A 72,089-nucleotide genomic window follows, 5' to 3' on the forward strand; every position below is an offset into this window, starting at 1 on the left:
CCCCTGTGCAGCAAAGTGACACACCAAAAGATGATGAGGGAACAAGATTTATATAAATTAAAAAAAAAAAAACTTTGTCCAGAATACCTATGTCTAGAACTCAGGTCTGCCACCTCCATTGCAGTTCTTTTACCATGAGGTATGAGGGGGCTCCCCCCAAAGCTGCCCCCCAGTCACACATTCCTGGTCCACCCATCCCTGCAGGTGGTCCTGCTTACCAGGCTCCATATTTCACTTTGCTTGGGGCCCCTCCTGCCCTGCCCCCATGGGAGGAGCCAGGGTTATTCTCTTGGTGACACTAGTAGAGTCAACCAGAGGTCAAACATGCGTCTCAGCAAAGACCAGAGAAGAACAGCAGACAAGCAGGCGCTCCCATAGGCCATCATCCCAGTAAACCGAGAAAAGCTCTGTTCCCCACAGAGACCTTCAGGTCAAGACCTTCCTGTTGCTGGAGCAGCCAGTAGGCCTCGAGCCCTGCCAGGATGCAGAAAGCTACCTGGCCACTTCCTGGCACCTGCATGGCCTAGCAGAAGAGCAGACGTTTAAGCAGGGTCTGGGGGCTACAGGCAGAGGGTGGAGGCCTTCGTGGTCAGAGGGGAAAGAGTGGGTTTTGTCTAACTGCATGTTAGAATTTGGTACTGGTCTTGTCTCCACTGAGGTAATAAAGGCTTAATTATAGTAGGAAGGGATGTTTATAGGTTCGAGTCCAACATCCTGGAATTTGGTCTCGATTTTGAAAAACTTGGTCACAGGAAAATGAATCGGCCCTTTTTTTAGTGGAGCTTGGTCTGGGTGTCAAGTTAAACAATGAAAAAGGTCTAGCTGGAATCTTTTGATATGGTACTAAATAGCAAATGAATTTGCTTTATATCAAATGTTAATGTTAAGTGTTCTCTCTTTCTAAAGTTTGTAATGGCTGTGGGGGCAGTCATGCTGAAGATGATATATATAGAACTTGTGGGTCAGATTAATGAGTTTTGTGCCTCTGTTTGTGTCAGCTCAATGCTGGTGTTGGAGTTGTGTGGTTATGTAAAGTGGTGGAATTTTGGAATTTGGTTGAGCTGGAACCCTCTTTTGCCATTGACAGTGCAGTGCGTAGACTGTAGTTTGTGAATCAAAACTCCATGCAAAACCATGTACTTTCAGACTAATTTTAGCAACTTCTTTCCCCTCCTCCCATTATCTTCTTTCCACTCCTCCCTGGGAAGGGGGAGCAGCTTGCCCATTTGCAGTCAGTCCTCACCTTCTATTTATAAGCCACATTCCTATCAAGTCATTGACCAAACTGGAAGGGGGGAGGTATGGGAAATATCTCTCTTTGTAAGTCTATGCTTTGAAATGTTTAAAGCTCTAAATGGGTAAAATACCTTTGACTGAGGAAGGAGGCTATTGCTTGAATACAATAAACCTCTAATTACCTGATAGCCCTTTTGAAGGTTTGGATAAATGCAGTCAACAGTGAGGGTCCTAAAACTACAGGGAAAAAAAAGGTATAAACCTCAACTTCAAAATCTGTGTTTGGCATTTTTTAAAAAAAGATTTATTTATTTATTTCTCTCCCCTTCCACCCCCTACCCCAGTTATCTGTTCTCTGTGTCTATTCACTGTTTGTTCTTCTTTTTCCACTTCTGTTGTCAGTGGCATGGGAATCTGTGTTTCTTCTTGTTGCGTCACCTTGCTGCATCAGTTCTCCATGTGTACAGTGCAATTCTGGGGCAGGCTGAACTTTCTTTAGCACTGGGCAGCTCTCCTTACGGGGTGCACTCCTTCTGCATGGGGCTCCCCTATGTGGGGGACACCCCTGTGGTGCTTGACTCTCCTTGTGCGCATCAGCACTGTGCATGGCCCAGCTCCATACGGGTCAAGGAGGCACGGGCTGTGAACTGCAGACCCCCCATGTGGTAGACAGACGCCCTATCCACAGGGCCAAGTACACTTCCCTAATAAGTTTATTTAAATGTAAGGTAGCTAGTCTATGAGGTTGTGATTAATTGTAAAAAAGTTTGTGAAAACATCTTCCAAACTGAAACATCTAAACAGTTCTAGTTCTAGAAGTCATTGGAACTAAAAACCTAGGTTGGTATTGATGGCAAAAGGTAACCTTGTGGTAATAAAATCTGTCTGAAAGTCACCACTAGGTGCATTGTTAAGTAAATGGTAATCCAATGTCCTCTTTTAAAAAACAGGCAATCCAAAATTATAATTAAGTTTGTTTCTTTCAGAATGAACATCATATTAACCATATGAAAACTTTATCCAGATTCATGCAGAATGCCAGATCCATCTTCCTCAAGTCGAAATAAAGTAACAAACTTTTTACACCTTGTTCAGTGCTGGAAAGAAATCTTCTTCTGGAAGAAAATAAGGCTTGCCTGATTGTGGAGAAGAAAAGGATTTATTCTCAGTCTTGCAAGAAGGGGCGCACAACCAGAAAACGTGGCTGGCATGCCTAACAAAGAAAAGTGACACTATTTATACCCCTAAGCCTGGCATGCAATCCTTTCCTCTGTTTCTCCATAGATTGGATACTTCAGAAGTTACAGCTTATCCGAGATGATCGAACTTTCCCATGCAAAAGTTTGTGATTCAGAGCTTCCCCCATCACATTCCAACCATTTTAGTTTTTACCTGCTTCCCTTTGCCAAATAAGGAATGGAATTTAGTGCTGAATTGGTATTGACTTGGCTCTTTCTTGGGCATCTTTTTGACTGCCTATAGGGCTGGCTTAAACTGGTTTCTTTTGTTCCTGCTTACCCCAGGAGTGGGAGACTGAGGCAGTAGGCTCCCAGGTTACAGTAATCAATATTTTCTTCCTTTATGTGAAAACTAAACTCATCTTCATTTCTTACAATTGCCCCTCTTTCTTTTAAACTCTTTTTAGTTTTCACATGTCCTTTCTTCAAATTTTCTAAGCGCTATCTCACACTCTTCATAGTAAGAATCTCCTTCTTTAAGGGTGTACAGATTATTTTGCCTACAGTGTATGGGCATTTGTTTGGTTAGGGCAGTTTCAATGAGTCTTTGAACTAGCCCTCATGCACAGGGAATGATACAGAATCCGACTGTTGTAAGCCCCCCGCTGAGATAATGAGGGAAGTTAAGATAGACAGTGCAACCCCTTTCCATTTTCCAAACCAATTTTCCAGCCAACCTGTGAGTGAATTACTAATGCCAGAATTCTCTGCTAATTCCTCAGATAGGGCTGTTAGGCCTTATAAAGCTTTAGATTTCAGGGGCAGTGTTATTAGGGATGAATGTACAGCAACTACCTCCAATCATAACACAGACTCCCCCTTTCTCAGCTAGCATCCTATCTAAGGCCATTCTATTTTCCCATGCCATTCTGCTAGGAGCACCTAACTGTTCGGCAAATCCCTGAACTGCATTCCTGGTATAATTAATAAATCCCTGTTGATTATAATACATATAATTAATCCAGTCTACATTTTTATTAATGGTGATCCACCAGAACAAGAATGACTGAAACCCCCCTGCTACCTGATTTATAGCCTTAAATTCATCTGGGACTCCTTGAGGAACTCCCATATTGTCTAAATAGATCCACTCATCAAAAGAACCAAGGGAACTTCCTTTCTCACTCCCTCAGTGGGATGATATTCTTGCATCTTTTTCAAATGGCAAGGTGAATGGTATAGCCAATCTGACCAGAGCACAGGTTCTGCCCCACCTCTCAGGCAGTATTGGTTGGAGAACACCCTTTCCACAGTACCACCACAGGTCTCCTCGAGGTCTGAACAAACTGGAGAAATTGTCAGTACGATCACTGCTTACATTCCACATTTGTGTATATGAGGCCATAGTTCCAAGGTCCTGGAATCCTTTCCCCTGTCTAGAGAGACATGCAGAATGATTTCCTGGGCCCAGATAAGAGGCAGATATGGCCTTGATGTATCCGATTTTGACCGATGCAGAGAGAGGACAACGAACTACAATTTTCACCAGTCTTAGCATTTTCATGCTTTTCCATACCAAGCGGAAAGGGTCCAATTTAAGCTGTGGGCTGGCCTGTTGCACGAGCATAACAGTTGCTTTTGTTTATACTCTGGACTGTATATTTGATCCATTCAACCCAGGCACTTTTGTCCCTATATCCTGTCTCCATTTCTATGGTTTGCTTTAAATCTTCTGCCTTAAGTATCCTAACTGCTTTGGGATCATTTTGAATTGAGGAACTGGCCTTTGGTGAGTTTTCCTGTGGTCTTTCTGAAGGGTTAGTAGAGAGGGCATTGTCGATGTCATGTCTACAGGGGGAGGAAGGACACCCATATCTTTACCTGTAATATCTGGTCCCATTCCATATACTCTATTGACCACTTGGTCCCTAACACTGCTCCCAGCTTCCAGTTTGTTTGCTTTCTTAATAGTTACTACTACTGAAGGCTTTTTCAGTCTGGTGGGGTGTTACCTTTATAAAAGGTTACCTAAGCCTTTAATGGCCTTGAACTTGGTGAGACCCATCCCTATTCATGGTCCATCCCTTAAACTGGGTAGTCCACCATATATCATCCCAGGAGGGGCAAGGAGGGGCTTGACTAGGCATTCCCCACAGCTCTGGGCATAGGTATTTATTTTTCCCACTCAGCCAGCACTGGTGCTCTAAATTCCCACAGTCTATTATTTGGCAGGCATCAAACTGCGCCATCTGGGATTCCAGACCTTCAGTCACATTTTTAACTAATTTGATGGGGCTAATTGCTTCTTGGGTTGGAAACATCATGGCTAGTAAGATTATTTTCATCTGTAAATTAAGGTCTGAGTTTCTCCTTTGGTAGTCTGATAGGATGGGGGTCATTCTTGACTAGGACAATACACACCTCAATTCCCTTCCCACCACCCCCCAGTCATTGTTTTTTCAGTGTGATCTTTAAGGGATCTGGGGCAGAAATTATTTTCCAAGACTCAGACGAAGTTGTTGGGAACGTATTGACCAGTTGAGGTACTGGTCCCTTTACTCGAGTGTAATGAGTCCAGCCTTTTTCTGCCATTAGGACTGCTGTTTCAGTTGTCAGCAAGACTTGATAAGGTCCTTCCCACATCGTTTGGAGTTTGGACTCTTTCCATGACTTGATTAGGACCCAGCTGCCAGGTTGCTGTTGGTGGACTGCAAATTTAAGAGGCAGTTTGAGCCAGCAAACCCTGATGTCTGAGGGATGACAAAGTAGAAGTCAAGGACAGTATATAATTTTGAAGAAAGAGATCCTTCAACTCAAAGGAGGGGAGTTCTCCAGGCTTCCCAGGGAAGGGCAGACCAGAAAGCATTTCATAAGGAGAAATTCCCAGTTCCCTCCTAGGGGCAGTTTCGATTCTTAACAGACCTACTGGTAAACATTTAACCCATGGTAATTTGGTTTCTAAGACCAACTTAGAGAGATGTTTTCTTAAGGTTTGGTTCATTCTTTCCACTTTCCCTGAGGATTGTGGGTGCAGGGTGTATGGAAATTCCATGTGACACCTAGACCCTGCATAATATTTTGCAACACTCTGGATGTAAAGTGACTACCATTGTTTGAATCTATGTTTTCTACTAACCCATATCCAGGAATGCTTTCTTCAAGGATAATTTTTGAAGTCCCTGATGATGTAGCTGAAGCAAGAGGGTATGCTTCTACTCACCCTGTCAGGTGATCCACAATTACCAGAACATACTTTAGTTGACCTACATGGGCCAATTGAGTATAATCAATCTGAATGCTCTGGAATGGTCTGAGACCAGGCTCTCTACCCCCTGGCACTTGCTTCCTTAAGACTTTCTGATTAACTTTCTGACAGATTAGGCATGGTTCACTTATTTGTGTCGCTATCATAGAAAGGCCCATACACCCAAAATGCTTGAGGATGAGGTCATACATGCCCTCTACTCACCAGTGACTACCTTGGTGTAAAACTGCTAGTAATTCCCTCATTATTTGCTTATTCAACAACTGCTGGTTGTCTGGGAGGAGCCACTTCCCTTGGTTATCTAAGGTGGCCCCAGTTGTTCTAGTTCTTTTACTTCCTTTTCAGAGAATACAGCGATTCCAATTTCTTTGGGGATTGTTGGAGATTTGGACCTGAAGTGTATCAGGAATGAAAGAAAGAAAAAAGGAGAGTGAAAGAAAGAGAAAGAAAGAAAAAGAAAGAACAAGAGAGCTGCGATCAGGGGGTCTGCGAGTAGAGACTCATCAGACAACTTTATTGTTTACAAGGAGCTCTCTATATACCCCAATCTACGTGATAACAAGCAGGAACATGTAGCCTATGTGAGAACAAGGAGCAACACATAGCCTATGTGACAACAAACAGTAACATGCAGTTAACTGTCAGAATTACCCATAGTCTAAGGAATTTTTAAAAATCTCATCTGAAGGTACAAAGTCTATGTTTTCTATTCACTACAAAAGGTATGTGCTTATCTTTTCTTTCACCCTTTAACTGCTTCATCCCATTTGTCGGGAACTCTTAATTACTGCATTCCTGAGAGTGCAAGCATAGCCATGGAGACAGCACTAGCATGGAGACAGCACGTTTCTCCTTGTGAGGCCACTGTGCCTCAGTTTCCAATATCTTCCCTTTTTGTTTTTAGTCGAGGTGACTGTGCCTGTCTTAGGTTGCCCTCCTCTGAGAGTCTTACCCGTCATTGACTACCAGCCAAGCTCTTCGACTAGGGGAAGTGTTTGAAGTGCTTTTCCTAGCACCAGATTATTCGCTTGTCCCTTGGCTATTATGCTTTGCAATGTTCTTCAAAAGCAGTGTCCAGCACAGGCAAGAATCATGAGCAACAGAACAAATATGATTAACCCTATTCCTAAAGCTGACAGGAAATGCTGTGATTTCCACCAAGTAACTGGGTTAAATGTGATATGTGATAATATGTGATATGTGTAATATGTGAATCATCTGAGAAAATATCCTTGATATTGTCTACATGAATTTGATTTTGAGACATTTCTAATATTTTTCTTTGTAATTCAATTATTTCCTGAGAGATATTACTTTTCTGGCCTAGCAAATGATTAATTTTTTTTTCTATATCAGATGAATTACAGGCAAGAGGAGTAATACAAAAGTGGCTTTCATTCCAATCACATTTCAATCCCCTTAACAAGTTTAAATTATACAATTTATCTCCAATATGCAAAACAGCTATTTCTAAATCATTAACCCGATTATTAAACTGTTCATCAATGTGTTCTTGGCTATGCCACCAAACACTAGCATTTTTATGCCAATCGTGCACGTATTATTGAGTCTGAACAGTCTCATGCAAAGCGTCAGCAGCAGTTGCAGCAGCTCTGATGATTCCAATTAGTCCCATTATACTAATTATTAGGAGTCCAATAAATCTTTTTGTCCATTTCATGATTTCTTGCGCCATGTGTAGCAATAGCTGACTTTCACATGATGACTGCCATATTCGGTTCATTTGCATGGGAATCCATATACCTCGTCGTCTTCTGGCTATTGTGATGGTGTCTCAATCCTGCAACACACTTTCTGACAGATAAGTACACAAGGCACCATTTTTATAAAACAAGGCATTATCTTTCATAGTTATTTTTCCAATAATGAATATGAAAGGATCCCTGACACATGCTTTCAATGGATAGATTTGATTTAATTGTAGATATTAACCTGTTTGACTGTAACTATCAATCCATTCATAAGCAGGGGCAATTCCAAGAAATACTTTCCACAAGTTATAATGTATATTAAGACTATAGGTGTCATTAATTCAAGGGGTTGGTAACCATTTTCCTTTACATTTCCAAACAGTAAAATTGTTAGTATATACCACTTGTTCACCCAAGAATAGAGATTCTGAAAGAGGATATTGCATATGTCTAACTTGTTTACCCTTGTTAAGTCCATACCATATAAATCTACCATTATATTCTTTGGGGGTCTCCATAGAAGCACTTTCCCTCACTATTCAATAGGAATCATTAAAAATGACAGATCCTCTTCCTATACGGCATTCCTGCCATCCCTGTTTTCAGGATTTTCGGGTGGACAATTATCATTTTGCTTTTCAGTTACTGAAGAATTATATGAAGGAAACAAAGTTATGAATAATTTTGTACCATTATTTGTCATGGTAACCATAGTCCAATTTTTTGTTGGAATGCAAGGGCGACTTTTTCCAATATATAATGGTGTATGATCAAAAGGAAGGATAAGATTATATATTTCCTCCCTTCTTCATCAGGTTTTAAGGGTAGTCTGTCATCTATAGGCCCAGGAAACACATGCATTTCATTCACAAATATAGGAAATGATGGGTCTCTCCATGTTTCTACGTGGTTGGGATGTACAACAAAGGGCTTACAGTTTGATTGTCTACCTAACAAATATTAGTGGTAGAAAGAATGGGGACCTCAAATCCTTCTCCTTTTATCCATGAGACTGTAAGGGAACTTCCAGAAAATTTGGTTCCTCTGGGGAAATAAGTCACAGAGGATCAGGCTGTGCCAGTGTCCACAAGAAATGTAATTTTTTTATGACCGGGGCCCACCGTTAGATTTACTAAAGGCTCCCAGTGGGCTTTAGAAGTGAGGAGCCTCAGACCCCCTGAATGCTCAAAATTCATGAGGGGAATTACCGGACTCTCTTTCATTAAACTCCGGCAATCCCTTTTGAAATGACCCATCCTCCCAGTCAGAGCACCCTGCAGAGCCTTGCATTCTCCTTGTCCCCTTATCTAAATAAGACCAAGTTGCATCTTTATCTTGCCTCTGCCTATTCCCTCCCTGACCCATCTCCAGTCTTTTTCTTACCATTTGATCGACTTTGCTAATCACCAACTTTGCTTTCTGTTTCTGCTTTTCCTTCTCTCTTCTTACAAACACTTTCTGGGATTCTCTCAATAACTCTTCCAACGGCTTATCCATCCATCCTTCTTTTTTCTGAATCTTCTTCTGAATGTCAGGCCAAGAACCTTTTACATAGCTGACTTTTAACATTCCCTGAGCCACAGGATCTTCAGGATCCATCCCTGAATATTTCCTCACTTGGTCCCTCAATCGTTGCAGGTAAGCAGAGGGCATTTCATCCTTCTCCTGGGCTACTTCAAAGGCCTTCTTCAAGTTTTGAGATTTGGGTATGGCCAATTTGATCCCCTGTATAATGAGGTCTCTAAAATCTTTCATTTGTGTTCTGTCACCCAGGTCATTATGATTCCAATTAGGGTCTGTGTTTGGGAACTTCTGTTCTATTGCCATCACCCCCTGTCCAGGTGGATGCTGCCTGTCCCACTCCTTCATAGCTGCCCTCCACACCATTCCTCTTTCTTCTCCCGTAAAGAGGATATTCAGTATGGACATAAGTTCAGGCCAGGTGTATAATCTAGGACCCAGGAATTGATCTACTTGTTCAGCCAGCCCCACTGGATCTTCCATTAGAGATTTCATCTCCTCCTTGAAGTTCCTTACTTCAGTACTTGTCACTGGGGCATTGACATAGCCAATCTCCCCTGGCCCCATTTGGACTTCTCTCAGCGTATACAACGGCTGAATGGAGTTTTGTTTTTTCACTCTCTTCTCCTCAGATGCTCTGGCGAATGGAAAACTGTGTATATCTTTCTTACACTCTTCCGGTTCTTTCCTCAGCTGTTGGTGGGTGGTAACCGGTGCGGCTGTTGACCCTGCTTGATTCTCCAGTTCCCAAGGGTTTAGAATGGGTTCTATTGGGCCCTCCATGTCTAATGACCCTTTTCCTGGGAGGGGAGGGGGAACATGTGGAGGAGAGAGATTAGACAGGGGGTCCCAGGCTTTAGTTTCTACAGCTTTTGTTTCTGCAGCCTTAGTTTCCGCAGCCTTAGTTTCTGCAAGCTTAGTCTTGGAGCCTGGATTTTCAGCTTTCATAGGATAGAAAGTGGCCCCCTTTCCCTTTAACCAGCACATGGCATAGTCAGACTCTTCTTTGGAGAAGGGTATTTTTCCATTAACATACAGTACAAGGTCAGCACAAAGCCAATCCTCATCTGACCCATATTTTGGCCAGAATACACCAGGCAGTAAAATACTTTCCTTGGTCCAGATACAACAGCAGTATTGAATCATTTTCTTCTTGTCTTTTCCCTTGGTCCAATCACTATCGGTCCAATGCCTTAACATCCTCCCTAGTGGAGTATCTGGAGGAATGTCTCGGGGGGATCCTGCACATACCCCCTTCTGCTTTTTCCCAGTTGACTGACTGCCTCTATTTCCCATTCTGAATCTTGTCTGGGTCTCTTTCTTTTGAATCTTTTGTTTTGTCCGTCTCTGGCCCTTTCCCTCAAGGGAGAAGGGAAATGCGAATCGGGACTCTGCACTCACTTCCCACCGTATGTCACAATTCTCAGGCACACACAGTGAACCTCAGACTCATTAGAATTCCCATCCACCAAGGTAATATTTAATAGCCTTTCTTGTTACCTTGGTCCATGCATGGAGTCACCTGGCCAACGAGAGGAAGATTTTCCCTTCCCTTTTTCTGGTCCACAATTGGCAGATCTAAGCGTCTGTTCTTGGGCCTCTTGGCTGCAAGAAGTGGGGCCCCTGCCGGTGGAGTCCAAGACCACTTAAACAGTGGGGCGTGCCTTCTCGTCGTCCACTCCAGGGGTCTGCTCTCTGAAGGCTCAGAATCCCAGATGAGCCCCCAAACCTGTTGGAAAAAAATCTTCTTCTGGAAGAAAATAAGGCTCACCCGATTGTGGAGAAGAAAAGAATTTATTCTCAATCTTGCAAGAAGGGGCGCACAACCAGAAAACATGGCTGGCGCACCAAGCAAACAAAAATGCCACAATTTATAGCCCTAAGCCTAGCATGCAAGCCCTTCCTCTGTTTCTCCAGATTGGATACTTCAGAAGTGACAGCCTATCCGAGAAGATCTAACTTTCCCGCACAAAAGTTTGTGATTCACCGCTTCCGTCATCACATTCCAACCATTTTAGTTTTTACCTGCTCCTCTTTGCCAAATAACGAATGGAATTTAGTGCTGAATTGGTATTGACTTAGGTCTTTCTTGGGCATTTTTTGACTGCCTATAGCACTGGCTTCAGCTGATTTCCTTTCTTCCTGCTTAACATGGGAGTGGGAGACTGAGGCAGTAGGCTGCCAGGTTACATTAAAAAATATTTTCTTCCTTTATGTGAAAACTAATCTAATCTTTGTTTCTTACATTACAGAATGACTACAAGCCAAGGCCAGCAGGAAGTAGTTACAGAAAAGAGAGCATCGCCCTTCATCACCTCTTTAAGACAAAAGTATAAACCCTTTAAGGGTAAAATAAAATTAATAGATGGATCTGGAGCCACAGGAAATGCAGGTAAATGCCAGTGGCCCCCAGGCTATGGGTGGGAGGCTGTTTATCTCTTCGTAGATAAAACTAAGTTGTGCCTGAGGGACAGGGAGAAGGTGCAGCCCTGCCCTTGATAATCATGGCAACCACTCCAGTCCTGGGAAACAATTTAGCAATGCAAACTCTATATACATACCAGTCAGTCCAGAGAGATTCTCAAAATAGGGCTGCCGAATCTTAAATAAAATTAAACTTTGCTTCAAGTGGAAATAAAATATAGCCTGTGTTTGAATTCAAAATTATCTAATTCTGTATCCAACTGTGCCTAGAAATTCAATTAAGTAATATAGGCCCTTTAGACTTTGAATGTTCAGAAAGGATGTGTATTCAAAGTTGCATCCAGAGGGAATTTGGGCTATATGTTAATTCAAAACCTTTATGCTAACTCAAAACCAATCTGGTACTCAGGCAAACACTTAACAAAGAAAGTCATTTTTTTTTTCATAAAATCACCATGTGACTCCCCACCCTGTGCAAAAGGAACTTGAAAATCTTGTTTCAGCTCGGGTTTTGAACAGACAAGTCCTGAGTCCTGCTGTCCTTACTGAAATCTTTTTCCTTCCCAAGATCATTCCAGAGTCCTGGCCTTTCTATATGCAAATAATTGAATCTCTCTCCTCTTCTACAACAGTAAATGAAAAAAAAAAAAAAGAAAGCATGACTAAACTATCAGGAATTCAAATCCAGCAACATACTAAGAGAATAATATACCATAACCAAAGAGGTTGCTACTCAAGAAACGCAATGATAATTCATCATTAGGAAACTATTAATGTGATCAATATGTTCACAGAGGAAGGGATAATGATGAGTACTTTGATAGACATTGAAAAACCACTTGTACAATTCAACATTCAATCCTAATTTTAAAAATACACTCTTGTTGATTTGGAACTGAAGGGAATTTTCTTAACTTTATAAGGGGTAATTATCCAAAACCAACAACAAGCAATAAACAATAGTGCAAAACCAGAAACAGTCACATTAGTGGAAGGAAGGAGACAGGAAGGTCTGCTATCACTCCTTCCAGGCAACACTGTTCTGGAAGCTTTACCAATGCAACAACAAAAGGAAAAGGAAAAGGTCTAAATTCTGGAAAAGAACAAACATGGTTATCATTATTGGCATAGAATTTCATTTACACAGAAAACTCAATGCAATTAACTAGAAACAAATATGAGAATGAATAAGAATTATGATGTCTATATTGGTTAAAGTGGCTACATATGAGATAGACAAAATTCAATGCCATTCGCTAGTATCCTAGTACCTTATTAGAAAATATCATGAACTTCCAGTTAAAAGGGCTAGATTAAATATATACACTCGTAGCTGTTTCCTCCCAGAAACAATTATAATGACAGTAAAGGAATAAAGAAGAGAATAGCCCATAAGGATGAAGACAATTGAAGAGGAATTAACAGAATACAAGAAATGGCAACAAAAGTTTGGAGGCTAGCAATGGGTAAATGAATGGTAAGTGATTTAGCAGTAATGGGGGGAGTGAGTAAAAAGTGGGACAATCCATGCTATAGAACACTGGCAAGCTCACAACTCACAAGTACCCATTACCTCTAAAGGCAGCATAGGCTGAAAACAGGAAAACTGTTTATAAGAGTTTTATGGAGACCATTGAGACATACCCATCCACTCCTCTACCTCCCGTAACCAGGCATTAGCCCCTTACAGAAGAGAAAGGAGGTTTATACCAGGAGAGGTTTGCACAGCCAGGCTGAAAGCAGAGGGATTCAGGAGACATCTCTATACCAAACGTAAAATGCCGTGTCTCCTTACCCCACTAGGCCAGTAGAAGACTGGCAGCTGAGCTTCTATCTTTCTAGCAAAAGACTGGAGGACTCCTTTGTGATGAAACTGACAGACTTCAGAAAAAGGAGCAATAAAGAAAAACATGTAGGAATGTTCCAGCCAGCCACCTGTGGCCCTTCAGTGAAATTCAGCAGTCACCAAGACCTGGCCAAAAACAGAGCTAGAAATTTTTGAAAAAGCCAGAGGGGCTTGCCCCAGGTGATAACAAAACATAAAGATATAACAATGAAAACAGTGTGGTTCCAATAAAGGAAAAGTGAGCTCAGTGAAATGCAGTCAAGAATCCAGAAACAAGCTCATACATTTCATATTAGATAGAGTTGGTGTTGGAGAAAAACAGTGCTCACTGGGACACGGAGACTGATATGACCACAGGCAGAAAATTTACTGAGGAGCTCTCTCATCGGAAGGGGTCTGAAGAACAGACTTGAGCCCCAAAACCACCATGGTGGGGGTCTGAAGAGAGACTTCAGCCCACTCCTGGAAGGGGGGGAATTGAATTTTTGAATTGACACAGAACTTCCCTAGGTGGTGAAATGATGGTCAGTGGGAGAGGGTTGAGGGACCCAGTGAGGTGCAGGGGCCAATGGGGAGCCCTAGAGGTGAAAAATTTCCCTTGTATGGCTGGAGGGTAGTGGGATAGGGAGTTAGGCTTTCTTGTAAAGCTGGAGGACTGGCTGTTTCTTAGATCTGTAGGGAGTAAAGGGTTTCTTTATCTCCCTTTGACATGCAGGCACTGAAGGTTTTCCTCTCCTTCTGATATGCACACAGCCAAGATCTCTGTCTCCCTTCCTCCTGCCTCTACCTGGTTTCTTTGTTTAAACTGCAGGGAAGTGCAATATCCTTAGACATATAGGCTTATGACGGAGGCGGTAGCCTTTCCCCAGTGCATATGATGGTAACTGAGCTACAGCTTGTTAATTACTGCAAACCGTTAACACTTGGCTTACCAATTGAGTGAAGAACAGGTTATGATTTAATATTTGAGCAAAAGTAGATGACTATCTCACAATAGTCTCAAAAGCAAATTCCAGGTGATTAACCATATAAAGGTAAAAATAAACAAATATAGGAAATAGAATATAGCAAAGTGTTATTTCAATCCTGGCACAGAAGAGGATTTTCTAAGATTGATTAAAAAAAAATCGAAGAAGCCATAAAGTAAAAGATTGATAAACATGAGTACCATAGAATTAAGTTTCTGTTCAAGAAAAGGTATCATCAAAGACAAAATTAGCACTTCTGGTTATGGTGGAATAATTCAACTAGCCCTTTTGCTGCAAGCAGTGAGGGAACTGGACAAAATACATGAAATAATTGTTTTTAGATATTGAACAGGCAGAGCAAAACTGAGACAAGGAAGCCTTCCAACCCCTGCGTTTCTTCCTGGAGGCTCTTTCTGGATCAGGTTGTGCAAGAAGGGGGTTTTCAAATGGGGCATGACAGTCTCACTGAGCTGAGGCAAGGTTCAAGTGGGATGGGAGCTTCAGGAGACTGAAAGCAGAGGAAGTTTACGGAGGAGGAACACTGCAGAGGCTTGTCTCCAAAATTCTGCATAGTGTTCCCTGTGCATGCACACAATGGCTATAAGAGAGAAACAAGCAAAAGCCAAGGGGAGGAGCTAGAATCTGGAAGTCTATGGAAGCTGCAAGACAAAGGAGAGGGCATCTTCAAAAGATCAGAAAGTCAAGCAACCTGAGAATTGTCAGCCAGCCAGAGTGCTGCTGACCCCGGGAGGAAGCAAGTCTTCTAACCTCTGATACTAGAACTAGTTAGAAGTTCAAAATGCTAATGCATCTGCTTCCTCATGAGCCTTTTACCTACACAAGGTGAGAATGTCACCTTAGTTCAACCCCAGGTTTTATCCCACTCAGAATTCTGCCTTAAGCAATGGAAACAAGGAACTGATTTAGGGAGAGCATAGCCAATTTTCCTAAGAGTGTATTCAAGACTGTTGTGTTTGGAACAAAGAATGATCCTTCTTTAATCAGAATAAAGTATCATGTCCTAACAGAGATGTGCAATGTCTGCATCAACAATAATGAAATGGAAACAAGAAAAATTTCATTTTCAGTAAGGACCCAAATGTTTTTCCATGTCTTTTTAATAAAGAAAAATAGAACCAAAAAAATTAACAAGCCAAGGGCTTTCATTCATTCAAGTGTTTACTGAGGACCTGCTGTGTGACAGCCTGTGCTGGTTGTGGAGGTGGACACTGAGGAGCACACCAGGGCACACCATTGGTCCCCCTGCTTATGTGGGGTCAATGTCTTGAAGTGTGATCAGAACCAGTATCTAGGTTCTCAGCTTCTTCTCAAAAAAGAATTCAAGGACAAGCCACAGATTAATCAGGCAAGCAAAGAATTTAATGGGGTTGAGGAAAGAGAAGGAAAGTATACCTGCAGGGATGCAGGCAAGGGGGGGAAATGCAAAGTTCTACCATGGGGTCCGTGATTTATGGGGGTACAGGACTCCAGGTGTGCCCTGATTGGCATACTTGAGACACAGCAGGGGAACTCTACTGGGTGATCCAATTCCCTTAGCCGGTTAGGGGCTGGGTTAGGGGATGCTGGTGGGTGGTGATTGGCTTCTGGCTGCTGTCCACGAGCTCTGCAGGCTGTGCTGACCGCTGGTGATCGGCCTCTGGTCACTGTCAATGAAGCAAGAGGTAACCTGAAAGTGGGTGGGGTGGGGGTGCTGCCCCCCTTGCCCTGTCCCTCTTTCCGCCATGTGATGAGGTTGCCTCCTGATCACAGAGCCGCTGGGTGTGCGCTGTGTGCTGTAAGCTGCAGGGTGTGTGCTTGTTAGCTGCCCCTTCCTAATTTGCCCCTGTGCTCAGCACATTCATGCTAGCCAGCAGGCCAGTGCCTCAGTTTCTCTTGCCAGGCTTATTAGGTTTTTCTACCCTTCCTCCTTAGGTCCCTATCTATCCTGCCTCCAAAGGGTTAAACAACAGTTCAAGGCAGGACACCCAGGAGGCCAAGTGGAAGCCCCAGAGAGCAAGTGGAGGCCAGAGGCTCGCAGGCAGCACAGAGGAGGCCCAGAGCTGGCCGCCGGGAGGGGCCCCCCCCACCGCTCTGCTCTGCACTCAGTCCACATCGTGGCCCACGGATTTTTTGCAGACCCACTGTAGGTGGCATCACAGTATATGTCATTCCACGTCTGCTGAGTATGGACACAGTCCTCCATGGGCCCGTTCCTATGCTGCCAGTTGTCCAGCTGCTCCTTGCTCAAAAATCTGGAAATAGAGGGATGTTATTCAGCTAGACACAGGCAGTGGTCCTTGTCCCTGCTATGGCACATGGAGCTAAACTGACACGGCTCCCCAGTCCCCTTGCAGCCCCAGAACAGGGACAGAGCTGCGATGCCTGTGGACCTGGGTCTGCTGAGGACATCCTGAGTCACTGCTGATCCAAGGATGGGGAGGGTGTCTGTGAGGCGGCAAGTTGGGGAGAAGAGAGGGGAGGGGTCTTTCCTTTCAACTTCCACCCCAGAACTCGCACTTCCCTGCAGAGCTGGACCCCTCCCTGCACCTTCCCTGGTGTGTCCAGGGTCTAAGCAGCAGCCAGGGCCCCTCAGGGAGGCCCAGCATCCCGTCACGTGACTTTCCCTACCTAGTCCCAGCCCTGGATACGAGGTGTGCTGTCCTGGGACAACATCTGGCCAGAGCTTCTCAGGATGCTTTACAAAGCAGCACGGCCTTTTTCACACCCACACAACAGTCTCAGGAGCACCCTGTGGCCTGGGTGGTCATGTCAACTGAAATGACCAGAGCTAGTGAGGTCTTTTGTTAATAACCTTGACACATCCTGACGCTGACCCCCACCAGATGGCCACCCTGGGCATCGATGGCCTTGGTGCTCCTCAAATCGAATGTGAGTGCCTGGCCTTCCCAGGAAGCCTGGGTCTCCTGCTCACGTGTCCTCCACAGCCATGGGATTGACTGACATTAAAATCGAGATTGATCTGCACCTGTGGACCAGGGGGTGTGTGGGGGGGTGCCGGTGCCACCCGGATTCTGCACACCAGCCCTGTCTGCTCTCAGTGCAGAAATTCCCAGGCAAGCATGAACAGATAACAGCAGAAAACAGTGCTGGAATGCGGGACTCGGCGGTTTTGCACAGGAAGCTTTCGGACATGTTGTTTCCTCTAATCTTCTCAAAGTTGGGACAAAACTGAACAAACGAGATGAGCTGGGTGCTTTGGAAAAGAAGATACTGAGTAAACCTTCAGAAATTGTTCAATGACGGACTGGAGCAGCATTTGAGAAATATGTAACATCTATTTAGGAATGAAAATAAACTAATCTGAAGCAACTTAATCCAGATTAGTTATTTTAAATTGTGGTGGATAGAGGTTTAAAATGGCAACTTGTAGTAATAAAATGGAAAAGCTACATGTTGCAGCTATAATACTGAAATAAACTTTCAAATGATTGCAGATAAACATAATACAGGGTGTTTCTTTTTTTTCACAGCACTCTGCGACATGGGCTACACTCTAGTTATTATATTCAGAATTCACAAAATGACCTGAAAATAAAAACTACTTCTAAAAATTATGTAATTCAAGGGTAACATTGTTATCATAAACCTTCTATAATAGTGTAACTATTGCTTATTATCCTACTAATGAAACATTCAACTTCATTTTAAAAAGTCAAGATTCTGGAAGTGGCTGTGGCTCAATCAGTTGAGCTTCCATCTACCATATGGGAGGCCCTGGGTTCATGTCTCAGGGCCTCCTTGTGAAGGCAGCCTCGCCCGCACATCACCGAGAGCCACTGGCCTGCAAGTGCTATGTAGAGCTGACTCAGCAAGGTGACACAGCAAAAAGGGAGACAAGTAGAAACACAGAAAAGCATGCAGCAAATGGACACAGAGAGCACACAACAAGCAAGCCTCAAGGATGCGGTGGGATAAATTCAAAAATGAGTAGAGAGACACAGAAGAATGCACAGCAAATAGACACAGAGAGCAGACGGCAAGCAAGCCTCAAGGGGGGGGGGGATAAAAAAAAATCAAGATTGATGACAGGAGAGGAAGCCCAAAGGGACCTGAGGGGCTGAGGGAAAAGCATGCTCCCTCATGCTCCCAGAGTGCCGCCCTGCCACCCGCCTCTGCCCTGCCCTGCTGCTGGCATCTGTCGACCTCCGGGAATCTCCCTCAGTCGCTGAGGACAGTGGGATTTGTTGTCCAGGTTTCTGCCTCCAGTGCAAGATGCTCAGAGGACTTCAGTATTTGTTACCACCTGACAGGAGACATGAAGGTTATGGGCTGTGCCCTCCCCTAGAGGAGGAAGGTCAAAGCACCAAAGTCCCTTGTCACTCACCAACCCTGTCAGAACCACCCCAAGCCCCCAGCTCTGACCTGCTCTTCCTCAGAGGTCACCGATGCCAGGTGAGCTCCTTGGGACACACAGAACTGCTCAGCCTCCTCCAAGACTTCTTGACATCAGAAAAGTAATGCAAGCTCCCCCTGAAGAACTTCCAGCCTTGCAGGAGCAGCCAGAGAAGCTGAGCTGCAGCAGAGGTGGGAGGAGAGACAACCAGGGCTGATGGCAGATGTCCCAGAGCTGGCCTCCCTGAACCCGCCAGCGGCTGGCCACTGAGGCCCACGCCCTTGAGGCTCGGTTCCCCTAGGGCAAGTGCTGCTGAGTCCATGCCCCTGTCCCACTACCCAATTCCCCAGGGAGCTGCAGCTCAAGACTCCTGGCTCAGTACTCCTGGGACACTCGGCTCTGCTACCCAGAAAAACTCTCTGCTGAGACATGTGCTTTCTGACCATGTCACTTTATTTCCCATCTCATTACTGCCACCATGCAGTCTCCATCTCAATTCCCACCATCTCTCGAGGACGTTGTCCATCCATCCAGAGTTTCCCTTACTTCCTTGACTTGATCTCCATCCACTCTGGCTGCCCACACCCAGGACTGTCCCAGGACTTCCTCATCACCTGCTCTACCTGCCCTCACAGGTGTCACACACTAAGAGCTCATCCTGTCACCAGGAGCCCCAAGTTTCAGCTCTTTCCTCCCTCCCTGTCACCACATCCTGCTCTTTAGTATCATCTCCACCGCAGCTATTGAAATGGAGCCACAACACTCATTTCTTCATTCATACCTTCAACATTCATACATTCATTGTTCGACATTCCTCAGCTTCTGTGAGCCAGGGACTGTTATGAAAAGACCAATAAGACACGATTTATGCCCTCGAGGAATTTACAGTCTTGTGAAGTGAGACAGATATAAGAAGGGGACTGAAGATGCACTAAGTAAATGCCACGTGCAGGTTAGAATAGAGGCATGAAAGGGGGTGTCATCTCTGTCACCTGGGCTGGGGGGGGGGCTTAGCAAGGGAATCTGGGATGAGATGTTCCTTGAGATGAGTCTTTAAAAAAAATTGAGGGGGTGGGGAATGGGAAATTAATACTCAGTTGTTACAGAGTTCCCATTTGGGGCCAAGGAAAACTTCTAGCCAGAAAAGATGATGATGGTAGCACAATATTGTGAATGTATATACTGAAAGAGTTAAAATGGGAGCTTTTATGTTATGTATATGTTACCACAGTAAAAAATTTTTAAGGAAACAGAACTGTAAAATACAAAGTGTGAAGCCTACTCTAAACTATGGACTATAGTTAATCATATGATTATAATAATGTTGGTTCATCAATTGTAACAAATATACCCACTAAGGGAAAACATTAATCATGGGCAAAGCTCTCTACTTTCTGCAGGATTTTTCTCTAAGCCTACAACTACTGTAACATTTTTTAAAAATTTTTAATCAGAAAAACACTTTAAAAAAAAACTGAAGAAGAGTTTGCCAGGGGATCATTTCCAAGAAAAGCCTTCCAGACAGGGGAAATGGCAGGTGCAAAGGCAGGCAGGCACAAAAGGGCATGGCACGAGCTGATCTGTGCAAAACCTGGGGTGTGGCCGGCATTCAAGGGGTGGGAGAGGAGCGTGGTTGGCTTCCAGCACTACATCTTATGCCTGTAAGAAGGAATTTGGATTTTTCCCTGTGAGCAATGGGAGGCCCTAAAGGGTTTTATGGATGGCGCAGATTTGCACTGTAAATATTTCAGCATGGTGCAATGTGCAGGTTCAACAAGAAAAAAAGACCATCCTGCTTCGGCCAGAAACATCCATCAGAACCCAACTGCAAAGATCTCAGGGAGAGACAGACCATGGGGACCACACGTTCTCAAAGTGTGTCCCCTGGACGAGCAGCATGGCACCTCCTGGGAACTTGGTAGAAATGCCCCTTCTCAGGCCCAGTGCAGACCTACTTTTTCAGAAATTGTATCTGAACAGTCTGAGTTTTAACAAAGCCACATGTGATTCTTATGCTCTCTGACGCCTCAGAACCAGTCATCCAAACCAGGGGTGGCTAAATTATAGCCCATCAGCAGCGTCTTTTTATAAATAGTGTCACTGGAGCAGCCACGCCGATTCATTTACACGTTCTCTTCGGCTGCTTCAGCAGTGCAAGACAACAGCGCTGAGGAGTTATGACAGAGACTGTGGCCCACAGGTCTCAATTTTACTATTTGGCCCCTTAAGGAATAGTTAAAGTAATGATACTCCACCCTGACTGTCCATGTTTTAAGACTTCCTGGTGCTCAGGCTGCATCCCAACCAAAAGAAATCAGATTTCTGTGCACGAGTCCCAGGCATGTACTTGGGTGACTCCAACGTGCAGCCAGGATGGAGCACCTCTCAGTCCATACAAAAGCAGGAGGGCAGCAGTGGGGCTCGAGGAGAGACAGGAAGGAGGAAAGACTTCCAGGCACTGGTCTGCATGGCCAGTGATTCCTTAGACTCGACTGGAAACAGAGGGAAAGAGCAGGGGCTTGGCACTGCCTGCCAAGTCCTCATTTGTCAGCCCCCATCTCTCCAGCAGCTTCTCCCAACCATCCCTTCTCTCCCCCAGCTCCCTACAGGCATCCTCCTCCTTAGCAAGTGACCTCCTATGCCACCCAGAAACAGATGTGGTTAACAGCAGCTCTCGCAGTCTCGAGTTCCCATATCTGCACAGTAGGGTGGACACCAACTTCCACACCTGCTCCCCTCCCAGGCTCAGAGATTCAAGTGCCATCCCAACCTCCTTCAAGGCCAGTCACTCATCATGCATTTCACTCTCCTCCCTCTCTCCTACCGTATCTTCAACCTCCACCTCTTTGCTGTTTCCTTTCTGTAAACCTCAGCTGAAGCCTATGTGATTCTAGAAACACTCTCTCAAGTTCACCAAAATATTAGCAGGGGGTTCACATGGAAGTCTTGCAAATTTTCATGGCAATACAGATGCTTGTTTTCTCAACTTGCAATTTTTCAATATTTGCCACACTGTTTATAATTAATAGAAACATGTTGTAATGGAGAAATAGATGATGTGCATTGTTTTTTACTCTTCCCCTCGTCTCTCCTTCCCTGTCAGCTCTGTTCCTTGACAGACTCATATACCTGATCAATTCACGGCCAACAGCAGTGGTCTGGCTTCCACTGAAACTTCATTCTAATGACTTATTAATTGCTCAGCCTCAGTGGATGCTTTTCAGTTCTGATTTTACATGGCCTCTCTGGCATGTGCCAGAACTGACTGCTCCCGTTTGGAATTTCTTTCCTCTTTTGGCTTTCCCACATGCACATCTCCCAATTCCCCTCTCCTCAGTTGGTTCACACACATCTTTCCCTTCTTGCATCCTGAAGGTTGATTCCTGGCCCCACCCTCAACACTCTTCTGCATTTTGTCTCATGCAATCCCCCACATCCACTGCTGCAACCAGAACCCCCACACCCGGGACACCCAAGCCTATGTCTGCAGCCCCGGCCTCTCTCCTCAACTCCAGACAGCCTGCAGGTGACGTCCACTTGGCTGTCCCCCAGAGCACCACAGCCAGCATGTGCAAATCTTGCTGCTCCTCTTCCTCCTTTATTTCTCAGTTGGGGACCCCTCCATTTGACCACTCAAGTCAGAAACTCAGGGTTTTCCTTAAAACCCTTCAGTGGCTCCTCATTTCCTGGAGGATGAAAGCTAAGCTCACTCAGAGCCCTTCCAATCTAGCATGTGTTTCTCCAGCCCTGGCCACCCCTCTACCCAGTGTTTTTCAAACTGCAATCGCTGACCCATTAGTGGGTCATAAATTTGGTTTATCAGCTTTTACATGCTTTGCTCTTTTTTTAAAGAATAGAATATAAAATGTCTGAGTGAGTTCATGCAGTTAAGGTTTTGCTTTTTAAACTTGCATAGATAGATTATATAGATGATTAGATAGATGACAGATAAGTAGATTTCCTCCCCCCCTTCCACAAAAGGTCCCTTCTCCCCTTTCTATTTGCCTCCCCCCTCTCAGTCCCAGTACTTGCTTCTAACTTAACACCTCTTTCACCAATCTATTTGACTTTGCTTACAGGTCTGTCTCCATCTTGCATCTCCCAACCTTCTCAAGAGCAGGCATCATGTCTTATTCATCTTTAACCCCCTGACACATGGTAGATGTTCATGAAAGTTTGTCAGACACATGCACGAATGCTGCCTACTAGCTTAAGTGCGTGACCTGTGTTGATTCACTTGATCCTCCCTGTGAAGCAAATCCTATTGCCCCCATTGTGCAGGTGAAGCTCAGCAAAGGTAAGCAACTTGCTCAGGTTCACACCATTTGTGATAGCTGGAAGTCACAAACAGGTTGTCTGGCCCCACAAGCACACTCTGCCATTACCACATGCCTTCATCACAAAGATCTGCTTTGCCAAAGGAGAAATTTGGTGGAGAGATTATAAGCCACCTGAGAGCAAGGACATAGATTCTCACATCTTCTGTGCTACCACCTGGGCAACAGAGAAGCTGCTTTTATTGGATTTGTCCTCTCTCCACCACCCTTGCTCTTTCCCAGAAGAGACACATGCTTGAGGCTAAAGGGGCAGAAACATCTCAACAACTCTGCCCTCCCCATGGTGGACCCTCCCTACCACTTACTTTGGGTCCTTTGTAGCTGCTCCTGTGAAGTACAGGCTGTGCGGAGGGTCTCCAGGCTGCTCTCCTGCTCCTGGATTTTCAGACTTAGTGAGTTGGTATTACTCACATTAACTTTTAGCCTCTGGATCTCGTCCTGTGCCTCCTTCAGTCTCTTTTCTAACATCTGGGTCTGGGAATTAAAGGCAGCACCCTTCATTCATTGTTTTAGGGTCTCTAAAGCTCTCTTAGCATTTTCCAACTCTGCTCTTACTCCTGGGAGCTCAGCTTTTGTCTGCTCCATCCCGCCCTTTGCCATTTGGGTCTGGGCAATGGCAGTTTCCAAATATCTTTTTAACAACTGAATCACTTCATCAGCCTTGTCCAAGGGACCTCTTAATAACTGGATCTCAAAAGTGCTGTTGTCTACACTGCCTTTTATACAGGGCTGGGTCTGCAAATTGAAAGCACTTGCATTTCCCAGAGCTCCCCAGAGCCTCTGGATCTCGGCATTGGGCCCTTCCAAACTGCTGCTTAAAACCTGGTGCTGGGTCCTTAAAACTTTGACACTCCCCAGATTGCCTTTCAAAAGTTCGGTCTGAACACTGGCATTCTGTAAGCTCATATTTGCCAAGTGTAAACCTACCTTTAACAGCTGAATTTCAGCATTGGCATCTTCTAGGTCTTGGCTTAACATGTGGAGCACAAAGCTGGTGTTTTCTGAACTGCTTTGTAAGAAATCTTGGGTCTGGGAATTCAATGTGTTTGCCTTTTCCAGAGCTCTCCTTAGGCCCTGGATCTCAGCAACAGCCCCCTCCAAGGAATTCCTTAACATCTGGGTCTGGATATGGCAGGTGCCAGCATCCTCTAGAACTCCTTTGACCATCCGGATGTCAGCACTGGTGTTTTCCAGGTGGCCGCTGAGCATCTGGATCTGAGAACAGACATTGTCCACCTTGTACTTCAGCATCTGCATCTCCACAGCCCAGGTGCTAGAATGTTCTTTAAATAGCTGGAGAGCTTCCTTATCTCGGCCACCACGCCAAAATGGTCGGAACCTGCAGTGGAGGAAATGGAGAGGTCAGGCAAAGAGGCCCATTTCATGGTGAAGCATAAAGATCTACCAGCGCGTTCTGAAGATTTCCGTGGGGAGATGCCTACACCATGGCCCTGAGAGCACCCCTAGTGGCCTGTGGCCCCCTGACCTTGGACCAAACAATAGCCAAAGACCTAATTAGCCATCACACCTGAACTAACAGATCCAAAGAATTGAAATTCTTGCTTACAGTAAACTACCTACCCCACACATACCCCAAAGTCATGCTGGTGAGACTTGGATTCTTTTGCCATTGTAACTGAACTTGAGAATAACTCATTATACAATTTAGAGCTGTGGAAGTTTAATTCCACAGAAATTTCACCATTAGAAGAGTCATTGAGGAAAAGAAGATGTGAATTAAGCCCCTGTTTTGTTCTGAGCTGTATTTGTAAAACAACCATTGAGCCTCTTGATTCGTCATTGTTACTCCTGAAAACCATGTAGACCACAAACATAAATTCTCTGATTACGAATTCCAGGGGGGTTGGGGGTGGGAAACCATAGGAACAAAATAGGTGCTCCTGGCAGAAGGCCCCGTTCAATCCACAGTACTATGATGCAGGCGTGCCACACCTTCAGGTCACCCGGGGCCTCTGAACTGTGATTGCCTCTGAAAGGGCTGGACACCCCTACAGAAAACGGAGGACAAGAGTCCCTTCAGAGCAGTTTGGGGATATGACAGCCCTGAGTGAGAGATCTTGGCCACCAGGGCCGTTCAAGGAAACTGCAGCCCTTTCCTCGGCAGGGTCTTTCCCAGCAAGCCCAGCGGCCACTGCCCCTGGTCTTGCCATCACCCTTGGCCCTCCTCATGAGCGAGGACTCAATTTCACACATCCATGGTCACCACCTGGTTCCATCCTCCCCTCAGGACCCCTGCCCTATTCCTCAAGCCCTGGCTAGGGGAAGTGGGAGACCACCTGGCCTTTGGAGGCGTGAGAAGAACAGAAAGGAAGTCCAGGTTGATCTTCAACAAAGAAGCAAAGGCAATTCAGTGGAGAAAGCATAATCCTTTCAACAGATGGTGCTGAAACAATTTAATAGTAATATCCAAACAAATAAAAATGAACTTCAGGGAAGAGGCCTTGGCCCAACAAATAGGGTGTCCACCTACCACACAGGAGGTCCGCGGTTCAAACCCCGGGTCTCCTTGACCCATGTGGAGCAGGCCCATGCTCAGTGCTGATGCACGCAATGAGTGCCGTGCCCTGTAGGGGAGCACCACGTGTAAGGAGTACACCCCGTAAAGAGAGCCATCCAGTATGAAAGAAAGTACAGCCTACCCTGGAGTGGTGCCACCCACACACACAGAGAGCTGACACAACAAGATGATGCAACAAAAAGAAACAGAGATTCCTAGTGCTGCTGATAAAGACAGAACCTGGTCACAGAAGAACAGGTAGTGAATCAACACAGAGACAGACAAGTGGGAAGGTGAAGGGGGGCGGGGAGAAGGGGAAATAAATAAATAAAATAAATCTTGAAAAAAAAAAGGAACTTCACTCCAAACTTCACACCTTTACACAAACACTAACTCAAAATGAAAATTTGACCTAAACTTTAAAATCTTTAGAAGAAAATGGGAGAATATCTTCATGACCTTGGGTAAGGCAAGCAGACTGAGAGAAGATATTTGCAAATCACACATTTGATGAAGGACTTGTATCTAGAATACATAAAGAACTCTCAATATTCAACAAAATAACACACCCATTTTTTAATTAGACAAGAGTTTGAACAGATAAATCTTTTTTCGATGAAGTATTTAACTACATGAAATAAAATGCTCAAAATCATTAGTAATTAGAGAAATGCAAACTAAAACTACTGTGAGATATCACTACATACCTACTTATTAGCCTGGCTGAAATGAAAAAGACCCATCACCCCAAGTGTTGAAAAGGATGTGAAGGAGAAGGAAATCTCATCTCCGTGGGTGGCACTATAAATCCTACAACCGCTTTGCAACTTGGCAGTTTCTTAAAAAGTTAAACATGCACATACCCTGTGACCCAGCCATTCTACTCCTAGATGTTTACCCATGATAAAATAAATATTATTCAATAAAAGGACTTATAGATGAATGTCCACAGCAGCTTTATTTCAAATCAAAAACTGGAAAAAACCCAAATCCCATCAACAGCTAATTGGGTAACTCGTGGCGTAGCCATAAAATGGAACACTACTCAGCAATAAAAAGAAATGAGCTCCTGTGCACGCCACGGCATGGGGGAAACTCAGGATAGTTATGCTGAGTGGAAGAAGCCAGAGGAGAAAAAAAAAGAGTATGTCCAGTCGATCCCTTATATGTTTATAAGGAGAAAATGCAAACTAATACACAGAGACAGAAAGTAGAGTCGTAGTTGCCTGGGGAGGAGGGAAAACGGAGCAGAGGGATTACAAAGGGTTACAAACTTTGGTGGGGGGAGGGCAGGTGGTGAATGTGTTCAGGATCTTGACTGTGGTGATGGTTTCATGGGTGTACACGTATCAAAACAGGTTGTGCACTTTATGTGCACTTTGTGATGCACATTACACTTAATATACCTACATTGAAAGAAAAAAGATGATGCCCTCCTGTAAAGAGCTCAGACCCACTGAGGGGCCTGGGGATGGCAGGGGAGAGGCTTGACCTGGGTTCTGGGCCTCCTGACACTGGCTCCCTTCCCGCCCTCCCTCCCTCCACTGTGGCTACTCACTGTCTGGTTCCACAGGTGGTGGCCAGGTGGTGTCTCCCAGGTGGGACTGAAACTCCTGGAATGAGGAATCTGCCCGAGGTTGTTGAACTGAAAGACCCCACTCCTGGGTCAACACCACCTCTCACCTGGGGCCTGGGGACAGGGTGCACACACCCTAGCAGTCTGTAGAATTGAAAGACCCCACTCCTGGGTCAACACCACGTCTCACCTGGGGCCTGGGGACAGGTGCACACACCCCCTAGCGGTTGGATTCCAGAAGGGGGGAGTTGGCTCCAAGCCCCTCTCAGGGTCTTCCCTCATGAGCTTTGGTTCTGGAGAGGAGCCTCCCCCCTTGGATGGTGGCCTCTGTCTGCTCCCAGGGAGCATCTGGCCCAGACCTGGGGCTGGAGGTGGAGTGCCCCTCTGGGTGCATTCGGGGTCCCTAGAGGGCTTTGTGCAGGACGAGGAGGAAGAGCCATTGGGGTTCAGATGAGCGAGGGGCTCACCCACAAGGAGAGCCATGAGGGGGGAGAGCACGGCCACCACCGCCAAAACCAGCGTGGCCTCAACTCGCCTCCTCATCTTGGGGCCACAGAAACCACTGCCGCGGGGCCTGTCCCTGTGGGAGAAGCCAGTGTCCAGGACGAGCGTGCGCTCCGTGCTCCTGCCCCCTCAGTCTCCCTGTCTGTCCTGTGGGTGAGAACAACGGCCGTGCTTATCATACAGGGATTCTGGAGAAGAAGGAGGAGCACCTGAGACGAGAGGGGCACCTGGGGCATTGTGGCATCACACAGCCAGGTAGTCCAGCTGGGAGCACAGCACCCAGAAATGGAGGAGGATGGCGGGGGTGGGGGGACCCACAGAAGAGGAGTTCTGCAAGCCTGTCAGAAGGAAGGATGGAGCAAATGAACAAACAGGAACAAAGTGGCTTCATGGGTCCTGCCCACAGCAAGCTCACACCCTGTGGGGCTGCCACCACCCCACACCCCGGCACGGGGTCCCTGGATCCTGAGAAAGAGCCTCTGCCTCAGAGTGTCAGCCCTAGAGCCTCCCTGCTGGAGGTCACAATGCCCCCTGGGCTGTGAGATGGGCCGGGCCTGCAGCACTAGTTTAAGAATAAAGCGTGTTCAGGGAAACCCGCTAAGGGTGGAGAGTGAGCGAGTCCCAGGACCCTGAGGTATGCAGCTGTGATTTAAAACCAGGTCCATCAAGTTGACAGTTCACCCCCTTCCCCTTACCAGAGTGTCATCCCCAAGGGAATGGGTCTGGGGACTGGGTGTGTGTTTCAGGGTCCTCGGCCTGACCCTGTTTATTCTTCAGGCCAGAAGAGCAACAAGCTGAGCTCTGGCCTGCCAGGGAGGGGCTCAGAGAAATGGCAGCAGGCTGGGGACACCCCAAACCATGGAACGCGCTTGTGAAGCTCATGTCTACAGCCCTTTTATCTGGCTGGTGAATCTAAGCAGGCATATTCTGAAGAGCAGTATTTCCACTGGCAGAGACTTTCAGGGCAAAAGGAGCACAAAACTCAGCACTGTGGGTGAACCAGGGGGTACGCCTACATCGTCCCTTGACTGTCCCCCACCCACTGGAGAGGGCACCCACTGCACTGTAGTAGAGAAGCACTAGGAAGTCTTTGTTAAAAACTCCAAGTCACCTACACCCAGATGGAAAACCCCCTCGCCCACTCTCTACCTTATAAAGCCTGTAGGGTGTTTAATCACTCAGCCTCAGGTTGTTTATCTGCAAAGAGAGGACACCAACCCTGTAGCATTTTTGTGGTGAACAATGTAATGGACACATAGAAATACCTCACCAAGCATTGCACACTTAGAAAGTAATCAATAAATGGCACTGATGACTAAAATGGACACACACTTTTCTACTCAAGCACTGTGCCACCAACCCTTCAAACTTTTCCAGCTGAGCTAATGTTATAGTGGCCAAGAATCTGTAGTTGATGACACTTGAAACGTAGAGTGAGGTGAATCATTTTTCTGTTAGACACGCCAGAGGCCCTGGGCTACCAGCACCTCATTTCTCTGGAGCGTGACACCTCGCCCCCCTCTTTCCCAGCTCTAAAGTCCTGGAACTTTGATGACCTTGCCCCTGGAGAACACAGGCCCTAGAAGAACCGGCTCCCCCTGGGAACCATGCAGCCAAGATCCTTATTTATACTGATCCCCTTCCACCCCAGAGTGGTAAAGTGGGCAGTGGGCATAGCCAGCTAACAGAACACAAGTACCGCACAAGGATATACGAAAATATTTAATTTAAATCATAGTACTGCAAACTAAAATAGAAACTAGATGCCATTTTGTGTCTACCAAGCTGGCAACATTTTTAAAATCATACCCAACACTGGGGAGAGAATGAAAAGGGAACAGTCTTCTTCCTATAAGAGGGTATATCAATTGTTATGTCTTTCTAGAAAGCAATTGGGCAACTTGTATAAAAAAAAAAAAAATCAGATGAGCGTACATGTTCCATGTCCCCGTAATTTTTCACTTCTAGCATTTTATTCTAAGGCAGCAATCTAACATGCACACGTGGATGTTCCAGTAAAGAGCTGCAGGTGACACATATGCCCAGCAAGGTACTGGATAAGTTACAGTCCATCTACATGACAGACTATGCAATCAAAAGCTGTTCTTTGAAGGAAAACCTTAAGAATGAAGAAATGCTCTCGATAATCTTATGTGAAAAAAAGTTAAAGATGTATGGGATATTACACTTTTACACACAACTAGAGGGAAAAAAGACTAGAAGGATACACAGAAATGGTTTGGGGGTAGTTCCATCTCGGTTATGTGTCTCAGGTCCCTCTTTAGTCATGTCCATACTTTCCAGGTGATTTAATTTTGTTATAAAGAATGAACGTCACTAATTTAAAAGCCATGGCTAAAACCAGGGCCGGGTTTCTGAAGAAAATTTCTTCAGAGTGATAAGGCCCACTTAGCACAAAATATTAGATCTGAATCTCGTTTTAGAGGTACCAAGTCAGATAACAGGATTCTTTTCATCAAGGGTCTAGTGCCTGGTCAAAGCAGGCGGCCCCAGCCTTGCAATTTTCCCCACTTCCCCTCAAGTCTGCTCCTCTTCACAAGCCTTTCTCCTCACACCTTTTCCCAAAGGCAAGCTCCTGGTTCTCTCCCAGGCCACGTTTCTAAAGGGCCTGGGGTCTTCAGGAACAGCTCCCAGCAGAACTTCTCCAAGCCGGCCCCAAAGGCACGCACCCCTCCCTGGGCCACGGGATGCGCCCCTGCAGCACCAAACCCAAAGACTGCAGAGGCGGGAATGAGACCAGATTTGACCTGCCAGCGAGGGTAAACCAGACCCAGGTGGCACTCGAGGAGAAAGACGCGACAATAAAAGCTACCAGTAGATGCCGCTCAACAGCAGCCCATGGAGCACTGCGTTCAGTCAATGACCACTAGCACCCACAGGGGGTGGAGGGGAGCCTGGTGCACGCAGGCGCGTGCGCTCCTTACTCAAAGGAACCGTCCGCGGTTCTCCTCCCACCGGGATGTGCTTTGAGACTGAGATGCGGAGAAAAGGTGGAAGGGGGCGTCCTTTGCCACCTGAGCACTGGACCAGCACACACGGCCGGAAACTGAGGCTCCGCTTACCTGCACTAATGATCTTTAAAAGCACCTTTCGGTAGGAGATATTTTTGCAGCCGTCGCGAGCCTCAGCTGTGCTCATCCCGGAACCGGTTCCCGCGCAAGCCCACGCGGTGAGGAGGCCACTCGCGTGGCGCGCAAAACCAGCCCGGCGACGGTAGGGGCTCCAAAGCCACCATCACTGCCCCGCCAACCAGGCGCACGAGGGGGACCTCAGGAGGTCTGAAGCCGCGGGGAGAGGCCTCCCGGGGAGGCTGAGAGGGCAGGGCCAGCCCGCCCGCGGGAAGGGGTCGGGGGCGGCGGAGCAGCGACGGCCCTGGACGCCCGCGCTCCTTGGCCTTGGCCCCGCGCCGCTGCTCCAGCGCCAACTGCACGTCCTGGGTCGCCGAGTAGTCGCCGAGGGCAGACGCCTGAGCCGGCAGATGGCAGCCAGCTGGGCAGCGGCCCGAACTGCTCCAGCAGCACGTCCTCCAGCACCTCGGCCAGAGGCCGGGCCCGCCCGCCTTGAATCCCCCCCCCCCCCCCCCGCTCGGGGCGGGGCCCGCCCCCCACAGCCTCTGCCCTGCTGGGTCAGAAGAGAGGCCGGGCTCATGGAAAATTGGGCAGCTTGGGTTAAGGGCAGAAATCCGTGTTTTTGTTTTTGTTTTTTAAGATTTTTATTTATTTATTTATTTTATTTATCTATTACCCTCCTTGCGGCTTGTTCCATTCTTTTGCTGTCTCCACTCTGTGGCCATTCACTGCGCGTCTTTTGTTTTTTCTGTATCTGCTTGTCTCCCTCCGCTGCTCCTCTTGCTGCCCCAGCTCTCTGCAGCCCCCAGGCAGGCAGCTCTCCGCGCACAGGCCAGCTCGCCCTCACACGGAGGCCCTGATGGACATGAACCCGAGGCCTCCCATATGGTAGGCGGGAGCCCAACTAGTTGAGCCACAGCCGCTTCCCAGCTTTGCCTTTTTCTATGTCTTCCTAGCTGCTTGAGAGGGAAATGAGAAGACCTTGAGGCAGGTGTTATTTTAAACAGAGTTCCCCTAGGAGGGACTTTAAATGGTACTTTTTTTTTTTCATTTAAAGCTAAGAAAGGGAGAATTAAGCAGGCAGCAAGAAGTAACACCCTGAGAAGCAGATTTGATTCAACTGATAGAGCATCCGCCTCCCATATGGGAGGTCCAGGGTTCAAACCCAGGGCCTCCTGACCCATGTGGTCAGCTGGCTCACACGCAGTGCTGATGTGTGCAAGGAGTGTCGTGCCACACAGGGATGTCCCCCGCGTAGGGGAGTCCCACGCAAAGGAGTGCACCTCTCAAAGAGAGCTGACCCACGCGAAAATAGTGCAGCCTACCCAGGAATGGCACCATACACACAGAGAGCTGATGCAACAAAATGATGCAACAAAAAGAGACACAGTTTCCCAGTGCCAGAGGATAATGCAAGCACACGCAGAAAAACACACAGCCAATGGATAAAGAGAGCAGAGAATGAGGGTGTGGCTAAATCACTGTGGTTGAGGGAAATAAACCCCCATTTGGCTAAGTCACTGTGGTTGTGTTTCTGCTTCAGGTAGCTGGATGCAATCTTTAACCAACATAGAGTGTTAGACAAAAATTACCCTGTTCAATATGTTTGGCAATTAATGGGGTAAACACAAATCTTCATTAGAGGACCTCTGCAAACCTTTTTATCTGAGATGCTCAGTGACAGTCCAAGAGAAGGGTACAGTGTTGCCCAATTTCTTTTGACTATGGAAGCTTTTATTTCACATTACCTTTCTAGGGACCAGTGTCCTACCAAATATATTTTGGGGAACAGTGTTTTGGGTGCTTTGTCCAGCTTTCTCTCCTGGGCCCAGTGAAACAACATGTCTTTGTAGGACATAAGCATAAGTTCTTAGTAAAAGTTTTAATGTAAAACTTGATCGCAGACTCTTAAAATCATTTTAACTTTTTCCAGCCCAGGGATAAGAACTTGGGTCAGCACCAAGGTCTGGTTGCCCAGAGAGCCTGTCTCTTCCCCACCCATCTCCTCTGCCAAATCTTATTCTTTCTTTCTCTTTACCGTGAAAAAAAATAACATCTTAAATTCTGATATTAAACAAGGGAGAAATTGACATTAAAAGAAAAGCCCTGAAGAGGCACTTTTCAGAAATCCTGCATTTGGCATTAGTTACCGGCCTGGCCTGGGGTCAGAGCCCTGGGCCTTGGTGCACTGAAAGTTCTAAATGAGAGGACTGATTCTTTAGATAGGGCTGTGTTAGAAATTACTAACACAAAAATGAGTGTAACTCTCTCTTACCCTTAAGAGAAACTTACATATAGCTTTAGGTAAATTATTCACATTATAAAAGATGTCTTTAAGAACAAATTTACTAAAGATTTCCTTTAAGTAAACAGCATCAAGTATTTCCTTAACCTGCTCTTCTCCGACCTAAACCCAAGTGTCTTTAAACTTTCTTCATACTAGTTGCTACCTGCTTGACCATTTAGGATGCTTATTCCTGAGCCCCTGGCATTTCTCATCACCTTTACAAGCATGATGACTTACAAAGAGCACAATAGTCTCAGAATGGCTGAACACAAAAGAAAATTATGATAGAAGAGGAAAACAATATTGGAGCTTGAATGTCATTTCTCAGTATATCCCACAAGTTACAGAATATGCAGTGATGTAATGAGAAATAAAAGAATCACTGCTTTTTGCAAGTAGACAGTGTCTTAGGAGGGTGCATTACAATACTGTAATTAGACATAAATACTTTTGATGTCTTAAATGCATACAGATCTTGTCAAAAAATGGTTGGAGGAAGCCACAGTGAGTATAAATTCTAACAGGCACACAATTTGGATATTTGCCTGTGAGCATTTTCAATGTAATTTGCATTTAGCAAGGACACAGATGACTTAAAATATGATACTGGCTCTCTAATCTCAAAGTATATCAATAACACTAGTGACTATTTTATTTTTAACAAAGGAGAAAAAGAAACCAAAAGAATGAATTGGGGTTAAGTCATAAACCATAGGTAGGTGTTATCTAGTTATAAGTTAAAATTTATTCTTTATAGAACCCACAAATATTTATTGCCTGTGTGTCCATGTTTCTCACACAAAAGAGATTAATAATAGCATCTAGTTCATGGGGTTTTTATTATTAGACTTTAAATGTATATAAATTTTAAAAATCTATCATTAGCAAACAGCTGAACATTTGGAAGTAATCAACGTCTGCCACTGCTGTGATTATGGAGCAAGTGGAAACACCAGGGGTATGTTTGGGTCACTGAGACAACAAAACTTACTGATGGATTGGATGGTAGAGTGAAGGAAAGAGAGAAACCAAGGACAACACCAAGATTTTGGCTTGAGTGACTGGGATGCTGAGGTAAGGAAAATGCAGAGAGAAGGAGCTATGAAGAAAGAAGCCAGGAGCTCTAACTGGGCCTTGTTCATCTGGTTCTGAGATGCCGACAGGATGTCCATGTGAATATGTAAAGGAGGCAGTTGGACATAAAACTCTGCAGCCTCACAAACTCAAAGTAGGATCTAAGGATCAGCAGCAGCAACTGGGAGCTTCTTAGAAATGCAGAATTCTATTAAAACTTGACAACCCATGGACTAGAGTTCTTGGGAGAAAGATCGTGTACTATTAGCATACAAAGGGAGTCTAATGCCAGATTAAATGAGCTCTCCCAGACAGACGCTGTAGTGAAAGTAAGTGACCCTGGGCAGAGTCATTGGCCTTCCCACACCTACAGGTCTAGAGAAAGAGAAGGGAACCACAAAGATGATCAACAGCCAGTGAGGCCAAGGGAAAACCAGGAGAATGAGGTACCCCAGAAGGCAAGAGACCTGAATGTTTCAAGAAGTGGTCAATTATGTTAAATGCTGCTGATGGCGTGAGTAAGGAAAAAACAGAAAAGAGGTCATTAGACATGGCAATGTAGGGGTCATCAATGACCTTAACAAGAGCAGGAGATAGAAGCCCAAGAGCAGACAGCAGGAAGAGCAATTCAGACAGTGAACAAGGGCAACTCTTTCAAGGAGTTGTGTTGGGAAGATAGAGAAATGGGACCATAGCTGGAATTATGTAGGTAAGCAATATTAGAATTTGGCTCAATGCCAATGGGAAAATTACAAGAGAGAGAGGGATGGGAAGAGGGAGGGCAAGAGGAATGGAACTGATGCAGGAAGGAGCAGGACCAAGTCCTGGAGTAGTGTTTGAGAAGGTGACAAAGAAGGGGCCCAGAGCCCAGGAGGAACGATAGCCTCTGATAGAAGGCAGGCCACCTGACCCAAAGCAAGAGGTGGGAAAGCAGGTACAGATGCAGGGAGGCTGGTAGATTTAGCAGAAGAAGATAAGGGAGCACCTGGCTCATTGCTCTAATATTTCTTAATCATGTCAAAGGCAAGAACATCAGCAGGGAGAGAGGAAATGGGAAGGGAAAGAGATTTGGAGAAGAAGGATTAGTCCTTTAGGAGAGTGTGAACAACCTCAGAAAAGCCAGGAAGTTTGGGGTATTCAGATTCTGGGCATGGATATTATTTTTCAATCCATGTTATCCTCTATCATGTTTCATTCCTCAGGAAGTGTTCTGTTCCAAGGCATACATCCACAAATCACTAGAAAATACAGCATCTTCCCATCAATCCTCATTATTCCTATAATTATTTTATTACATTCAAGGTCACCATGAGAACAGAGCTGGACAAGGGAGTCATCTTGGAGCCACAGCAAGATGATGATGAGAAAGGATAGATGCCTTCAGTCATCGCCATGAGATTTATGGCTGAGGCTGGAAGGATACAGGAATTAGTGACATGAGAACAGATGCCTCAAGAAAGGGAGTTTTTCTCCTCTTCTTACAGTTCACAAGAACTGCTAGGAGGTCCTTCATGAGACTGATACTTTGACAAACAATACCAGATACTGTTAATTGCTTTTAATAGAGTTTTGAATGATCCCAAACTCAATAATGCCTCCTTGGGTACCTTCATTTCTGCTTGGAAACCAATCTCATTGAACAATCATGTAATGCTGTGCAGCACCCCCTAATCCAGCTATGTAAAGCCCATTTACGTGATCCAAAATTCAAGCCTCTCAAGCCAGGCTCACCACGGCACCTTTCCCTACAAGCACTGTCCTGTGGCAACTGGCTCAACTCCCACATCCCACATGCCCTAGAACCGGGACAAGGGTACATAACCTCCTTGGACCTTACAGCCACTTCCATCCTCTTCTCCTTCAAAAACCCCCATCATCTTGGAAGCACCCATCCTCAAACTTGAACTCCCATCACCCCTCCTTCTTCCACAGCAGCCTCAGCCCCGCCTCCCCGTGGTCATATTTCCTAGATCTTGCCATCACCAAGAAGATCTCCACTTCCAAAGTCTGGATTTTGACATCCTACTTTCCCTGACCAACCCCTTCCAGCCCATGTACTCTGGCTGCTCCACTCCAGCAATTCTCCCATGCCTGAGAAACTTCCTACTCTTTCCCTTCGCTCCGCACAACCTCCACTCTTCACATCCCTCCTCATCTAACTTAAATCAAGCAGTCCTTGTAAAACACCTCTATTCCTCTACTCCTCTCTCCCTCCACTCTTCCCACACCACAGAGTCCTCAGCTTGGTTAATCCAACATCAACTTGCTCCCCGTCTGCATCTGAGCAGTTGGCACATGCATACAACTGTGCTGACTGACTCACTTCAAAATTACCTCTATCCACTTCAGAGGATTTCTCATTGTCATACGATCTGCCCTTCCCTGGTATAGACACTTCAGGAGGACCATTTTCCACCTTCTCACCTCCACCTCAAATCTCATCACCCTCCTTATCCCCACTCAGCCCATGATGTCATCTCAAATCACATCATGAAAATGGCTGCAGTTGGCCACACTACCTAATCCTCTGACCCAATCCCACCAACCCACCTGAGTCAACTCAATGCTACCTCCCCAGAGAGGCCTTCCCTGGCCACCCTGCTAAAGCACCCTCCTGTAATCACTCCTTCATGTTACCTGAATATTTCTTTTTAACAGGGGTCAGTGATTAGCATGTTTCTTTGTTTGCACAAGTAGCATCTGCCTCCCTACTCCTGGCATCCAACACTGCCCCCCTCCCCCCCACCACTGGGAATAGTAACTGCACATAGGGGGTGTTTAGGAAGCTGTCTCCTTAAACCATACACAAGTGCCCACTATACGTGATACTTTACTCATTGTTGCTAGTATATCTCAATTTTTAAAAGTTTTCATGGATATGTTTTATGGGATCTTTCTTTACCCTTCCCAGGAGAATTAACTGTAGGGCTTCTATCTGGGCCAAGTTTATTTTTGTTTAAGAAACACTTAAATAAAACTTTGTTTTTGACATTTTGCTTTTCAGCACATTAATAGGTGTTACCCTGCCTGTACAGTGGCAAGGCAATCTCGTCCATTCCTTCCTCAGTGTCTACATCCTTTTTTTCTGAATTTGACTTCTGAAAAGTTTTAGATCACATTAAAGTCATATATACAATATAGGAACACCTGTATACCAAACATCAAACCTTTTTCCCACTTCCCCAGCAATGATTTTATGATATTTTTCATTTTTAAATACCACAACTTATTTTTTACTTTCAGTGTTTCTAAATTATTATATATTTTATTTCTAAATGAAACCTGTCAATGCTATTTCATTTTCCTGGTAATTGGATTTGGCAATATATTAGGCTTCATTTTTGAGGAAGTTTTTGACTACAGAGGGGTTCAACTGTGGCACAGGAGTAGTGCTGAAGTGGGTTGTCATTGGTGGGGGATGCATGGGTGGAAGGGAGTTCTTCAGGGCATGCATATAGGGTATAGATATGTTCAGATATTCACTGGGTCTTGTCATAGTGGATAGAGTTATACATGACAACTAAGGGACTGCTGAGTTTCCATCCTGGGGAGCTCTGTTGCATTCCCCTGGGGAAGAACACCAATCCCCCAAGTGCAAGGACAAAGACAGTGAAGAATGGTCCAGTGATGGGTCCTTGATACTGATGACTATGCTTATGAGCCTGTGTGCTTGAAATTTCAACTAGGCCTAGAGCTGCAGGGTGCCTAAGAATTACCTCCTGAGAGCCTCCATGTTGCTCAAATGTGGCCATTCTCTAAGCCAAATTCAGTATGTAAAGGCAGGACCTTCCCCCAAGTGTGGGACAGGACTCCTGGGGATGAGCCTCCCTGGCACCGAGGGATTACTACCATCACCAGCCTGTGATCCAACTAGAGAAACACCTTGACTAAAAGGGGGAAATGGTAAAGAGAAATGAGTTTATATGGCTAAGAGACTTCAAAATTAGTCAGGAGGTCATCAGAGGGGTCACGCTTATGCACATCTGAGCAGGATCCCAGAGACAGTCAAGGAAAATACAACCCCAGGAAGTGGTGCTCCTGAGAGCTATGAGACACACAGGTTCTGTGGTCATAACAGATGACTCCATAGAGTTCACTGCCTTGCCAGTGGGTCCTTCTGCAATTTGTGCTCCGGATTGTGATGGAGTTGGACTCAGATGTATCCTCTCTACACATGCCTCATTTGTCACTTTACTGAACCTCTGACTTGCGCTGGGGTATATGTATATACAGGAGACTTGAATCTCTGAACTGTCCATGTGCCAGCTGGGCCCTGAGCCTCAGCAGAGTTGCAACAGCTGCTCTCCAGTTCACTGGACGTACCTAGGTCCACTGATGGGCAGGTGAGAATGGTCAACCACAACACCAGGGAACTGAGAGTGTCTACAACTGCAAGGAGGAGAATCACATCCATCAGCCATGTGGGGTCTAAGTCTCCTCTTGATTTAGAGGTGGAGTGGGCATCACCATCCCAGGGTCCACAAGATGGAAGAATATGGATTAGAGTGGACTTGGAGGTATTCTACTGTAGAACTGTTGTGACACTAGCAATGGAAGAAATTGTACCATTGATGTGGAGACGGTGGCCACGGGAGTTACTGAGGACAGGGAGAGGCAGGAAGAGGTGTGATATGGGGCATTGGGACTTGAAGTTGTTCTGAATGATATTGCAGGGAAAGATGCAGTACACTGTTTATCCTGCCATGACCCACTGGATGAACTGGGGAAGAGTGTGAACTACAATGCAAACTATGATCCATGAGCTGTGGCAGTGCTCCAGGGTGTATTCACCAAATGCAACGAATGGGCCTTACTGATGAAAGGGGATGTTGACGTGGAGGGAGCAGGATTGGGGTGTCGGGAGTGGGATATATGGGAACCTCATGTTTTTTAATGTAACATTTTGTGTGATCTATTTCTCCTTTAAAAAAAAAGACAATAAAAATATTTTTTAAAAATATATAAATAAATAAAACCATCCCTCAAAAGAAAAAAAAATTTACAGTGGGAGCAGGTGTGGCTTAGGCACTTGAGCCCCTGCCTCTCACATGGGAGGTCCTGGGGCTCCCAGTGCCTCCTGTAAAATACGAAAACAAACAACAAGCATAACAAATTTAAAAAAAAACAACTCAGGGGAGACAATGTGGCTCAGTGGTTGACCACCAGCTTTCCACATGTGAGGTCTGAGGTCCAATCCCTGGCCCAAAATTTACAGAAAAAAAAAAACAAAAAATACAAAATTTACTAAACTAAAGGTATAAAGTTCACAAATCAGAATAAGAAAAAAAAAAAGGAATCAATATTATAGCTCATTTCCCTTCCTCCCTCCCTTTCTCCCTCTTCCCACTCTCCCTGAGGAAATAGCCCCCTCATTATGCAAACCACAGAATCCTCCAGAGAAGAACTCCAGAAGCAGCCTGAGCAGGACTCAGATGACCCAGCTCCCGCCTTCATCCCCTGAGCAACACCTTTTCTTTGGCCTCTCTCCTCCACTCCCCCATGATGGCCTCCAGGGCTGCACCTGCTCCCAATCTCAGACTAAGGACACAAACACCCTTCCCCTGTCTGCTGACATTTAAAACACCAACAGACAACTAAGAAGAGATATTGTGGAATGAAGCCCATGAAAAGATGCTCAGCATCATTCAGCATAGGGAAATGCAAATTAAAAATTTGCCCCACACCAAAGTGATTTAATTTGTAAAAGACAAAAACAACTAGAATTCTCATACATTGCTGATGGGGATGAAAAATGGTACATTTTGGAAAGAGTTTGGCAGTGCCTTATAACGTTATATATACACAAAAGACAGCCCGCTGCAATCCCATTCCTAGGTATTGATCCAAGAGAACTGGAATCTTACATCCACACAAATCTTTATGCCAATTTACACTGCAGCTCTAGTGATAATTGTCAACCACTGGAAACAACTCCAAATGTCCTTCAATGATGAGTGGTTAAATAAACTGTAGTGTATTCATACGTAATCCATACATATGGATCCATCGTTTATATGTAGTACACCCAATAGGTAATGTAGTACATCCATAGTAATCTAGATGAATCTCAAGCATTGTCCTCAGTGAAAGCAGACAGACCCAAAAGCATACACTAGATGATTCCATTATATGCCTTTCTGGAGAAGATGAAACTCTAGGGACCGGTGGCTGCCAGGGGCTGGGGGTGGAGGGAGAGGATCCACGACAAAGGGGCACAGGGGAGCTGTTCTATGTCTTAACATTGGTGGAGGTCATATGACTGCGTTTGTCAAAATTAATAAGACTATACATCTAAAAAAACGTGGATTGTGCTGTATGTATATCTCAATAAGCTTGCCTTAAATAAGTAAGCAAATAGAAAAGCAGTCGATTTTTTTTCCTCAGGAAAGAACAAAATGATAACATGATTTTTCTGGGCTTACATCCACCTGTGCATAAATCTCTATGGGAAGCAGAAGTGGCTCACGCAATTGGGCTCCCATCTACCATATAGGAGGTCCAGGGTTCGATACCCAGGGCCTCCTAGTGAAGGCAAGCTGGCCCCTGTGGTGAGCTGGCCCATGTGGAGAGCTGGCCTGTGCAGGAGTGCCAGCCAAGGTGGAAAGCTGACGCAGCAACATCACGCAACAAAAAGAGACACAGAGGAGAGACACTAAGAGACTCAGTAAACCAGGGAGCTGAGGTGGTACAAGAGAATAATCGCCTCTCTCCCACTCCAGAAGGCTCCACGATCGGTTCCTGGAGCCACCTAATGAGAATACAAACAGACACAGAAGAACCACAGCAAAGGGACAGGGAGAGCAGACAATGGAGGGAGGGGGGAGAAAGAAATACATCTTCAAAATAAACAAACTATGAACCCAATTTGCAACAGTAAAGGAAAAGCTCTTTTGCATAAACTGGAGCTAAGGATCTGTTTCATTACATTGTCAAGTTAATTACTACTTCTTGCATGTCGCACTTGCAGGATCCATAGATTTTTATCCCATTATAAATTGACTAAATAGATTTGTCCTTTAACAATATTCTCTAGGTATTTTCATTTTGTGTTTGAAGTTAATTTTTAACATCATGGTTCAGGAGGAAAGTCTCTCATTTCAAGAAGACAGCAGACAATGCAAAACAGACATTTTTGCAGCTCCATGGATTTTCTTTCATAATGGAAAGTTTTTAATTATGGAAACTTTTGAACCTATGAAAAATTAGAGAGAATACTATAATGAATCCCCAAGTACCAATCATCCAGTTTCAGATTGGTTGGAGTGTGCCAGTTTAGATGATAATTCATCTCTAATTTATCACTCCCCCCAAAAATATTCTTTTGAAACAAATCCTAGACATTTCATTTTCATCTATAAATACTTTTTAAAAGGATTTTAATTCTTTGACATCCTTAATCTTGATGTCTTCAATTCAGAACCAAAAAAAAATTCAAGTTTCAAAACAACATTTTGACAGTCTATAACTTAAAAAGAATTTTAAATATATATATTTATATATCAGGATATATATATCCTGATATATATATCCTGATATATATATATATATCAGGATCCCAAAGTCCATCTTTGGTCTTAGTGAACATTGCTAAAGTTGAAAAATTAGGCAACTTAGATGGAAACAGAGACAACCGAAGTTTCTCATGCATAAAAACTCCAGACTTACTTTCTGAACACACATCCCTTCTAGTCCAGGTGAAAACAGGCAGCTGCCGCTCCCCATCATATGTGAGTTCACTGAGACAATTCCTTAGTCTCCTGGTCTAAATCAAGTGTTGGAAACCCTGACCAATATCTTCCAAAGCACTCAGGCAACAGCTACCTTCCAGGCTCCCAGGAGAAGTTCTCAGTTTCTCATTGCTCATTTTTACCCTATTCCCTCTTAGAGGACTAGCCAAACTTATTTTTACTTTGCCCCCTTCTACTCTGCTGGAGTCTCTGAAGAGAAATAATTGAACTTGTTAAGAGTTTCATGTAAACCAAATGTCATTAACCTTTGAGTGGAAGGTTGAAGAAGGTGGGTCAAAGTGTCTAGACTATTCCAGATCAGAGAACGTGCTGGAGCTGACTTGACAGGTACTGCTGCGATTAGAAGACATTCATAACAGAGAAAAGTTAACTTCTGCTAGGCCTTGAATTTAAATCATGGCCATGCCAAAGGTCTGTTTTATCGCTATGCATGGCTCGATTAAAAATTAATGCCCCAGGCTTCCAATTCAAGATGGCAGGCCTATTCCACCAATCCCTTACGTCTTCTGACCCTAGACCCCACAAAACTGGTCATAAGGAAAAAGAAATATATAATCCTGCGATAACAATGAAGAATTGGATCATCACTAATGGAGATGTTTCTGGAGAGTGAAAAGCAGATGGTAGGCTGGTGACCAATGTTTGAGCAGCCTCAGTTTAGATTTCAGACAAAGGATGCTGAGCCAAGGAGGCAGTTCATCTGTCTGGCAGAGCCCTGAAGATGTCTGGAACTTCAGGTCTCCTAGGGAGCAGACCAGCCCCCTGTCACACCCCCTCCCACTCCAGGGGCCTACAGTTAGGCACTGGCTGAGCGGTCTTCTCTAGAGAAGCAGCACACACTGCAGGGGGAGAACCAGAGCAGCTTGGTTGACGATGGTGCCCCAGCCTACAGCCCTTCTCAGTCAGTCACTCAGGGCACCCGAGTCTAAAACCCATTTGAACTTCACCCCGTAAAGCTTTCCACTTAGTGACTGAAGGAATGAGAGACTGGAGCCCCTGAGAAGGACATGAAATCCTAGCAAGCACGTTATTTATCAGGCAGTGAACAGTATCAACCTAGTCAGATAATGAACTGTTTTCGGCTTTTAGAATCACCCACAGACAAAGCACAGAAACTCAGCCGTGCTTATGAAACAGAGTGAACACCTTCTCAATTCTGATGATGGAAAAGAAATAAAAGTACAGCTAGCGGGAAGGAACAAGCAGGCAAGGAGACGGATCAAAATTAAGCTCAGAAATTGCAGTATTTGCATATTATTTTGAGACATTGAGTTAACTATAGCAGAATGAAAAACATAGATAAAATAGGATGCCTGTAAATAAGGGATTGGGGGAAACGGACTTTGACCCAGTGGTTAGGGCGTCCCTCTACCACATAGGAGGTCTAGTTCAAAACCCGGGCCTCCTTGACCCATGTGGGCTGGCCATGCGCAGTGCTGATGCGCGCAGGGAGTGCTGCTCCACACAGGGGTGTCCCCCACGTAGAAGAGCCCCACGCGCAAGGAGTGCGCCCCATAAGGAGAGCCGCCTAGCGTGAAAGAAAGTGCAGCCTGCCCAGGAATGGCGCTGCCCACACTTCCCGTGCCGCTGACGACAACAGAAGCGGACAAAGAAACAAGATGCAGCTAAAAGACACAGAAAACAGACAAGCGGGGGAGGGGAGGGGAATTAAATAAATAAAAATAAATCTTTAAAAAAAATAAGGGATTGGGGTGGGGCAGTGATTGTTATTTGTCATTAGAATTGTTCAGTCCTATTGATTAACTGTGCACATGCATCAACTTAAAAATAAAAATTGGGGGACAGGAGAAGAAAATGCCATCTTTTAAGCAATAAGAGAAAGGAAATCTCACAGTACAGTAGGGACAGCATGAAACGGGTTAAGCTGGACACTGCATAACTGTGGTAACAGATGGAGCTAATTTAGGACACAAATGAGGGTGTTGGAAGGATCCAAGAGAAAGGTGGTGGTAAGCGGGAAGGAAAATAAATTCTAAATAAAGGAATAGTGAGACAATCAGTACAGATGCTCTGCCATCTAACACAAGGAAAGGAAGAAAGAATTGAACCCACCTTCACTTTTCCTGTGTCTTTTCACCATGGATTTTGAAGAGTAAAAGTCAAGAGATTCTTATGTGAGCTCCTTGCTGTGTAGAGAAAGCAAACACGACAGAACTCATACTCGATAAAGTAACATGGGCATAAAATCGTGCCTGCTGTTCAATGAAGTTCTGTCTTCATAAAGTCGCCATGTATTTCAAAGTTTAATGGGCTATGGTGTGGACCATTGACCATGAGGTGCAGCGGTGCTCAGAGATGTACTCACCAAGTACAATGAATGTCTCATGATGATGGAGGAGGTTGTTGTTATGGGGGAAGGATTGGGGTGAGGGCAGTGGGGGTATATGGGGACCTCATATTTTTTTAATGTAGTATTAAAAAAATAAATAAAGTAAAAAAAATACCCATTAAATAAATTAATGTTTTTTAAAAAGTTTAATAAGCTCACTTGTTCAAGAAAAATACTTCGGTGACAAATGTAATTCTATTGACTTTTCCTTAAGATGATTTGCATTTGAGCACAAGCATTTAACTACCCCTTCCAAAATTCCACAGAAAATTGCCAAAGGAATATAAAGATAGGAATAAACTTGCCTCACTTCTTGTTATCAGGAGGGCAGCATCCACGTGAGAGAAACTGTGAGAATCGACAACTGCAACATCGGATTTTCCCACCCAGGAACGTATTCTATTTCTTGAGTAAATATTGGCACTTTATATCTTCAGTGAAAACTGGCCATTCTGTCAAGCTTTTCACACATGCTAGGATACAATAATGCATGGTGTTACAGTTTCAGGTCTCTGCTCCCCTTCACTCTGCATGCCATTTCCAATATTGATTTTTTCTTTTTTGTCTTAAACACATTTGCCAGAAGTTTCTCTATTTTATTGGTTTTCCAAAAGAAGCAATTTGGAGGACAAAAAGTGGGGAGAAAGCACGTGAGACAGCGGAAGGAACCCGAGGAAGGCGGGAGGCTGGCTGCACACGGTCGGGAAGGACAATGAGCCTCAGTCTGTGCCCAGGGCAGAGCGTGAAGGAAGAGGTAACGCAGGAGAGGTGGGTGAGGAGCTGGAGTTTTATCTGGAGGGGAGGGGAGGGACAGATTAGATTTTTTTTCAGGAAGACCACTCTGGAGGGAGGAAGGTCAGGCTAGAAGCAGGGAGGAGACCTGGTCTGCTCTGGAGCTGCTCTCTACCAGCCATCCCCGCCTCAAGCTTGTCTAAAACTGGCCACTGTCCTGCACAACCTCTTTCCCTCAGCTGTGCTGTTGCATCAGCCACAGTCAGACCAGCTGAGCTGAGGGAACCAGCAAAGGGCTCCGAATGCTTATGATGAATTTGATAAAAGTAGTCATCATGCAGCAGTTAAAGTCATAATCCTGAGCAAGACAAACTACAATTCCGGTTTCATGATGTTTCAAAGAAACAAGTCTGATCTACAGAGCACAAAACTATAAAAGTAAGGAAATGATGACCATAAAGGCAGGCAGGTGGAGGCTTGAAAACAGGAACTCAGTTACATGCACGCCCATGTTCACAGTGGCATTATTCACCACAGCCAACAGGGGGAGCCAGTGTCCAAAGATGAACAGAGACCCGAGCTCCAGCCCTACAAGCTATTATTCAACCATAAGAAGTAGTGGCGCTGCCACATGCCACAACGTGAATGAACCTTGAAATCATTACGCTCACTGAAATAGGCCAGGCACAAAAGGACAGATATTGCATGGTTCCATTTAAATGAAATATCTGGAATAAGCGAATGCATAGAGACAAATTTAATTTAAGCTGACCAGGAGCTGAGGGGAAGGGGCAATGGGAATTACTACTTAATGGGTAAAGAATTTGTTTGGGCTGATGAAAAGGTTTTGGAAATGTTGGTAGATATGGGGGGTATGATACTGTAAATATAATTAATGCCACTGAATTATACACCTTAAAATGTATGATGTACTTAATGCAGTAAAAATGACCTTAAAATGGCAAAATTTATATTACATGTTACCACAAAAAAAGACAAAAAGGTAGTCTAGTGTTTCACCTTGTAATACTCTGAGCTGTACATGTTTCGTGCATTTTTCTATGTATATTATACCATACATTTTAAAATTTTTTAAAGAAAATAGGCATTAGAAGAGAAAAATCTTTTGTGGACTTTCGTATACTGATTTTACAGAAGTTGCCAACAAACTTCTTTTCTGTAATACAAAACGCCAGAAGAGGAAAAAAAAAAATTGCAGATGCAAAGGTTTAGATGAAGAATTATATGTCTCAAGATAATGGTATTACTGTGTGAGAATAATATAAAGTTTATACACATGCAAGAACTAAGAAAATGTCCCACTTTTCCTGAAAAAAAAAATGCAATTAATCAAAGAATTAGTAAAAAAAAAAAAAAAGATTAAGCATCGGATATGGACTGAGTGCTGTAGCCCATATAAAACTCAGTCTAAATAGCAGCTGATAATACGGTTATGAAACATAAATATGTCAAAAATAATTCTGGAAAGCAAAAGCATATACTGCTTAAAAAAAACAAAAACAAAAAACCTGGGTCTAGGAGTCGAGAAGGGGAAGTGGATTTGGCCTAATGGATAGGGTGTCCAACCACCACACAGGAGGTCCACGGTTCAAACCCAGGCCTCCTGACCCATGTGGTGAGCTGGCACACACGCAGTGCTGATGCCCACAGGAGTGCCGTGCCACACAGGGGTGCCCTTCACGTAGGGGAGCCCCACGTGCAAGGAGTGCACCCCGTAAGGAGAGCCGCCCAGTGCAAAACAAAGCACAGCCTGCCCAAGAATGGCGCTGCACACATGGAGAGCTGACACAGCAAGATGACACAACCAAAAGGAACACAGACTCACGGTGGCGATGGTAACGATAGAAGTGGTCACAGAAGAACACACAGGGAATTGACACAGAGAGCAGACAACTGGGGGGAGGGGGAGAAGGGGAGAAAAAGAAATAAAAAACAAAATCTTTACAAAAAAATAGTTGAGGATTGCTAGTTCCAGTACTATGGTAATTCTTACAGCAAATTTTTTTAAAAGATATATTTATTTATTCCCCCCTGCCCCCCGTTGTGTGTTCTCTGTGTCTATTTGCTGCGTCGTCTTTGTTCGCTTCTGTGTTTCTTTTTGTTGTGTCAGCCCTCCATGTGTGGGGCGCCATTTCTGGGCAGGCTGTACTTTCTTTCGCACTGGGCGGCTCTCCTTCCGGGGTGCACTCCGTGCACGTGGGGCTCTCCTACGTGTGGGACACCCCTGCGTGGCAGGGCACTCTTTGCCCACTTCAGCACTGCGCATGGGCCAGCTCCACACGGGTCAAGGAGGCCCTGGGGTTTGAACAGCGGACCTCCTATGTGGTAGACGGACGCCCTAACCACTGGGCCAAGTCTGCCACCCTCTTACAGCAAATTTGCTCCAAGCCTAGAAACTACATGTGGTATGTCATTTCAGTCATTTGTGTGTATTGTGTATGTGACAAGCCCTTTCTGAGAGAGCTACGCAACCTAGTATCTAAGAACCAATGTAGATTTATGGATTTTGGACCAGAGATGGTCTCTCTTCAGAGGTTTTCCAAATATGTAGACATCCTAGTAGACACTTTGCTTTTACTTGTGCCCTATTTGGAGGGGAAATGGAGACTGGGGGCAGTGAGGAGGGCTGGGCAAGATCCTGGTCAAGCATTGAGAAGAGTCTGCTCACATTACAAAAACGAAGGCAAGGCATCATAAAGTAAAACTATTAACGAATAACTTACACCCCTTTAAAAAATCTCTAGTATTCATTATTTATATGCTAGTGGGAAGAGATACTTGCAAGTCTGAAATTCCACAATTCGTTTCTTTATCTATATCACTTCAAATGTCGACCAAATACTTTCCCTTAAAACAATTTCAAAATCCCATAATGGGAACACCTCACGCTGCACAAGTTAAACATTTCATATCCTCCAACCTGAGAAGAGCTGAGTGCACCCCCAGTGCATTTGCTTCTGTCGGGAGGCCAGACCAGCCCTCCTTAGGGGTTAGTCAGAAGACACAGGATGTCCATTTATAAAACTGACATTTGGTTTCTCTTATTTATTAGACTCATTTGAGTTAGTTAAATCTTAGACGACAAACTGCAAGAGGAGGGAGGAGTGGGTGTAAAGAAACAGATGGGTAATAGCCATGTTGTAGATAAACGAGAGTTTTTGGAAGAATTAGATAGGATGTGGGCTGGAGTTTTTTCATTTTTAAGGGATGGAGATTAGGGGAGAGAAGAAAAAAGGCAAGACAGTAGGCCAGACCAGAGCGCCTGCTCAGCACCCTAAAGCTGCCTGCCCTTCCCATCCCCCTCCTGCCCCCACCCCCAACACCAGGTACTCTGCGGTCTGGATATGAAAACCAGCAGACGTGGACCCGGACTCCCCGCTGCCTCCCTGGATGGAGGAGGGGAGGCAGGCAGGGAAACCGAGGAAAGGAGATGGAAGCTGAGATGAACAGATCGTCAAGGCCTCCTCAGGGACCGTGGGGATTTTTGTTTCCCCTCCAAAGTGGTTGAGTTGCACAAAAATTCAAACCCACCCGGGCCAGGTCACCTGCCAGCTCCCTTTATCAAAATGCTGGTGGCTGCAGACCTCACACCTGCTCACCTGCAGCTGCAACCGCGCTGCGGACGCATGCCGGGCCCCAAGGGAGCGCGCCCAGGGCGGCGGCCAAGCAGGAAGACAGGGAACCCAGAGGAAAGCCCCGCCTGACAGACCTCGTTCTCCTGACAAACCGGCCCACAGCCCCCCATGCGGAGACCAGCGCCTGGCAGCCCCGATTTCCGAAAAAGCCTCCAATATTACACCAACAGAAATCGGTAGGTGTGAAATACATACCCAGCCACTAGGAAGGGCTGCAGCGCAGATGTCAACAAAAACAGACAGGGCACGCCTCCATCTGCACCCCGCAGCTCTGGGAAGGGGAGGGATGCTGGAAGGCTCGGGAATTCCATGAAAATTAACAAAACCAAGGCAAGCCTAAGGGTCTTACCTCCTGCGCGGCATCGCAGCCATCTCTGGTCTTCGCTGTAGGATTCTCCTCAAAGTCAGCTGAATAAATCCACCAGCTAACCTGCAGGACAATATTTCCTACCCCTCCTGCTGTCCCGCGCTGGTCAGAGCGCCCGAAAGGGTTTCTCTACCCACATCTGCCTGAAATCCCCCAGCCATTCGCTGCTTCTTCGGGTCAGTGGGGATCACAGACAACAGAGGCTGCTGCTCCTTGACAAAGTTTTCCTTCCAGCGCCTCCCTTACAGCGCTGCCATCAGAACTAAATCCATCTCCCACCCCGGGCTGCGAGGACGCGGGCTCCTCCCCGTGCGCGCTGACAAAAGCCCGCGCCCCGGCGCCCGCACAGCCCCCTCTAGCGGCCGCGGGGCGGGCGCCGGGAGGGCGGGGGCTGCAGTGCCCGCCCCGCGCTGCCGCAGTCCCGGGCTCCCGCGGGCAGCTCCCCTGCTCTCACGCCCACCTTCACCCACTAGGGAGCCCCTCACAGCGGCCGAGAGCTAATAGCAGTAACTTACCAGCGGGAAATCTGAATCCTCCCTGGGGTGAGAAATGAAGCCGCACTTAGAATGTTTTTGTCCAGGAAGTAGGTACATCTTCCCCTGAGAAGTAACGCTGTTAGTGATTTTCATAGGAACTTTGGACCGTTTAAGTTTAAAGCCAAGATTACCCCTATACTAATTCTGATTCCATTTTCAACTAGGACAAAACTCTTTGTCTTGCTGAGCCCTCTGGGGTTATGGGACTTGTCCAGCTCCCTAAATTCTAGTTACTAACTCGCCTCACCCCTTCATCCTCGGTGACCTCCCACTCCTCAGGAAAAGGTGTGTAGTGAGGAGGAAACTGGATGCGGTCCCAGGACACCTGCTTGCAGTCTGAGTCCTGCCATTAATTCGCTCTGTGACCTTCATAAAGCCAGGACCTCTCTGGGTCTCATCTTCAACCGGAAAATTATAATGTACCTAAAAAGGCAGCTTCGGGGTCTAATACTTGCTGGCAGTGTTTCTCAAGAGTGCCCTCGAGGAGCAGGACATCAGTGGGTACCTTGGATGTTAGACCCCCAGGCCCTGTACCAGCTCCTCATATTCCCCTCAGTCAACATTCCCTCTAAGTGGCTAGAAGGCTGTGTCTGCTGGGCAAGCCCCCGCCACGGCCCCCAGATCGTCGCCCCCCAAGGACCTGAACCACCACAGCCCTCAGACCCCACCATGGGACCAGCCCAGCTCAGTCTCTGGAGGTGAGCCCAGGAACTGAAGTTTGGAAACAAGCAGCCCACGTGACCCCTTTGCACACTGACCAAGAGAACCCACCAGAAGGGCCCCAGAACCACCAGCAGGCGGTCCCTGGCCAGTGCCAGGGAAAGCTCCTTCCTGCTCTAGCATCCTCACATCCACTCCTGCTCTAGCATCCTCATGTCCACTCCTCTTCACCCCCCACCCAGGGCTTCCCATTCATTCCCATTCCTTCTCCAGAAGCACTGAGTCCACAAGCCCTTGCCCATTCTGCTGTCAAAACCTGCTAGAAGAGTCAGACAAACTCGGCTCCCCCCTGAGGCTCCCATCTGTGCAAAGCTACGAGGTGACGTGTCTGAGACCCTTCAGGGGGCTGTGGCACTGTTAGTGCCAGCGAGCAACAGCAGGGGGAAGGCAGGGCCCAGGAGGCACAGGTAATCAAAGCCCAATCACAAAATGAGCCCCTAAATGAGGAGTTTTCATTTAGTCCAGAAATACCAGGTCTGAGACTGCATGGCCACATGCCTTCAGATGCCCTCCCTGATGCATGCAGGGCTCAAGTCACAAGCCGCTGATGGCTCCTGGTGTTTTTCTGAGGCTTTCCCTGCATTTCTACTCATTTAACCCACACAAGAGCTCTGAGGAGGGTACTATTATTCCCATTTTTCAGGGGAAGAATCTGTGGACAGAGGTTTGGTAACTCATCCAAGGTCACACTAGTGGGTGGCCCAGCCAGGATTCACTCAGGGGCCCTGGTTCCAGAGCATTCCATGGCATGGCCTCTCAGAGACAAGAGCAAAGCTGCTCTAGGTTATCTCATTTCTACATGCTGCTGTGTTTCAGATTTAAGGCTGCTACCCTAAGATTTTATTAAATGTGATTTTTTAACAAAAGCAGTGTAACACACTGGCAACACCACACTTTTCTATAAAGGAAAATGAGGGGACAAAGGGGGGCGGGGGTGGAGGAGGGAATAACTGTCCTCTAACAGAACCAGGTATAAAAAAAACTGCATCCAGGGACGCCGATGTGGCTCAAGTGATAAGACCACTGCCTACCATACAGGAGGACCCAGGTTCACTCCCTGGGACCTCCTGGTGAAAAGAGAAAGCGTGCCTGCAGCCAGCCGAGTGCCTGCCCTACTGGGTCACGCAGCAAGATGACACAACCAGAGAGAGACGAAGGGGAGAGTCAAAGTAAAGCACAGCAGAGACCAGGAATTGAGGTGGCACAATTGACAGGGAACCACTCTCCACATCAGAGGTCCCCAGGATTGAATCCTTCTGAATCCTAGAGAAAGATGAGAAGAGAGCAAAGAGGAAATAGATGCACAAGATCACACAGTGAATGGAAACAGAAACAGCAGGGTGAGGGTGGGCATGGGGAAAAATCCTAAAAAAAAAAAAAAAAGTCCATCCAAATGCTAATACATACCACAAAATGGGTGAACACCAAAGACATGTTGAGTAAAACAAGCCAGACACTAGAGGACATACTGTACAGTCACTCCCAAAATAACTAGACTACACATTCACATGGAACAATGACAGGCTACCAGAGGCGGGAGTGGGGAATGGGTTGCTAATCCCTAGCACACAGCTGCTGGTTAGGGGGAGGGAAGTTTTGGTGATGGATGGTGGTGGCAGCAGCACACTGTGCAGTTACTACCTGCGAGTTATATACGCAGAAGTGGTACAGATGAGAAGTGTTATATGAAATGGCACGAAGTTTTAAAGTGTCTAGCTCCTCCCAGACACCACCTGATTACAGGTGCTGAGAAAGTGGCACAAGTCCATGTCCTTTGGAATTTTTCATCTGTGAGACAAGAAACAAGACTTCTTTCTTCTTTGTATTAGTTTTCACACCAATAGCCTATCAGAAATTCTTCCTTGAAGGTCCCATGCCCTCCCCCCGACACACACACATCCACCCAATTCCAATCTCACCTTGAAATTCAATGAGAACCATCACTGTTTGGCCCCACAGTCTATCCCTGTAAGACCATGAAGATTGAGAGCTCCTACAGCAGAAAGTGTGAGATGCCTGGCCTTCAACTAGGCACAGCAAAGCACAGGAAAGTAGTACCAGACCCCAAAAAGTCACATTTGACTAGCCACCAAGTGCCCGGTCAGGATTTTAGTGTTAGATTTGATTGATTTGCACGTTTTTCAACCTCCAAGTCTTTTTGATAAGTGTTTCTAGCCAGGAGTCACTTGTGGAGAGTAGGTGGAAGTACGGGGAAACTCCAGCAGCACCCATGCTAGGTGGTTTCCAAGGTGGCTCAGTGGCCCCCACCTCCTGGTCTTCACATCCTGACAGAATCCCTCCCGAGATGCCAGCAGAACCTGTGACTTGCTTCTAACCCATAGAACATAGCAGAGAGAATGGGATGTCACTTCTGTGTAGGTTACATAAAATTCATCATCCTGTCACACTCTAGAGCCTCATTGGCTTACATGCCTTGGTTAGGCTAGTGGTCATATTGGAAAGGCCGATGTGGCAAGGAACAGAGGGCCATTTCCAGCCATCAGCCAGCTGCAAACAGAGGCCATGAGCCAAAGAGTCCCAGAGGAAGTGAGTTTACCCAGTTACAACTCCCGTCAAGCTTTTAGACAAGACCCCAGCTATGACTGATACCTTCAATTTTGCCTTGTGAGGGACCTCAAAACAGAAGATGCAGCTAGACTGCTCAAACGGACTCCTAACCCACAGACACTGAGATAAAACATGTTGTTTTATGTTGCTAAGATTGTGCTTTGTTTCACAGTAGTAGACAATCTTGCCTAGGATCTGAGGGTGACAAGGCACTACTCTGGCTGGCCTTCCCCTAGGGCAGGCCGGAAGTGCTGGAGGAAGCCACATGCCCTGGGATCTGGCCAAGTTCAATGATGGTCAGGCTTAGTATACACCTGGCTTCCTCATCCCTGAGTACTGAGGGGACAATGCTGGGACAAGTTCCACAGTGCCTCCCAGAGTTGCCCACAGCAGTAGCCTGCTCAGGTATACATCTTTTATGGGTATTCCTCCCTCTGACCTGTTGGTGCTTCACGTAATAACTACTACTTAAAGCTCTATCTCAGAATCTGCATTTCAGGGAACTCAATTGAAGGTTAAGAAGGCTAGAAGTGTTAATGGGGGGTAGTATATGGGAACTCTTCAGCAGGATGTAAGCCTACAACTTCTCTAATAAGAGGCAAGACAGTGCTTTCAAGCCAAGTCAGTGGCTAATTCTAAATCTAGATGTCCAAGAGATGCCACCCTTGAGATAAATGAACATTCAACCAATTCTGTGGTGAGGCCTGTGGAAAGAACAGAAAGTCCAGAGCCTAGAGCTCCAGACTCAATCCCAGTGACTTTATGGCATAAGGAGAAAGGGGTAACAGTGCATGCCCTCGTCCTATCCTACACCCCAGGGTTGTCATGCAAATAAAGTGGTACCCCAAGTACTTATGGTCCAATTACTGAATAAAGTGAGACAATGGGCAACTATAACTCCAGCCATACCAGAGAATAACCAACAGGCTCAGGGACAGGGGAGCGGGAGTGAGGACCCCCGGATTGCAATTCCCACCTTCATGGAAGCTCTACATGTCAAGGGCTATAGCTAGAACTGTGTTCAGCCTTGATGAAACAAAAGTCTCTCATGGCATGGGAGTGGGATCCAGGCTACGTCATTATTAGTTCCTCCCTCCCAGTCCCGTGGAAGGTACAGGAAAGTTTCAGAACTTTTCCAGTGATGACTTGCCCGGCTGGACTTACTATATTCAAGAGTTGTTATTCTTGGAGTCAGTGTTGAGCCTTAGGGCTAATGCCTCTGAACAAAAGACCAGAGCATTTTGTTCCCAGGACTCTGGTTCTCTTAGTTCCCCAGTGCCCTCAGTAGCCTAGAACCAGCAGACTGGTCTCATTCCACAGATCCCACTTAGGGCATATGACGTCATTAGGGGCCTCCTTGTCCTTGCCCTGAGACCCAGTGACACACAGTCCCATGTTCAAAACAACTCCCACTTCCAACACCTTGGGAAGTTTTGCAAGTCTTCAACCAACTTAGTCTTATACCATCAGGAGTCCCTAGCCTTCCTCCTCCCTTCCTTTCTTCCGTGGGCAGCACCATTTCTTCTCTAATGAAGAAAGTTGGCTCTCCCCAATCCTTCTTCCATTCTTTCTGTTTCTGTTCACTGCCCCCAATGAACAAATGCCCCAAATCCAAAAGATAGAAAACCAAAAGCCCCTTTTTAGAGGTAAGGCTGTAGGGCACATTAAATTTAAGGCAACTGTAGGTATTGCCATTGGTGAGGCATCTGGAATTTTCACCAGCAGGTAGCTGTTACCAAAGTAATTGCCACTTTCTATGTGACCTTGAGCAAGACCTAAGCCTTTCAGCCTTTCTGTGCCAGTTTGTTCATGTGTAAGACAGGGATAGTGGTACCTACTTCATAGGATTGTTGTGAGAACAAATTAGCATATACAAAGCACGGTGAACAAAACCCAGTGGACATTAAGTCCTGCATCATTGTTAGTTATTGTGAAAAGTGAAGACTGTCTTCATGGTCAAGGCCCTTGGGTGTCTAACTTGCACAATTGTGCCATATAGCCCTGGCTGCGTATTTACTTAGAGAGTCCTAAATTCTCACTCCCTTTGGTCAAAGTGTACAACTATAGCTAACATTTTTATTCCTATTAAAGGCTAGTTTCCCCAGAAGGGTTACAGTCCCTTATTCCTAAGTGATGAAAATAGAGTAAGATATTAGGTGTAAGTCCTAGAGAAGATACAGAGCCCCAAAGAGTGGGAGGAGAGCTGGGGGACACGGCAAGGGGTATAGGCCCTGAAGCTTTTTTATTCAAGTTAGAAAGTTAAGATAAAAATAGAGTTGTGTAAATTTGTGACAAGCAAGGTCATTTAAAGGTTGATTATTAAATTGTCAGAGACTCCAAAACTTTGAAGACTGAACATATTTTTCTCTAGAAGGCAGCTCTGGGCCTTTTCACTTTTCATACTTGGGGAAGGCTGAAACAGAAGAAAACCTATTGTAAATGGCTAAAGGATAAAAGCAGACAGAAGAAATGTAACTAAACAAAATGTAGAACATTTACCTTCAGTAATAGATGCTTCAATTTAAAGTTACCATTTTGTACCCATTAAAGTCCCATCACTTTAATATATCCTGCTGCTGGCTAGGATGTGAGGAGGTCAGGAGCCTTTTGGTATTAGAAGGTGGTATCGTACATCAAGTCATAGGACGTATGTACACCCCACAACTCAGGAGTTCCACTTCTCAGGATCTATCCTGAAAAACAAAAGTACACACGGAGAAAGGGCTAACCATGTCAAGTTATTTGCCATGTTTGAGAAGAAAACAAGCCAATTTAAATGGCAGAGAACTGTCTATTTGGTGGACTACTAAAATTTGTTAGAGAGATTATATAAGTAGTCTCTGAACATGCCAATGATAAAAGAAAACAGGACACAGTGTTATGTACCCTCAAAAAACTTAATTCGGTTGTATAGGGAAAAAAGCAACATTTAAAGTTTTTCCATCAGTGGTTCCACCAGGGTGGTAAGATCACTGAGTCTTCTAAATTTCCTGAAATTTCAACTTCAAAAGTGAATCCACGATTAAAAAGATAGTCACTCAAATCATAATCAGGCAGTTCAGATATTAGAAACCATGAAGAAACTCACTGATTACAATCAAATGCTTTAACTCAAATTTCCTAGTCCACTAGTTTACATTGAGTGGAGCTTGCCAGATTAAAGTATATCAGGATGTAATATTATTACTACATCCTTTGCCCAACACATCACTGACTCTCATTCCAGCCTCTGTGTACATATATTCATCACTGGACTGAGGAAAGACAGAGGATGCTTAAGAGGCTAAGAACCCCCACAAGGATTCAGACATTGACTTTAAATCCTGAACACAGTTCTTTATTTACTCAAAGATGATGGGCCTTAAAGGGGCAAGTTAAAGGTTCTTATCATCTGAATTATAAGGGTTTATCAGGGAACTCTTTGACAAGCTGAGGATGCTACAGAAAGTAAAGTTACATTTCTTCCCATCTAATCATGTTCATAACTGACAATCATGTTTTGGGTGCATGAAAGTCCAGCAGGAACCAGAGACCAGAACCAGGCATTGTGGCCACAGCCAGGCCTTCCCACATCCAGAGGGAAAGTCACGCAAATGATCCTTCCCCAAACCCCTCATAACAAGTAGGGGTTTGGCCACCAAGCCTGATGGAGCCTTAGTCTCTTCCTGGGCTCCCGGTGCAGATCACACAACGCTGGGGGACTCTGCCACTTGGTTCCTCTCCCCCCAAACCCCCTCAACACAGAGTACAGACAACAGGGTGGGGGGAGAGAAATTTAAAAAAATAAATCTTAAAAAGAAAAAAGGGTAAATCTTTCCAAAGAGAAAGGAAGTAATACAAAGAAGACCAGAAGAGTCCCTAAAATAATCTAGTATTTATAACCCTCTACTCTTCCCAGTAAGAGATCTACCATTAACATACTTTTTGGAGTCATTTTGTCCCTGATCTGTTCTGGACACCACAGCTATACCAAACGAGACATGCCTTTTATAAAGCCTCTCCTAGCGTCTCCTAGAAACATTTCCTCTAGAAGTCCACTAGGATGGATGAGGATTAACTTCAGTCAACTTAACCACCAGGCCCAGGATGTCAGAAATAGAATTTGTGGCTCTTTCAAATTATGCTCAGCTCACTGACAAGCTTGGGCAGCACACACCAGTGAGAGTTCTTGTCCAACATGCCAGACTTCATACCATAAACCTACTTCCACGATTAATTCAATTCCCCCCCATAGAAAAATGAGTTCCAACAAAGGGAATCTCCCTCTTAGGTTCAAGAGATAGAAGCCTGTGTTCCCTCTGACATTTTCTTATCTCAGTCAGATTCAGCCTTAAGAGTCTCCCTTGGGTGTCTGGTTTCATCGCTTGCTCAGTGGCCCCAGCCTGGAGATCCACCACTGGAAGGGGCATCACTCCAAGGTTACTTCCATCCCATCTACATGCTCTGGATCCCTCACCTTTTCAAACTGCCAGACAACTTCCAGAGCACATACCACCCCAGCACCAGCCCTTAAACCACCCCCAAGGATTGAGAAACAGTCAAGTCTCAGAGCCCAGTGAACCACTTCCCTCTGAGCCCTAACGTCTTTAGTCCAGGGCACAAAGTTAGATATCTGAACAAGTAGAATGGGCTAGTGAGATATAATAAGGGGTGTGTGGGGCTCTGCCAAGCCAGAGAACATCTCCATCAAAAGCAAAATTCAGTTTGGAATACTCTTCTAGCCAACCTCCTCAGAATATGCCCTGTGAGCCTCCCGTGGTCAGAGATTCTTAATGTTTCCTGTTCCACGGACCCCTTTGCTAGTCAGGTGAAAACCACAGATCCCTTACTAAGCCCACACTATACTGTATACTATTTAATAAATATATCACACCCACACTGACATATCCCCACAGGAATGTCTGAGTTTCAAGTTCTCGGCCCCTTGTTAAGAAGCCCCCCTGCCCTGAGGGAATGCTGGAGCAGATGAGCCACTCCCCAAACAGAAGCCTAGGGCAGCTTCAGTGGGGAAATTTTCCTGTCACAAGTAGCTCCTACCTGGGGAAAATGAGCGACAAGGAGGCTTCAGGGTGTTTCCAGGGTGCTAATAAGTTTATCCCAACTGTCTAGGCCATCTCATTTCAGAGCTTAAAATGTTAAAGGAAGTTTCCCCACTGATCAGTTTTATGCACCGATGATCACAACCTGCGGAGGGGGTTAGTGGGATTCCAGCACCCCCAGAGCAGCCTTCTCTCAGCAGCTTTCCAAGGAAGCTCCTGGGACATGCCAACACTTGAATCTTTGACTCTGCCTTATCCAGGCCCCACACATGGTCTTCATCCATATGTGCCCCCAGCTCTCATGGCATCTCACTCCAAAACTGAATGGCTTTATTTATTTTTTTAAGATTTATTTCTTCCCACCCCCACGTTCTTTGCACTTTCTGTGTCCTGTGTCTTTAGGAGGCACACAGGAACTGAACCCGGGACCTCTGGTATGGGAAGGCAGTGCCTAATCGCGTGAGCCACCTCCTTTCCCTGCTATGTATGTCTCAATGTTTCTTCTTCTTCTGTCTCTTCTTGCATCATCTCTTTACATCACCTTGTTGCGCCCACCGGTCACATCATCTTGCTGTCTTGTTCATTTTCTTTGGGAGGCACTGGGAACCTCTGCTCCAAGATTTTGTTGTGTCTCTTATTATGTTTTTTTTCTTCTTGTATCTCTTGTTGCATCATCCCGTTGTGTCAAAATCCCCACCTATCCATCACACTAGGTCGTGGTCTTCTACGGTCAACCACAGACCTCCCACGTGGTAGGCGGGAGCTCAGTGGCCTGGGCTACATCCACTTCCTGAGTGACCCTTTTCCAGAGACACAGCCTCGACAACATCAAAGACAATTCTGAACAAAAGTTACACTCTTGAATGATGAGACATACTCACCTCACAGCCATGCGTGACAAAGAATAAATAAAGTGAGGCAGCAAACACCTTTACCACCCAGCAATACCCAACCCCTACACAGTAAAAGCCTCCATCCTGAAACTCCACCAGTTCTACATGAGCCTCTCCTGGACTTTTTTTAATCCCCATCTCCAGCAAAACCACATGCTGTGGCTACACACAGCTCTAGTCCCTCTACCAGGACACATCCTTGCCAATTCAGTCCCCAAGTGAACCTGCTCTGGCCACACAAGTCAATCTCCATCCCCGCGATCAGCAAATTCTCATATACTTTAAGGACTTTGCCTTCCAGCGACGTTGATTTTGTACTACCTGTTTTTACCCCCAGCCTCCCAAAATAAATGACCATCCTTGCCAGCACCAGGATTCTACTTCCCAGGTCCTCTCCAAGGGCAGGAAGAGGAAACTACTCTGCAAACTGCCTCCCAAATCTTAGGCCCTTCTGCACACCAGCATTCAGTCCAATGTGGCGTATCAGCTGGCACCGGGTTTCCAGTTAGGGTGTCTGACCAGGATCCTGAAAACCTTACATAGCCACCCCCTTTGGATAAGCTGGACAGGACTCTAACCAGAGCCAGGAACCTTTAGTCAAATAAAGGGCAGCCAAAAAATTGTGGGAAGATGGCAAAGCAGGAAGTTCTGAGAAGTATTAGACAGTAACTGTCTCAATCAACTATTTCCAAACTCTGGAGTCCAGTAGAATGCCATACAGCATTCAGGGAACAATGGGGAGAAAATGCTCATACATGGAAATAAATGCCAGTGAATCACACATGCCACACAGCTGTTATAACCATCCAACCCCCATTCTCGTGGCAGGCAGCAGAGGGGTCCAGCTCTTGGCATAATTTGCTGATGCCAGAAGGGGACAAAAGCTAGTTCCAAGATCCAGGGGTGGGAGGAAGAGAATGGTCCAAATGCTCCTTTGGATTAGCTACTTCAAACCACTAGGCACCCAGCGCTGAGAGCTGCCAGTGTTCTAGCCCACGGTGGACAGAAGCAGTAGAAGAGACTTAAAAGACGACATACTTCTTCAGAGCTGCGGGAGGACAGTGGACGGGACACATTTGGTAGGCAAATGCCACGTCAAGAAAGCACAGCTTTGGGGAGCCATAGAAGCAGCTCTAGGCACCCACCCTGGCTGCCCCCTAAGGGAGTTTGGAGCAAACCAGTGCTCCCTTTGTGGGGCCCTGGCCTTGCTCCAGCTGGCAAAGACCAACTTAGGATATTCCTCTCTGGTGTACCCCCTGCCTCTTCCCAGAATCTGTCCCCCAGGGAAAAGCAACTGGAGACTACAAAGGCAGTGAGAGAAACCACGGAGGCCAGTGGCTGGGGCAAAGGCTGCAAAGGCTGGCCTGCTTTACCCCCTGCAGGGGAACACCAGGGAGAGGGAGGATGTCTGTGGCCTGAGAAGTAGAGGACAGGGAGCTTTCACACTCCATAAACAGGGAACTCCTAACATCACTAGCAAGCACAAGCCCAGCACAAGATACAGGCCAGAAGAGACAGGGAGGCCCCTGCACTTTGCATTCACCACGGGCTGACCTCCCTGATCAGAAGGCTCACCCCTGCAGAGAGTCCAGCCAATGCATATCCAATTTGCAAACTGCTGAAAGGGTTTCTGCTAAGGTTTATTTGGTTTTCTTAGCTCCTACATACAAGAAAACCTGTCATATCATGAGCTGGATACAAACTCAAGAAACAGGTCAAGGAATAAGTCTGAGCTAACGTTAATATATGAGTATGTATAGTATGCCATGAGAAATCAAAGAAACTGGAAACAATGATCCATTCAAAGAAAAGAGATAAAAATCAGAAGACAATGAAGGTGACCTGACTGTGGATGTACTAGACAGACTTAAAATGATCTTCAATTTGCTCAAGGAGATGAAGGTGGGGGGCAGGGGCGGGAGAAATGAAAGGCTTCTGGGGATTTAAAAAAAAAAAAATGAACATGTGAATCTCAAAGAGTCAGAAGTTTTAAAAAGGAACCAAACAGAACTGCTGAAGACCACAATAACGAATATGAAAAATTCCCAGGAGGCTTTCAACAGCAGATCAGAGCTGGCTGAAGAATGAATCAATGAAGCTAAACACAAGACAAGTGAGTCAGGTGGAGAAGAATTCAAAAAAGCAAAAATAGTCCAAGAGACCTCTGGGATACCATCAGGCACACCAATATTTGCATTCTGGGGGTCCCAGAAGAAGAGGGGAGAAGGAAATTTCAAAGAAACAACAACTTCCTAAACTCAGCAAGAGATGTTAATATGAACATGCAAGAAGCCCAGAGAACACCAAGCAGGATAAAGTGGAAGAAATACACCCTGTCACATCCTGATCAAACTGGGGAAAGCAAAGGACAAGGAGAATGTTCTGAAGCTGCCTGAGGAAAGCAATGTTATGTGCAATGGAGTCCCAATTAGATTAAGTGCGCAGCTCACCAGAAATGGTGGAGGCCAGGAGGCAGTATGTTGAAATACTTTGCATGCTGCAAAACGACAAATGCCAACCAAGAATTTTATATCCAGTGAGACTTCCTTTAAACAATGAGGGAGAAAATAAGACATTTCCAGGTAAAAAAATAGCTGAGGGAAATCACCCCCACTAGACCTGCCCTACAGGCAATGCTAAAGGGAGCTATTTAGAGTAAAAGGGAAGGACAGTAGACAGTGGTTCAAACACACAGAGAAACAGAGACTCCTGGTAGAGGTAACCATAGGGGCACTTACTCCACTGCTGTCGTGTTTTATGGTATGCAACCCTAACTCTTACCGCAGCAGCTAAAATGCAAATTAATAAGAACAGAGAGATAGAGAATAGATACAGGAATGGTGTATGTGGATGCTAATGAAGTAGGTACCAAATTAAATGATTGTTAGAGTTGTTAAATTTCACCTCCACAGCGTAATCACCAAGTAAACACATGAAAAATATCATCAAAGAAATGTTTTTCAAAATGGCATAGTACCAAAAGCCAAATATGAGAGTAGGCATTAAAAGAATTGAGGGTCAAAAAAAAATATATATATATATATATAACTTGCAAATTCAAAATAGGAAAATGGCAAAAGAAAGTTCTGCATTATCAGCAGTTACTTGAATGTAAGTACATTAAACTCCCCAGTCAAAAGGCAGAGATTGGCAAAAGTGGATAAAGTATTACCTAATTATATGCTGTCTACAAGAGACTCATCTTAAATTCAAAAGGCATAAGTAGGTTGAAAGTGAAGTGATAGAGGAAAAAAAATATGCCATGCAAGAAGTAATATAAAAAAAGAGGAAGGGAGGGAAATGTATGTGGTTCAAGTGGTTGACCACCTGCTTCCCTCACGGGAGGCCCCAGTACCTCCTAAAACAAACAAAAACACAAGCAAAATTAAAAAATCAACTCAGGACAGCCAATGAAGCTCAGTGGTTGAGCACTGGCTTCCCACATACAAGGTCCTGGGTTCAATCTAATACCTCAAAAACAACAACAATAACAACAACAAAACAGAGCTGATATAGCTATACTAATAACATAAAATAGACCTTAAGTCAAAGCAGCTATGGGGGACAAAGATGGTCATTATATACTGGTAAAGGGGTCAAGGCAACTAGACAGTTATAAATACATACATATACTTAGCAGCAGACTCCTAAAATATATTGAGCAAATATTGACAGATTTGAAGGGAGAAATAAACAAAATAAACAGTTCTACATTAGGAAATTTCACTATACAACTTGCTTTTTTTTTTTAAAGATTTATTTATTTATTTCTCTCCCCTTCCTCCCCATCTCCCCATCCCCGCCCCGGTTGTCTGTTCCCTGTGTCTATTTGCTGCATCATCTTCTTTATCCACTCCGACTTTTTATCCACTTCTGTTGTTGTCAGCGGCACGGGAATTTGTGTTTCTGTTTTGTTGTGTCATCTTGTTGTGTCAGCTCTCCGTGTGTGCGGCGCCATTCCTGGGCAGGCTGCACTTTTTTCATGCTGGATGGCTTTCCTTGTGGGGCGCACTCCTTGCACGTGGGCATCCCCTATGCAGGAAACACCCCTTGCACGTGGGCATCCCCTATGCGGGAAACACCCCTGCGTGGCACGACACTCCTTGCGCACATTAGCACTGTGCATGGGCCAGCTCCACACGGGTCAAGGAGGCCCAGGGTTTGAACCGTGGACCTCCCTTGTGGTAGACAGATGCCCTAACTACTGGGCCAAGTCCGACTCCTATACCACTTTCAATAATGTCTAGATCATCTAGTCAGAAGATCAATAAGCAAAGAGAAGAATTGAACTATACTCTCCACCAACTAGACCTAACACACATATACAGAACACTTCATCCAACATCAGAGTATACATTCTTCTCTAATACAAATAGATTATTCTCCAGGGTAGACCATATCTTAGGTCATAAAAGAAGTCTCATTCAAAAATATTGAAGTCGTACAAGGTATCTTCTCTGAACATAATGGAATGAAACTAGAAATATCTGAGGGAGAAATGGAAAATTCACAAATGTGGAAATTAAAGAACCAATGGGTTAAAGAAGAACTCACAAGGCAAGTTAGGAAGTAATTTGATGTGAATGAAAGGGAACACACATCATAGAAAAACTTAAGGGATGAACAGGCAGGGCTGAGGGAAATGTTTAGCTATAAATGCTTAAATATGAAGAAAGATCTTAAATCAGAGACCTTACCTCAAAACTGGAGGACCTAGAAAAACAACTAATCTCTAAACAAGCAGAAGAAAGGAAATAGACATTAGAGTGGAGTAAATGAGAATTAAATAGAAATCAACCAGAAGTTGGTTCTCTGAAGAAAAAAAAAAAAAACCATTTATCTAGAAGGGAGAGGGAAAGGGGCCAGAGAGGGGTAGAAAGAGGGAAAGAGGGGAAGAAAATCAGAAATGGAAAAAGAATACCACTAGCCCCACGAGAATAAAGGGGGAAACCTAGATGAAATGAACAAAGTCCTAGAAACACAAACTACCTACACTGACTCAAGAAGAGATAGCAGTGATCCAATAACTAGTAAAGAAATCAGATCAGTAAGCATCTCCCAAAGAAGAGCCTACCAGCACATGGCTTCAGGGGAATTTTACCAGTGTTCCAGAACAATGAACACCAAACCTGCTCAAACACTTCCCCACACCCCAAAATCAGCTGGAGAGGAAGGAAAATTCCCTAACTCATAGGAAGCCAGTATCATTCTCATGCCAAAGCCAGATAAAGATACTGCAAGAGAAAACTATACACCAATATCCCTTATTAATAGTGATGAAGAAATCTTCAGAATACTAGCAAGCTGAATCCAACAGCATATTAAAATTATACACCATGATCAAGTGGGATTCCTACCAGGTATGCAAGGGTGGGTCAACATAAGAAAATTAATGTAATATACCACATTAACAGAATCAAGGGGGAAGAGCTAAATGATCATCTTAGTTGGTGCAGAATAGGCGTTTGGTAAAATCCAGCACTCCTTCTTCATAAGAACACTCAAAATTACAAACAGAAGCAAACTTCAACACCAAAGGGGGCATCTATGAAAAACTCACAGCTAATATAATTAATGGTGAAAGACTGAAAGCTTTTTCCCCTCTAAGATCAGGAACCTGACAAGGACGTCCACTTTCCCCCCTGTTAATTCAACATTGTACTGGAAATTTTAGCTAGCGCAATTAGGCCTTAGAAAGAAAAGCCATCTAAGTTGAGAAGGAAAAATTAACTTCCTGATTTGTAGATTGCATTATCCTATATAACAAAAAAATTGAGGGCGGGAGCAGGGAGAGAAGAACCATAGAGCTGCTGGAACTAATAAATGAATTCAGCAAAGCAGTAGGGTGCAAGATCAATATGCAAAAGGCAGTAGTGATTATATGCACTAGTAATGAACAATCATTCAATAGTAGCCACAAGGATCAAATATCTATGGGAAAGGAAAAAAAAAATATCTAATGAAGGATGTGAAGGACTTCTACAGAAAACTATAAGACATTGCTAAAAATTCCAAGATGGCCAATGGAAGGGCATTCTGTGTTCAAGTATTTGAAGACTAAATGTCATTAATATGTCAATTTTACACAAAGAAATTTACAGATTCAAGGCAATCCCAGTCAATTTCAACAGACTTCTTTGTAGACATGGAAAAGCCAATCACCAAATTTATATACAAGGGTAAAGGCCCTTGAATAGACAAAACCATCTTGAAGAACCACCAAGTTGGAAGACTCACAGTTCCCAATTTTAAAACTTATTACAAAGCCACAGTCATCAAAGCAGCATGGTACTTACAAGAACAAAGACTATGGAATCTAACCCAGTTCAGAAATTAACCCTCACATCTATGATCAACTAATTTAACAAGGATGCCAAGTCCTGTCAATGGGGAAAGAAGAGCCTCTTCAACAAATGATTCTGGGAAAACAGGATGTCCATGGTGCAAGAGAATGAAAGTTCACCCCGATACCTCCTAGCATATACAAAAAAAACCCTCAAAATGGACCATAGACCTAATATAAGAGCCAGAACTACAGAACCCCTAGAAGGAAACATAAGGAAGCATCTTCAGGACTTTGTGTTAGACGAAGGTTTCTTAGACTTTAGACCCAAAGCACAATTAATAAAAGATCAATGAGACTTCATCAAAATTAGTTTTCATACAAAGGTTTTTATCATGGAAGCAAAAACATAAACTAATCAGGGGGACAAAATATTTGGAAGCCATATATCCAATAAGTGTTTAATATCTAGAATATATAAAGAAATCCTACAACTCTAAAAAGACAACCAATTTTTAAAATTGGCAAAATACTTGAATAGGCATTTCTCCAAGAAAATATACAAGTGACCAAAAAGCACATGAGATATTCAACATCACCCATTACGAAAATGCAGATCAAAACCATAATGATACACCAATTCATACCCATTAGAATAGCTACTATTAGAAAAAAGCAAAACTCAAAGTACTGATGAGTGGAAATAGGAACAAATTCATTCATTGCTGTTGGGAATGTAAAATGGTGCAGCCACTGGGGAAGACAACTGGCAGCTCCTCAAAGTATAGAGCTACCATGTGACCCAGCAATCTCACTTCTAGGTATATACCCAAAAGAAATGAAAGCAGGGACTCAGATATTTTCATACCAGTGTTCATAGTGGCATTATCTACAGTTGCCCAAAGATGGAAACAACACAAGTATCCATCCACAGATGAAGAAAAGGGGATATATAAACAATGGAATATTAGTCAGCCTTAAAAAGGAAATTCTGAATCATGCCACAATATGCATAGCCCCTGAAGGCATCACGTTGAGTGAAAAAGTGAGACACAGAAGAATATTATATGATCTCATGGATATGAAATAACTAGAATAAAACTCAGTCAATCTAGAATATCCTTTACCAGGGGATGGGGGGAGGGGTAGGTAATACTAGGAGTTAATGCTCAAGATGTACTCATTTTCTCTGTGGGATGATGAAAAGTTTTGGCAAAGGATGGTGGTGATTGTAGTGATTAGAGCACAACATTATGGACATATCTACATACTTGAAAGTAATTAAAAGGAAACTTAAAATTTTAAGAATATTTTTAAAAGGAGACATTTTAGTTTGTATGCATGTTACTAGAATAAGAATTTTTTAAAATCCAAGGAACACAGTGAACCGCAAGTAAAATCATTGACTACAGCAAGTAGAACAATTACATAAGTGTGCTTTCATCTATTTTAAATGGATCACACCAATGCAAGGTGTGAACAGCATGGTAAATTTTCACAAAATTGTTGTAATGTTTTAGCATGGAAATAGACACACTTCAAGTTATAGACTTTGACACCTAGATGACTTTAAGAGGGAATACTTTACCAGTCTCTTGATGGGGCAGATAACTCTAGTTGTAGACAGCATACTCTGGTGACAAGTGTATGCTGAGTCGCCACTGCCGCCCTCTGCCCAGAGCCTGTCCTCGTTCTTCAAGCCCACCATACAGCTGGCAGGCAGGGTGATGCTTCTGGATGATTCTCTAACCACAGATACATGTGATGCAGAAGTATTGTTCTATAGTTCAGGCCTGGGTCTTGTTTCTGGGAAGCATATTTGGTATCGAACAGTATAATATTACAAACTTTGGTGATTTAAATCAATATATTTCAGAGGTTTAACTGACCACAGTTCATTTAAACAGTAAGGGCAAAGTTGACGGTATAGAGAAAAAAGTATTGTTCAGTCAACTATTCTGATATTCTATAATCTTTAGACCTTTTGTCCTGGGCATCTAAATATTACAGCATAGGAAAATCTTAACTGCTCTGCCCTTAAGCTGAAAAAAAATCATTTCTGTTGCACAAAACACAAGGAATACATAAGGCAGCACCTGCACAAGTCTAAACACTATGACCACAGCACAACCCAACCATTCACTTTGGCCAATAGGACAATCCATCCCCATTGCAGGACGTGTCCTCCCAGCACCACCTGACCAGTACTGGGGGACAAGCAGAAGGAAAGAACCAATTCAGCAATACATTGTACACTTGGCTGTTTCTGCCCTAACTTGACGTAATATTTCTCTTCTCCTTTTTCTCTCTCCCCATCTGTCTTTAAATACAAACCTATGACCTTCACTTGATCTGACGGCTTTTATCTTGCTTCCATTCTTTTGATCCCTCTTCTAACAGACTTACAGGTTGACTGGAACTTGAACTCCACCACTTCTCTCTGTTTGATTCCAAATCTTTACCAATAATATTCCCTAAACCCTGTCTGTACAAGTTGACTCCCAGCCCACTCCTCCACTAACAAATGCTGAATCTGGTTGCTTCCTAAGCACCCCTGTAGCTTCTCACAGCTTCCCATGGTGGCCAAAACTCTCTCTCCTTGATCTTTTACCCCACCTTGGCTCCTCTACCTTCTTTCTCATGGCTCTTCCTTCCTCTAGCCAACAGGTGTTCCCTGGGGCTCACTTCTAAGGTCTCTCTTCTTCCCTTTATTAATCCATTTTCACACCTTCTGTGGAACAAGCCCATAAAACCAGCCCAGCCTTCCAATCCCTTTTGGACACTTCGGAACTATGCCACCCTGATAATGGCGGTGATATCTGGGGTTTCATTTTGCAAAGCAGGCTCTCTACATGCCAAGGTTCACTTAAACATTTAGCAGTTAGGATCCAGGTGCCCTGGACAGTGACAAGAACTAAGTATACAGATGGTTCGGAATGTGACCAAAGCTCATGTAAACCTGGATTCAAATCCCAGCCTTGACATTTCTTAGCTCTGTGGTCTTAATTTTAGTTGCTCCTTCTATAAAACAGGGATTGGGACTAGCCAACAGCATTGTCAGACAAAACGGAAGTATACATCACGTACCAGGCACACAGAAAAGGCTCATTAGATGATAGCTGGTGACATTCTGAATTCTTAAGCCTTTACCTCAGCATCTTTGGCTCCTTCCAACACATCACTGAGAATTTGAATGTATTCAGTTGCCCCTTTAAGGACATCAACTTTGCTAGGCTTCCTGCTTTGTGGAGGAATGGCACAAGTGCCTTCAGTTTGGCAAAACCACAATTGAGATTTTTTATCTGGAAAACAAAAAGATACAGTCACACAGAGAAGCTAATTTGTACATATACCTCCCGAACCCATGGAAAGGGGCTGTGCAGCTCATTTCTACAGCCCTTTTATCTGGCTGGCGAATCTAAGCAGGCATATTCTGAAGAGCAGTAGTTCCACTGGCAGACACTTTCAGGGAAAAAGGAGCAGCAGAACTCAGCACTGTGGGTGTACAGGGGGTACGTCTACATCATCCCTTGACTGTCCCCCACCCACTGGAGAGGGCACCCACTGCCCTGTGGTAGAGAAGCACTAGGAAGTCTTTGTCAAAAACTCCAAGTCAACTAAACGCAGATGGAAAACCCCCTCCCCCATTCACTACCTTATAAAGCCTGTAGGGTGTTTAATCACTCAGCCTCAGATTGTTTATATGCAAAGTAAGGAACACCACCATTGCAGCTTTTTGTGGTGAATAATGTAATGGACACGTAAAAATACCTCACCAAGCATCGCAGACTTAGAAAGTCATCAGTAAATGGTACTGATGACTAAAATGGACACACCCTTGTCTACTCACACTGTGCCACCAACCCTTCAAGCTTTTATAGCCGAGCTAATGTTTTAGTAGCCAAAGAATCTGTAGTTGATGACACTTGAAATGTAGCTTGAGGTGACTCATTTTTTTTGTCAGACAGGCCAGAGGCCCTGGGCTACCAGCACCTCATTTCTCTGGAGTGTGACACCTCACCACCCTCTTTTCCAGCTCTAAAGTCCTGGAACTCTGATGACCTTGCCCCCGGAGGACACAGGCCCTGGAAAAACTGGCTCCCCCTGGACACCACCAGGGATTTGCTTAGAGACCGAAATGTAGAGGAAAAGGTGGAACGGGGCGTCCTTTGCGACCTGAGCACTGGACCAGCACACACGGTGGCGAAACTGAGGCTCAAAGTACATGCACTAATGAGCTCTTTAAAAGCACCTGTCCACGAGAGACATTTTCGCAGCTTTCGCGAGCCTCCCCTGTCCTCTTCCCGGACCCCGTTCCCGCGCAAGCCCAGGCGGTGAGGAGGCCACCCGCGCGTTGCCCAAAAAGCAGCCTGGGGACGGTAAGGTCACCAAAGCCACCGTCTCTCCCCTGCCAACCAGGCGCACGAGGGGGACCTCAGGAGGTCTGCAGCCGCGGCGAGCGAGGCCGCCCGCGTAGGCTGAGAGGGCAGGGCCAGCCCGCCCGCGGGAAGGGGTCGGAGGCGGCGGAGCAGCGACGGCCCTGGACGCCCGCACTCCTTGGCCTTGGCCCCGCGCCGCCGCTCCAGCGCCAACTGCACGTCCCGGGTCGCCGAGTAGTCGCCGAGGGCAGACGCCTGAGCCGGCAGGTGGCAGCCAGCTGGGCAGCGGCCCGAACTGCTCCCGCAGCACGTCCTGCAGCACCTCGGCCTCCGGGGCGTCCAGGAAGGCGGCGGCGCCGGGCTGGGCCCTGACGGCTCAGGCGCAGCGTCCATGGCTGAGCGCGAGGCCGGGCCCGCCCCCCACAGCCCCTGCCCTGCTGGGCAGAGGAGAGGCCGCGCTCAGGGAAAATTGGGCCGCCAGGGTTAAGGCAGGAGCCCCTTTTTAACTAGCTCTAAGGGTGATTACCAGGAACCTTGACTAAGGGCACTGGTTCCCGAACTTGACTGCACCTGGAGGGGGGCGGGGGACGGGGGGAAGCAAGTCAATAGTAGACGATTCCAGCCCTATTTCTACATGTGTATTCAAAAAGACACCGGTACATATGCATAAATTCACATACGTGTACACGTATGCATAGACACAAATTGACTGCACATGCAACTTTCTAAAAATCCATTTTCACATAAATGTTGTAGAAAAGGTGAAAGAATAATAACAAAGAGCTCCTGCCTCCACTTCTCTCTACTATTTAATCACATTTGCTCCATCACCCTTTTCTATGAATTGTCCCATTTTCATTATTCTTTTTCTGAACTATTTAAGTGGCAGAAATGATGTTCCAACAGGGAGGGAGGAAGGAAGAGGAAGAAGAAATTCTCATTGTGTCTGGCCTATGCTGATTCCAGAAATTCCTGGGCCCATACTGATACGAATTGGAGAAGGGAAAGTGCTCTCTCACAATAGATGCCACCAATTTGGCCACCATCAGGGAGTCAACAGTGGACACCAAGGAGTTGTTCCTCACGAAATAGTTCTCAATGACAAAAGGAAAACTAGTCAGTTTAGGGTGAAACCACCTGGCAGGCACCCCTTTGACCAGGTGATCAAGGTTAGCATCAGCAGTGGGGGCACAGGTAACATCATGCAACTCCTGATGAGATGCACGGAGAAAAGCCGAGCTCCGTTTCTATGGGATCCCTGCCAAGAAGGCCTGACTAAGTCTCAACATGAGGAAACATTGGGCAGATTCAGCCTACGGAATGCTGTGTGCTTACACGTATACACATATATCTACATCTGTGTGAATATCTCATGCATGTGATTATTTTTAAAGCCATGAGTGCACATTAATATTTCTAGTTCCAACCCAACACCTCAGATTTCTCTCTACTCTTCCCCCTTTCCTTATTTTGAATTCCCTTCTCCAACAGTGAAAATTCTGACCCCCATTATCCTCAATATATTGATTTATTTGCCCAGTGCCTGCACATAGCCAATTTCCTAACCACACCAGCCAGTCCCTTGGCTCCCTGCCATCTGCTTGGCCCCACCTCCTGCCCAGCTCCCAGCCTTGCCACTCTTTAAGGGAAGGGCAAAGGAAAAAGAAAAGGACACACCAAATTGTAAACCATGGTTCCCGAGCAGTGAGCCTGGGATTGAGGTATGATCTGTGCATCACATCTTTTACATTGTTTGCATTTTTCACAGTAAACATCAGCCACTTTTGTAAAAAAAAAAAACAAAGGATTTTTTTTAAAGAAAAACAAGTTTGTTTGGCCTAGGTACATTTGATGTTATCTTCTGGTAGGCAGACAGAAGGCAGCAGAAACCATCTGTGTAGGAATGAAGATTAAAATGGAGATAGTTCACCTATTCACTTAGTTTTCCTTGAGAACAGCAAAAATATCATTATTCTAATTTATTGCCAAACCCTTGAGTGGGCAAGCTGGTGTACATCAGGAGTCCAGTGTGAGAACCCCAGAATTTACCCCTTCTTCCTTTCTTTTTTTAAGATTTATGTATTTATTTCTCCCCTCCCCCATTGTTTTTGCATTCCCTATCTGCTTTCGTGTCCATTGGGTGTGTGTTCTTCTGTGTCTGCTTGTCTTCTCTTTAGTTGGCACCAGGAACCAATCCTGGGACCGTCCAGAAAGGGAGATGGTTGCTCAATCTCTTGTACCACCTCAGCTCCCTGTTCTGCTGCATCTTTTACTGTCTCTCCTCTGTGTCTCTTTTTCTTGCATCATCTTGCTTGCATCACATCTCCATGTGGGCCTGCTATCCTACTTGGGCCGGGACTCCGCTCATGCCAGCTCACCACACGAACCAGCTTGCCTTCAGCAAGAGACCCCAGGATTGGATCCCTGGATCTCCTATATGGTAGATGGGAGTCCAGTCACTTGAGCCACATCCTTCCTGTTATTCCTTCTTCCTCCTGCACCAACCTCAGCTCTAACTTTTGGCCTCTTGTGTGTTAGCCATCTGTTCTGAAGGAAAGCAATCATAAACTCATTTCAGCTAACATGTTAAACATGAGAGTGACTGGTGTTGATACCTTGACACCACATAGCATTTAGTTGACAGAAATATTCATCTGTGTAAATCTCATTGGTTCCTCATAATCCTGTGTTAAAGGCAGAAGAAGTATAGTTACTCCTAATATATTCATTCACTCAAATATATTCATTGATGACTCATATGACAGACATTGTCTTAGGATCTGGGACATAAAGGACTATTAACTTACTTTTGGCCTGGGACTTGCTATGGAGTAGGTTCTCTGGGGTTGCTTGGCTTTGAACTACAGCAAGAATTGCTAGCAGTAGAGAGAGAGCCACTTGGATGTTGTGAGTGCAAAACAAACACCTA

The 72,089-nt window shown here is 45.2% G+C and overlaps 1 protein-coding gene across 4 annotated transcripts; it reads right to left on the reverse strand.

Annotated features, from left to right (window-relative positions):
* Nucleotides 1–15,508: 15,508 nt before the first annotated feature.
* Nucleotides 15,509–49,026, reverse strand: LOC105746519 (C-type lectin domain family 4 member F-like). 4 transcript variants are annotated; one of them, XM_071208892.1, is made up of 3 exons: nucleotides 48,725–49,026; nucleotides 23,769–24,180; nucleotides 15,509–16,402 (listed from the first exon to the last, which is right to left on the reverse strand). In XM_071208892.1, exons 1-3 carry the CDS (start codon nucleotides 48,745–48,747, stop codon nucleotides 16,364–16,366), a joined length of 474 nt encoding a protein of 157 aa, XP_071064993.1. In that variant the 5' UTR covers nucleotides 48,748–49,026; the 3' UTR covers nucleotides 15,509–16,363. The 4 variants fall into 4 exon arrangements, 2 of the variants coding, with proteins under 2 accessions (XP_071064993.1, XP_071064992.1); XR_011646140.1 differs by lacking the exons at nucleotides 15,509–16,402; nucleotides 48,725–49,026 and adding exons at nucleotides 21,178–23,315; nucleotides 43,711–43,786; XM_071208891.1 differs by lacking the exon at nucleotides 15,509–16,402 and adding an exon at nucleotides 21,178–23,315.
* Nucleotides 49,027–72,089: the final 23,063 nt, after the last annotated feature.

The sequence above is a fragment of the Dasypus novemcinctus genome, chromosome 17 (genome assembly GCF_030445035.2).
Source record: "Dasypus novemcinctus isolate mDasNov1 chromosome 17, mDasNov1.1.hap2, whole genome shotgun sequence".
NCBI lineage: Eukaryota > Metazoa > Chordata > Mammalia > Cingulata > Dasypodidae > Dasypus > Dasypus novemcinctus.

Coding starts and splice junctions, on each gene's coding strand:
- LOC105746519 (XM_071208891.1), bottom strand. CDS start 48,747: ATGGCTGCGATGCCGCGCAGGAG. Junction 24,181..48,724: donor GCTGCGATGCCGCGCAGGAG/GTAAGACCCTTA, acceptor CCTCCACTGCAG/GTTCCGACCATTTTGGCGTG. Junction 23,316..23,768: donor CTGAAATTCAGCTGTTAAAG/GTAGGTTTACAC, acceptor TTTAATTCCCAG/ACCCAGATGTTAGAAAAGAG.